General features: G+C 33.7%; 4 protein-coding genes and 1 non-coding gene across 16 annotated transcripts; all 5 read left to right on the forward strand.

Annotated features, from left to right (window-relative positions):
- Positions 1-647: 647 nt before the first annotated feature.
- SUVR4 (SET-domain containing protein lysine methyltransferase family protein) lies at positions 648-16026 on the forward strand. 5 transcript variants are annotated; one of them, XM_086438908.1, is made up of 9 exons: positions 648-743; positions 7985-8264; positions 8430-9018; positions 9223-10397; positions 10972-11237; positions 12458-12524; positions 12632-12682; positions 14288-14384; positions 15478-16026. In XM_086438908.1, exons 2-9 carry the CDS (start codon positions 8082-8084, stop codon positions 15531-15533), a joined length of 2484 nt encoding a protein of 827 aa, XP_086295034.1. In that variant the 5' UTR covers positions 648-743; positions 7985-8081; the 3' UTR covers positions 15534-16026. The 5 variants fall into 5 exon arrangements, with proteins under 5 accessions (XP_086295034.1, XP_086295031.1, XP_086295033.1 ...); XM_086438905.1 differs by lacking the exon at positions 648-743 and adding an exon at positions 6748-7076; XM_086438907.1 differs by lacking the exon at positions 648-743 and adding an exon at positions 7111-7412.
- Positions 16027-25839: 9813 nt separating this feature from the next.
- EMB2171 (Ribosomal protein L14p/L23e family protein) lies at positions 25840-29380 on the forward strand. The gene is made up of 4 exons (XM_086438913.1): positions 25840-25979; positions 26083-26367; positions 28855-28896; positions 29152-29380. The coding sequence occupies exons 1-4, from the start codon at positions 25967-25969 to the stop codon at positions 29232-29234; spliced, it is 423 nt and encodes a 140-aa protein (XP_086295039.1). The 5' UTR covers positions 25840-25966; the 3' UTR covers positions 29235-29380.
- Positions 27970-28110, forward strand: LOC147403356 (small nucleolar RNA snoR137). The gene has a single exon (XR_015178148.1). It is a non-coding gene; the product is annotated as a small nucleolar RNA snoR137 (small nucleolar RNA).
- A 1165-nt stretch (positions 29381-30545) lies between the features above and the next one.
- On the forward strand, positions 30546-41774 carry LOC147403357 (fanconi anemia group F protein (FANCF)). 5 transcript variants are annotated; one of them, XM_086438910.1, is made up of 10 exons: positions 30547-30864; positions 32023-32121; positions 32226-32662; positions 34529-34730; positions 35029-35193; positions 36844-36944; positions 37350-37418; positions 37517-37557; positions 39668-39782; positions 41004-41774. In XM_086438910.1, the coding sequence occupies exons 1-9, from the start codon at positions 30697-30699 to the stop codon at positions 39748-39750; spliced, it is 1365 nt and encodes a 454-aa protein (XP_086295036.1). In that variant the 5' UTR covers positions 30547-30696; the 3' UTR covers positions 39751-39782; positions 41004-41774. The 5 variants fall into 5 exon arrangements, 2 of the variants coding, with proteins under 2 accessions (XP_086295036.1, XP_086295037.1); XM_086438911.1 differs by having other exon boundaries at positions 41009-41774; XR_015177476.1 differs by lacking the exons at positions 36844-36944; positions 41004-41774 and having other exon boundaries at positions 30546-30864; positions 39668-39761.
- Positions 41775-44767: 2993 nt separating this feature from the next.
- On the forward strand, positions 44768-55101 carry LOC147403358 (protein PHOSPHATE STARVATION RESPONSE 1-like). 4 transcript variants are annotated; one of them, XM_086438915.1, is made up of 9 exons: positions 44768-44884; positions 45078-45375; positions 48744-49690; positions 50078-50288; positions 50385-50461; positions 50562-50601; positions 51220-51277; positions 53376-53445; positions 54424-55101. In XM_086438915.1, the coding sequence occupies exons 3-9, from the start codon at positions 49028-49030 to the stop codon at positions 54793-54795; spliced, it is 1491 nt and encodes a 496-aa protein (XP_086295041.1). In that variant the 5' UTR covers positions 44768-44884; positions 45078-45375; positions 48744-49027; the 3' UTR covers positions 54796-55101. The 4 variants fall into 4 exon arrangements, with proteins under 4 accessions (XP_086295041.1, XP_086295040.1, XP_086295042.1 ...); XM_086438914.1 differs by having other exon boundaries at positions 48827-49690; XM_086438916.1 differs by having other exon boundaries at positions 48848-49690.
- Positions 55102-55706: the final 605 nt, after the last annotated feature.

Raw genomic sequence — 55706 nt, forward strand, 5'->3', positions numbered from 1 at the left:
ACCCCCCACCCCCCATAAGAACAATGTATCTGAGCAACACAAAACCATTAAATTAATAAATTCAAGATACTAGCTCCCAAGTTTTCTATCGACTGATCCTCCATCATAGAACCAGAGTCCAAATTAGATAATCATCTTAACATGCCAATCTTGTACTCGGAAACCCACAATTTCAGTTGGTTTGTCACTTCACATAATAAATAATTTGAATCGAGCGTGCCAATATGTCAATAATGTTCATGACTACCTAATTGCATTCCAATTCTAACAAATATTTCAACTAATAATTCTTTTTTTTGAGATATTGAAATTTAAAGTGAAAATCTAGTAAAGTGATTTTTGAACACGATCTAATTGTCAGATTGGCCTATAGATAGAAATAGTGTATTCCTAACATAAAAAATCTTTACGATTGTGTGTATAAATGGAATTGGACTGGTCGAAATAGATAGGAGGGTCTGCATTTATGAAGATGTGCGTGCGTTGAATCTTGACCCAAAAAGTAAAGAAGTTATGTTATGTTTCTATATTTTTTTAAATCCCACATCGACTATAGATTAAAATTCTATCGATCCAACCTTCTATAAATAAGAGGCCTTCCTTAGTATAATTCACATAATCACAATCGACATCTTCCAAGTTTGGTTAATTTCTAAAAACTTGTGAGATTTTAAGGAATTTACAAAAATATCAAAATAAGCACTAGCCCATCAAAATTTTACGCATTGGAGATCTGCTCACAGGTAAGTTTTATTTTTATTTTTTATTATTATATGCATACATGTTTTTTTATTTATATAATTAGAATTTCTTAGATTAGCAACATACGACACAATATGCACTTTAGAATGTTTAAAAAAATTGATTTTAGGGTTTGTTTGATTACTTGGAAAGTCAATTCCCGTAGAATTTGAAATCCAGGGGAAAACAAAGGTAGAATATGGGTAGGGTCAAAAAATCAAATTGCATTGTTTGATTGCATCTAGGGGAAAGAAAAATCTAAGGAGGAATAAGAAGAAGGAGAGAGAGAGAGAGAGAGAGAGAGAGAGAGAGAGCTTACAGGGTTGGGGAGGAAGAGGAGGTGGTGGTGACAACAATTGAATGTGATGATGGTTGTTGTGGTGGGAAGGAAGGAAGAAAAATAATAAAAAAGATTAGGGTTTTGATTTGGGGTGGATTTCATTTTCTCATGGCATAGGTGGCAAAATGAAATCCATACCTTTTTAGAGTTTTTAATGATACAGTGAATGTTGATTTTAGTCCCACATCAAATATTCATTGCTTTGTCTCGCTCCTTATAAGTTTTAGGGCCTATCCACTCATGGCTAATTGATTTTAAGTTGAACCCCGAAATTTATTATGGTATCAAAGCAAGTCTTTCTCTCATCCATATCACTTAGTTCACATCTTCACGTGTTTTGGTCCAGTTCGGCCTACACGTGCAAGGGTGTATTAAGTTTAGTCCCACATTGGACACTCATTGCCTTGTCTATCTCCTTATAAGCTCTAGGGCCTCTCCACTCATAGTCAATTGGTTTTGAGTTGGACTTCTAAACTTATTATGATATCAAAGCATGCTTTTCTCTCCTCTACATCACTCAGTTCATATCTCCACGTGATTTGATTCAATTCAGCCCACACATGCAGGAACGTGTTGCGTTTAGTCCCACATTGGACACTCATTGCCTTGTCTTTCTCCTTATAAGCTTAAGGGCCTCTCCACTTATAAGCTCTAGCTATATATTGTCTTATAAAGATGTTACAATAAATCCTCATTTGATCTCATATAAAAATAATAAAAATACTCCTAACATTGTTTGTGTGTTAAACATAGATCTTGGACTATTTGTTTGGTATGCACCAAAGGCCCCACTATGGATGAGACCCCTGATCTCGATTTTTGTGTGTGTGTGTGTGTGTGCATATTCTAGGGATTGGCCACAACAGAGCAATAGGGCATAGCAATGCCCACGCCTGGTGCCATTCCCAAGCCAGGTGACAAACTCTTATTATAGGTAAAAATAAAATTACACAACTAAGAGTAAACGATTTTTCATGGTTATATTTCTAACAATTCTATAGTAAAATTTCTTATTTCATTATTTATATTAAATTAGAGTTTGCCCTTGCTGACGGTACATGTATCCTCTTTGGGGTTGAGAGGGGTAAAAGAGGAGAAAGAGACAATAACTTTGGAGTGGTTATATTAAAGAATATTTGAAGTTAAAAGAGATAAGAGAGGAGAAAAATATAATAAAGTAGGAAGAGTAATATTGCCAAAAAAAGGTAGAAGAATAGAGAGCATAAAGTTAGAGGTATTTTTGAAAGAGTCTACTAGCCTTATTAAGTTAGTAAGAATTTGACTCTTATATTAAGGGACCTTGGGCTCATCTTGTGACATCAAAAAACATGATATGATGCTTCAGGGTCGTAGAGGACAAAATTATAAGAATTCTGGAAGAAAAAAGAAGAAGTTATTTTTCACCGTTGAATTTTATTTTGGAGTTAGGTGGAAGTTCAAGAACCGTCCATTTTCAAAATCTTTTATTAAACTAAAAAAATGTTTCTTTGAAAAAAAAATTGAGTTTTTCGATGAAATTTAAAGGGTTGTGGTGTTGGATTATTTGAGCAAAACGACCCTTAGTAAAGCTTATAATCTTTACTAAGTTAGTAAGAAAAATATTTTTATTTTGAAAAGAAGAACAAGAGAAAAAGGTTAAAAAAAACCTCAACATACATTATTTATGATATAAATCTTAAGACAAAGAAAGTAGGGTCCACCGTTGCATTTTATTATGCAGATGGTAAAGGTTTTACAAATTTTAAATATATAATACAAAATTAAATATAAAAACAACAAATAAAAAGTAAAAATAAATTAGAATCTATGTAATAAAACTCATCGGTGGATTCCACTTCCTTTATATCTCTCACATAAAGGGGGGTTTGGATTTAATATCTTACAAATCTCAATGATAACTTTTAATTTTATTATTTTTTTTCCTTTTTTATTTTTTTTTCAAGAATACCACTCCAACTTTTTTGTCTTTCCTTTCCTATCCCTTGCCCCAATGGGGGATGGTTCTACCATAGGCGTGAGCAAACTCTAGGATTACATATGACATATTATATTAAGGTGTATACATTGAATCATATTTTCAATAAGATTGGGATATATTAAAATTAAATTAGGTTATATTTATTGTATTTTATTGTTTATTTTGGATTGCTCTAGTCCTCTATTATTTTTTTTCTTTATACTCTAATATTTTCAATCATCCTCCTGCAATTGCATAGTCCTTTGAAAAAGGAATATGAAATTTACTATATAAAATAATAAATTTTTTTTTTTATCTCATATTATTTATAGATGATCAAAAAATTCTAATTGTATTTAATAATTATTGCCACTATTTAATACCATAAAGAAAAAATGAATTCCATCATAGTTTTGGTAAGATTAGTATAGAAGAAACCAATAGAAAGAAAAAGCAATTCTAAATAGAAACAAACTCCAATATAGGAAATCAAATCTGGTCAAATTAGAATCCATCTTAATTATTGAGATTATGATTCGATGTACTCTCATATACCTCATATCTAATAGAAAAACACTTTCCTTACTAACTTAGTATGATTTTAAGTCTTACTAAGGGTCGTTTTGCACAAATGGATTGCCACATTGGCAATCCAACACCATAGCCCCCTTTATATCACATAAAAACTCATATAAAAAATATATTTGGACTTAATCTAAGGTTTTGAAAATGGACGACTACCGATCATCCACCTAACTCCCCAATATAAAATTAAAATTCAATAGTGAAAATTATTATATAAAAAAATTGGATTTTTTTTCCTTCAAAGTTCATAGATTTTTGTCCTCTACATCGGATCATGGTTTTGGATGCCACAAGTTCAGCCCAAGGACCCCCAGTAAGACTAGTTGGACTCATCAAATACTCTAAAATCTAGCAAAAAGAAAAATATAATTTTTGCTGTTATAATGGGAGAAAGCCCAGTACAAGTGGATCGACACCAATGTTTGGGATTATATATATTTATATAGCTTTCATTGTGTATCTATATATATATATATACTTTTTGTTAATAATAAGTGTTCAAAATTAATTTTGTACAATTTTATTGTTATTGTTAGTAAAATAATTTTAGGTTTTTGAAATATGAAGATTGGGGCCCTTTAATATATATCATAGAAGAAGATAAAGATTTGTTTGCATTTGTGACATAATTACACACTTGTTGTGATATTCTTGACACTTTATCTACATATAGATCATCTCTTTTTATGATTTTGTTCCTTTTCTCCTCATAAATTGTCTCTGGCCTTTCTACAATTCAAGTAGAAAGATATATTTCTTATCGATCCTAAGAAAAATAAATCTGTAGAAAATTTATATTAAAATTTTTACCTTCAACAAATGTCTTTTTCTTTTCTTTTTTTATTTTAAAAAACATTAACATCTTATTTGGGGTTGAGGGGTAAGAGATGAAAGACAATAAAACTGTAAAATGAGTGGGAAGAGAGAAAATAAGAAAGTTGAAAGAATATTATTAAAAAATAGAAAGGAAAAAAAGAAAGACAATTTATAAAGTTATAGATATATTATTGAAAAGGGAAAGAAAAAAAAATGATAAAGTTAGATGGATATTATTAGAAGAATAATGTTGAAGTGACCTCACACTAAACCTCATATCTTCTTCGAATCTTGATGGAAAGAATTTATGGTTCTCATACCTTTCACGTCTAGAAGTGCGATATGAAATTCCTGAATACGACTTTGATCGAAAAGGGAGATAAATGAAAAGAAGGAATAAAGTAAAAATTTAAAAGGGTTATTCTTGGAAAATGGGAGAAACATTGGGAGGATAATTATTATGTTTTATTATATAGATTATTATTACACAAGAGCCCATGAAAGGTTTTTCTTTGGGAAGAAAAAAAAAGGGGGGGACTAAGTTATTTATTTATTTTATTGTTTTTTTTTTCTTTTGTTCTACTTTAGGAAAAAGTGAAATTTTCTATTTGAACATTGAAAAAGAATCTGAGGAAAATAGAAAATTTTGACTAGTACTTGTTTATAGAAAGAGAATTACTGGCACACCAACTTTTTCTTACTACACATCTATACTCTATCACTCTTCCCCCTCTATTAAGCTTGATCTTTATTTTCCATTTTCTTTCATCCAATCCTCCATCCCCCATTCCTCTTCTTTTACCTTTTTCTTTATCTTTTTCTCCAAGTATATTCATAATCAAAGCTTCAATAATCTCATTTTATGTCTCCAAACTTTAAAAAAAATTAAACCCTAGTTCAAATCTTTTATTATCTCTCAACTTTTTCAAATCCATAAAAATCCCCTCCCCTCCACCTTTTAAATTTTTTTTTTAATATTATATCTTTCATTTCTTCAAACTAGCTAACTATTAACCCTAATCAACTTTATGGTCCATCAATGTTGATAAAGGAATGATGAATTGGAGGAAAGTTGTAGATTATGTGTAGTTAGGATGATAATAGAGTGATTTTAATTTCCAAGATTCCGATGACGTAGGGGTGGAGCCAGGATTTTCTTCTAGTAGGGGCAAACAGTTAATTGGAGGGGGAGGGGGCAAAAATTGAAGGAAGATGAGGGAGTGGGGGCAATAGTGTCAAATAGGACATGTCGGTAGTTCAAATTGTAGGGGTATCTCAAATTTAAGCATAAATTCAAGAGTATCTAAAATATTAAAAAATGTTGAGTGGGGGCAATTGCCCCCAATGTCTCCTTACTAGCTCCGCCTCAGTGACGATGTATGAATTTTTATTCGGGAATGTATCAAGTAAGTGAAATTTAATTTAAGTTTACAAAAGAGAAGGAATGGAGTGTCGCGATTAAAATATTGGTGCGCTTAGTAGAAGTTCTCTTTTAATTTCCCATTCCCAGCTGTTATTTTCCAGGGTATATAAAAAAACAAAAACTAATGTTTGGCATTTTACACTTTCTAAATAAATAATAAGTCATATTTCAAGGAAAAAACAAACCACATACCACAAGAAGAGTAAGGCTAGCCTTACTTACATAGTAAGATTTCAAATCTTACTAAGTGAGCTCACCTTGTGGCATCCAAATACATGAATGATTCCATGCCAAAGGGGTGTAGTGGACAAAATTCTATCAACTTAAAAAAAAAAATAATAAAATAAAAAATAAACCTATAAAAACTTATGTTTTACCATTAAATTTTTATTTTAAATTTGAGAATTTGATAAGATCAAGTCCAAACATGTATACTTTTTTAATTAGATTTTTAACATGAAGCTTGGATTGACAATTTTGACGATACATTTGTCTAAAATAAATAATTGAGCTTCTATTACTATACTGACTTTTGCTAATACCACCTCAATTTATATGATCAAGGGTGAATCTCCAAATCCTGCATTAAATGTGTTGAAATTCTAATTTTGAGACACAATTCATTTTAATTTTCAAGATATCCACATGATACACTGTTCACTTTTTAGGCATCTACGAATTCGTAAGTTTGACATTTTTGAACTTACGAGTTTGTAGATATGTAAAAGTGAACAATCTACTGAATGCATGTTTTTTAAAATAAAACGAATAATGTACCAAAACTTTAATTAGAAAAAAAAGTCGTGCTTGTTTTCGTAAATAATTCAATCGCCAAAGAATTAACACACATTTTGGCATGGTTTAAGGAAAACTTGGTGTGGCAATAGAAACTCTAGAAAAAAACGGAATTGCACTGTTGTGGGTTAAGAAACCTTACTTCATGAGTACTGAATCTGGATTCTGGACTGAAAATTTTCTGAAGCACTAAGACGCTTGACAGTTAACACCAAGGCGCACGTTAATCGAAGTCACATTAATAGGCAGAACAGAAGGAGAAGCGACTTGAAAAAGAGAGGCCGTTTCATATTCTCTTTCCCCCTCTCGTCCTTCTCTGCTCACTCTCTCTGCAACTTTTTTTTTTTTTCTGTTTTTTTCCATTTTCGTGTTTCGCCCTAGTTCTTAAGTCTCGTTTTTCGAATTTGCTCGAAATGTTGGTACGTGCTCTTCTATTAACATTTCGTTTTCTTGTTTTTCGTATCGAAATCGCCATGAAAATCGTTGACTTTGCTTTGATTTCTACTTAGAACGACTTGAACTTACTTACAGAAGCGTTTTTTCCCTCTTTTTTTTGGTTAAGTTTTTGAAGATTTCGGTGTTTAGATGTGCTAAGTAAGTACATTTGATTCGGCTTCGCCTTTAAACGTGGTTTCGTGGTGAAGTCAATGTTCAGGGTTTTGATTTATTTCCTTTTTATGGAGAGTCAAAGATTCTGGTTTTTTCTTATGTTTTGTTGTAGAAATGGTGATCCAAACAGGACTTAGTTTTTCATGGTGAGAAATTTCTTTCACCTGAGAAAATTTGTTGCAGGGATTTTACTTTTACTTTATTTGATTGAATTTTTAATTTCTGGGTTAGTTTAATTTTGCCTCGAAGCTTTGTTCCTGATGAAACTTTACCAATGCTTTACTTTCTAATAATTCATATAATGTTCATAGTTATGCAACATTTAGAACATTTTGTTTAATGTGTTGTTCTCTATTTTTTTTTTTAGTTTGTAGAATCATTTAATACTAATCAGAATAACTTCCGATTGTTTGAAATTTGAATCTGAAGATTTATGCATTATTAGTTGGCATTTCTATTTCGAAAGTTTTCCGGTTCTCTTAATAACTTATACTTTTCTTAGACGAGAAGTTTCGATACTTTTTATCATTTGCATATTGCTTAATAATATCACACTTTACATATTGGGATGTGAGAAGCATCATGCCTTGATACTAATACAAAAATCATGTTAGAAGTTGTCTGTGACAATGTTTACGCAATTTCTTTTGAGCAAAATCTACTCTTAGATGGAAATTTTACTTCCCTTTGCTTACACTAAAGGATTCGGAATCTGTAGGTTCTGCTTCGTGTTCTGGGGTTGTGCCTTTGTTAGAGACTGTAGCTGCTAAGTTAGTGTTCATAGTGTTTGTTTTCCTATAACTCCTGGATCAGCAATGGCGAATAATGTAAGAGTCACGATGGCGTTTGAAGCAATGGAGATCCTTGGTATTCCTAAAGAAAAGGTGAAACCAGTCTTGAAAAATCTCTTGAAATTGTATGATAATAAATGGGAGCTTATCGAAGAGCAAAATTATCAAGTTCTAGCAGATGCTATATTTGAGTATGACGAAGAGAAGGTACTTTCATTTTATCGTTATATCGGAATGTATCAGTTGATACACCCCAAAACATTGATTGTTTCGGGAATGTAGCTGATACTGTAACGGTTTTTTCATTAACCAAAACATTCAATAGTTATGATATTTTATACCTTGACTAATTATATTACTCTCCTTTAACAGGCAGAGGAAGCAAACAGGAGGAGGGATCCTCAGTTGGAAGAAGACTCTTGCACTCCATTGAAAAGAATTCGTTTGGAACAACATGAGATTTTGCCTTCTGTTGGCAACTCTAGCTCAGTGTCGGGTGAAACATCGTCTCGAAGGCCAAATTCAGATAATGAACCACCTCAAACTTCTCCCAGAGAGGAAACGGCTGAGCCATCTCGTCTGATTCATAGGGAAAGAAGATCCGAACCTGAGCCCGTTTTACCTGAACTGCGTATTAGGGACAAAAGAAATGAACCCACTTCATCTCAAGCTTGTCTCGGACAGGAAATGGAAGAACCACCTCAGCTCTATCTTGAAGACAGAAGTGCTGAACCCGTTTTATTGCTTCAAAATTGTACCAGAGACAATGGAAATGAATCTAACTCTGCTTCAGCTCTATCAAACCATAGAGCCGATAGAAATAAGCCTGTGTTACTCCATAATCATCGTCACTATAATGCTCTGATTAAAGCCAAAAGTGAACAATTTACCGATGAATCTCCCCAGTTCGAGGTTCCAATTGCCGTGATCCATCCACCCTCGCATCCTGCTATAAATAATGGTATAATAATTTCTCTATTTAGTTGCTTAATATTTGGCAAAGAATTTCAAAATCTCCTAATTAAGGAGTTCCTAAAAGAAATTACAGGCATATCCTTATAAAACCAGATAAAATATTTTTTGTTTGTTTTGCATTAAATTTGATTGATTACTAAGTTTTAGTTGATGTGTTTTTAACTGGCTATCTTTTTCTTGATTTATAAAGGGGATGAAGTAGATGGTTCGGAATCCATGTCAAACCAACATGCTAACGGGGAAGATGGCGATCGTGTTTCAGACTCTGGGTGCAAAACTGGAACAGGTCTTGAGCTTGCAAACATTTCAGAGGCATCTCCTGCATATCTTGAGATTGCTTCATCCCCGTTGGGAGATGTTAAAATTTTGTTGAGCTGTAACTCTGCTATTGGAAGGCCAGACTTCCGTATGCCGAGTCTACGTGCATCTTTGAAAATGGTGGAGGATAGATTTGTCAAATCATACAAAATAAGTGACCCCAATTTCTCTTTGATGAAGCTGATGGGAGAACTGTGCCAATGCTTTTTACAATTGGGTACTGAGTCCACTGATAGAAAGCAAGAAAAACCCAAAAATATAACACCACCCATAAATTTGTTGAAGAAATCTAACAAGCTCGATGTTTTGGGTGCCAAGGTTGACCGTCAGCAAAACTTTTACATTCCTGCAAGTTCTTTGAATGGGTCACTCAATTTTCATTCGTCCCCTGTTCTGGATGGCCTTCACCGCATTATACGACCCAATCAAAATGTTTTTGGGCAGACTAGTAGTCAAAATGAGAAAAGAAAGGATTTGAAAAGTACCGAGTTATCAAATTCACGTAGTTTGGTGGTTGTCCAACAGCACGAATTAAACGTTGCAAGGCCGTTCCATTATGTGAAAGACATATCCAAAGGTGAAGAAAGAATCAAAATTTCATTGGTAAATGAAATAAACAAGGAGACATGTCCTCCATTATTTTTCTACATTCCTAAAAATATGGTTTATCAGAACGCCTATATAAATTTCTCACTTGCTCGTATTGGGGATGAAGATTGTTGTTCAAACTGTTGTGGTAATTGTATGTCATCGCCCATTCCTTGTGCATGTGCACGGGAAACCAGGGGCGAGTTTGCTTACACGCGAGAAGGGCTTGTTAAGGAAGAGTTTCTGGATGAATGTATTTCTATGAGTCGTGATCCTGAAAAACATCGCCTATTTTACTGTAAAGATTGCCCAATAGAAAGATCTAAGAATGAGGACATTCCTGACTCATGCAAGGGTCATTTAGTGAGGAAGTTCATTAAAGAATGCTGGAGTAAATGTGGCTGCAACAAGCAATGTGGAAATCGAGTAGTACAGAGAGGCATAACATGCAATTTACAGGTAAGACATTCTTTAGGAGATCTTATTTTTTTGAGTGGGAGTTGATATTGGAGTTACACGTTACCCTTTTTTTTTTATTTTTTATGCTTGATTGTTATTTCTATGATGCTCAAGCAACTGCTGAAACTATTATCATTGTCATTATTATTTTATTATTGTTGTTGTCGTTTTTACTAGAAGGTGGCATGTGCAAATGCACATGTATCTGAAAGGCTTATTTGTAATTTTAAGATATTTTTGTAATTTTGAAAACTAACAAGTTGATTTTAGTTGACGTGTGATTGCAATTTTCTTGTTTTTTTTACCAAATTGGTCCTGATTATATTAGGATTAAATGTTAATGTGGGGTCATTTTTGGGATCCAAATTTTGGTGTCGAACCACTTCTACCCCGCCTTCTCTCATTATAATAGATTATTATTATTATTTTCCTAGAAAAATTATTTAATATTCAAATTTAGAGGCACCTATCATTAATTTAAAAGATACTCTTGTAGCTGTCTATAGTTCCTCTTTAAGTGAGGTTCCTTATGTTTTCTATGATTTGCAACTATTCAGTATGTTTCATTGTTCAGGTATTTTTGACACCCGGAGGAAAAGGGTGGGGTCTACGAACTCTCAAGGAGTTGCCAAGAGGTACTTTTGTTTGCGAATATGTTGGGGAGATAGTTACCAACACAGAGCTATATGAGCGAAACATACGAAGCACCGGCAATGAAAAACATACATATCCAGTGCTACTAGATGCTGATTGGGGATCGGAGGGTGTCTTAAAGGATGAAGAGGCCCTTTGTTTGGATGCGACATTATATGGGAATGTTGCTAGGTTTATTAACCATAGGTAAATTCTCTAGATGCAGTTGAATTCAGTACATAATATGACACATACATGTTATCTTTTGGTACTAAATATTGCGTTGTCATTGTATATTATACCGCTATCAGATATATCTTTTGTTCTCATAATAAAAGCTCTTTATGGTTACTTTAGGCATTAAGTTTTTTGAAATAATATCCTCATTATAGATACATGCAAATCATTAGCAAGGTTTATTCCAATGCATGCAAATCATTATAAAAAAGTTTACTGGTTGTCTCGATGTGCACTTAAGAATTTCTTGTAAAAGAAAATCAAAATTTAGAATATGATTTCATCATTAAACTCAACAAGTTTAAGCCTCTAATCGATGATCTCAATTCTTAGGTTTCCAAGTTGCATCCATGCGCGTGCATTTATTATCATTCATTTTACACGATGTCAATTAATTTTTAAAATTACCCATTGTAAAAGTTTAGGGAAGAAAGGCAAACATAAGCCATTTTTTTCACCTGGAAAAGTACCCCATGCTTTATTTAAATTGTAGATTCTGATAGAAATCTTAGAATGAAGTTGTGAATCGTGCTAGAGTCACTGGGTTCATAAAAACGTCATGGTATTGAAAGTATTTCTGTATGTGAGGCACTATCCGACTTGTATCTGGACTACCTGAAATTCTGAAATTTAGACAATTTGACGGAAGTCCGTACGTTAGACCCAAAATAACAGATTCTAAGTTTTACTTTTTGCAGTATCACCTTATTTCCTGTTATATGCTCTGTAGCACTTGATGATGGGAAGATGATCTATATTAGTTGGAAATTATTTTTACTGCATCATCTTCATTTTTTTATAGGTTCAATGCCATCTAAGAATGATACAGACTCATTTATTAGACGGTTAGTGTTCAACAAGGATAGAAGGTGTTTGACATGGTACCTTCAAAAAGGGAAATCCGACACTTTAAAACACTTATTTACTTAAGTTATGAGGATTTTAAAAATAAAAATTATTAAAGAAACATACAAAAAGGTTAAAGGAACACTTCTGCACCTCCATACAACTATGTTTGTAAACTTTCGAATGGAAATTGTCTATGGACCTCTGACCCGCCTGTTGATTAAATTTGTTATTCTCCTTCCACTTTCCACCTTTTTTGAATTATGCTAGTACAGTCTTTTTTTTCTTCCTTTTTTTTTTCTTTGATACTAATCTTGGTTGCTTTATTTTTTTGATCACTTTAGATGTGGCGATGCAAACTTGGTCGAGATCCCGGTGGAGGTCGAGACCCCTGATCATCATTACTATCATGTATGAAATCTGACTAATTTCATTTGTGTTTAATTTCTTATATATCCTGCTTTTGCGGCCTGGAGTCTATTCCTAGGTAATTATTCTGATTTGTTTGTCTCATGCAGTTGGCATTTTTCACGACAAGAACGATAGATGCTTTGGAAGAGTTAACTTGGGTAAGTTGTCGTTATGAATGTTCATTTAATTAAATATTCACTTGGACTCTCTCTCCATTTGACGTCACTTTGTCTTGTTACCTTAACTATTGCGTAGATCTCATAAAAGTGACCTGTTTTATTTAAATAAACTTTTGAACCTATTGCATGATTGATTTATTTTCTAAAATTTGGGAACTTGAATTCCTTCATTCCCAACATTTGTTATGGAGTCGATTTCGCTCCTGAATCACAGGACCAAGCTCCTCAATCAGGATAATAATAATAATGTTCTTTAGGAGGTTCAATGTACTAAGCACTGGTCCACATATCAGAATTGGATGATTCCATTTATGGGAAATAAGGTAAATGAGGAATAAATTTGTTTATTATTTCTTTACCTTAAACTTCATTTATTGAGAGAGAATGAGATGACAATTCTCACTAAATTGAATGCTTATGTTCTGAGGGAAATATCATACCTTCCAACCTACTTGCTGGTTTTCTGCAAGATTGTGCTGGGGCGAGCACCTTCTGAGAATGTTTCTCCAATACCTATAATTAACTATTTTCATTTAATTACCAATAAAATTAAATCATTTTGTTATTCCTTATTTATTATAATGAAAAATCTAAGGTGCTTGTATTGAAAGGTCAGTCTAGCATCATTGAACAAAGATGTGCAGGAGGTGTTTTCAATATCGGTAACATATAAAGATTGATTGTATTCTGTCAATATGCCATACGTAGGATCTAAAGGTTCAAGACCTGGCTTGGACCCATCATATAAAGTTGACCTCAAGGTTTGCCAGCCAGGTTCAGTAGGTCCTTATACTTAGTGTATGAAGGGCCCAATTGTTTTTTGTATATTATGTTGGTGTTGATTTGACAATATCACTTGTTTGCAGATGTATAACTATCACCTGAAATTCCTTGGTCTATGTAGTGGTCAGTAGTCATTCCCATACGGATTCGTTGAATAAAATATCTGGAAAATGAAACCTAGAGCTATCAAATAACTGCAATTCAAAATTTTGTTCCGTTTTGATATGTTTCTGCTGAAATTTATTGGCAATTCAAAATTCTAGATTGATACATAACATTTGTTCTGAAATATTCGAATGTTTCAGATTGTATCAGTATGTTTTTCTTTACATATTAGTACATGACGGTCCAGGCCAAGGGATGGCAATAAATATATTTTATACATTCACATTTTAAGCATATTTGCTGAAAAGAAAAAAAACCACTTACAAGTAAGTTGCAAGTCTTTGACAATGGTTCAGTTCACAAATTGTTTGGTTCAGAATGTTTTGAAACATTTATATGTATCCAATTTGAAAAAAATGTGATATTTAACTTTTGACTTTTAATTGCTTACAGAACATTTTTCTATATATATTTTATGAATTCACCTGTTTTATTTTAAATAAATTGACATGATTGTTTTGGAATGTACTCATATATGTTTGTTTTGTTTTAGTTTTTAGAATATGACCAAACAAAATGGAATTTTAAACCTTTCAAACAGCTATCAACTCTTTTATTTGATTGAATTTATTTTGTAGTTTTTGAAATGGCCCATTATTAAGTTACGTATCATAATATACTTATAATTAATTGCAGGACTATGGGCTTGATTTCGCTGACCTTGATCACCCTGTCAAAGCATTTCGGTGTCGGTGTGGAAGCAAAAGTTGCCGAGACATGACGCACGTAAACCGTTAGTACAAACTATCCTCTTTTTTTCCTTCTTTTTTATAGTATCAAAGATAGATATGCCCTTGTTCTCGTATTGAAAGGTAACCTTTGTTTTGTGGAGCATTACATTATGCTCCTGAATTTGCAAATTTCAAGTGGCAAGAATATCATTACAGAAATGTCTAGATATATTAGCCACTATCAATTTGTGTCAAGTCCCTTGTGCTTACAGAACAAGAATAAAAACTGTTGAACCAGATCTTTTTTAAGAAATTGGGGGTCGACATGGGAAATCTTAGTTTCTTAGTGTTTACAAAAACCATTATTTAATACAGCCATATCAATTTAGAATGTCGGGGATGAATGTAATCTCTTACCTGTCTTCTGTGTGCACCATGTAGAGAAGGAACTGCCATTGCCCTTCATTCTGCACCTATGTCTGCATTGAGTCCTTTATGAACAACTTCACAATTTTGGCAATCAACTTGAGAGTCCAATCTGTAGTCCAACCGATGCTCTCTCAATGAGTTATTATTACTTAAAGAGGATCAATCACCAATAACTCATCGACTAATAATCTACCTTGTCAAACTTCCTTAATATTATATATTAAGGAAGGTTATTTATTGGTGACTTGGAGAGGAGCATGATGGCTTACCTGAGTTTTACGAGTTTAAACCATTATATTTCATCCACCCTAGTTCCCATTTCTTATTTATAAGAGGAGAAATAACAGAAAATTAAGCTTATAGGAAACTTGGACTTAGGTGAGGAGTAATTATCAATTTTTGGACAAGCCTTATATGATGTTGTGGAATGCTACTTTTGTCCTGCTTTAGGTTACTTGTTGAAAATTGAAATAAATGTAAATGCTGATGACTTCTTTCTTTCCCTTTTTTGCTTTAAATGGTTGTACATGTACAATGTGTCAACTCCAGTTTAAAAAAATTCAAACCATCCTGCAGTTGTTGAGCTGAGCTCAGCTTATACAAGTAGCAACTCTACATTTTCAGTTACACAAGACCAAGTCATGACTTTCCCAACTTGGTAGCAAAATTATTTGTGTAGTTGTGTTTCCTCTTCACAGTTGTTCATGACTATTGTTTTTGGTACAGGAACCAAATCGAAGGCGCTTATTTTGAGAAAACCGATGCTTGGATCCAACAAATGAGACTATAAGCTTTTCGATATTTTGTGGACTCCTACAGGAAAAGAAAAACGGGGAATGACAACTGAAAATGGTATTTATTTCCATCAAAACCATATTTTTGTTACTTAATGTTGATATCAGTGCGTAATTGGGTTCATTATTAAAGCTTCAATGGCCATTTTGGGGATATTTTCTTCAGAGTTTTGTTGATTTTTAAGGGGAATTTTTTAGTTGGATTTAATGAATAGTTTGATGTTGAGAGACTGATCTGACTAAGTTCAAAGCAGGTAGTAGTAGATAGAAATGATGAAGAACCTTCCATGGAGGTTTGAAACTTTTACAATACTTCTCTTTGTTTATGTTGATTGGTATATCAAATAACTTCACCAATATTTTGTGTATTTTAGACATAACTTGCTGGGTTTTGGTGAATATTTGAAATAGCCCTTTTATTGTTCAAATTGATTGTAGATCCCTTGATCAACATCCCATATAAGAGACAACTTTTCCAGAATATTATCTTGTTCTTAATGTTCGAATGTTGAACGGCGAAGATGAGGGCTATTCTTTTTCACCCTAAAGGTTGAAGAGAATGATTTTCAGTAGAAAATCAATAATAATGACAAGAAGTTGAAGATGTGGGCATTTCTATCTTCCTATATCAAAGGTCACACAGTCTAAAAAGACAATCTGAAAACACAGTGGTATATCTCTAATATTAACTTAAACCTAGAGGTTATGTATAAATCACCTTAATTTTTTTTACCCAAGTTTTATGATTAATACTGCCCAAATTCAACAGTTAAAAATTAACAAACCCTTGATGGAATCCAACTTGGGATAAAAAAATATATATATTTAAAGCCGCTGTGTTCTTGGGATTCAATGATGGAATGTACTAGAAAAACTATTTTGTGGCTTGTCGATTTTCCACACTATTTGCATAAATTGCAAATTGTGTGTATAATAAATGATTTGAATTGTATTAGGTGAGGCGGTGAGATCAATGTATTTTTGGTTATAAGTGCTTGTAAATTTGTTCAAAATGTTTTTAACTTTTTTGTTTGGTTTTTAGTCATCATCACTTTCTTGCTTTGATGGAAGCAAGTACATCATTTCCACATGAAAGGTCCGAACTTCAAGTGATGATACAGAGTTCATTGAATCCTCTCCCTCTTACAGAGGTATTTCAAAATACCTCGCTTTTTTTTTTTTTTTTTTTTTAAATATTAGCGAAGATATTTATTATTTGTTTTGAACCAAAAACATTGGTATTCTTCAGTTTGCTTTGCAATCAAGCATAGTCAGATAAATCTACTTCGAGGTAAAAAAAAAAGAAAAATTTAACCTATTTGACCCTATCTTCTTGTTTGATCTTGTGCCAACTTTTTCAGAACCTTATGTTTTTATTGTTGGAGGGTTTGAATTGTAGGTCAAAAAAGTTTATTTTATTTCACCCTAAATATTAGAAGATAATTTTTACGAGAAAATCAAGAACCGTGGCAAAAAAGTTGAAAATACAGTGGGTATCATTTAATAAAACCCCTCTTATATTTGACCGAAACGGGTTTCTTTTAAATCGCCCAAGATATATGATGAAATCTGTCCAAATCCAACAGTTGAAAATCAACACGTCCTTCATGGAATCCGACTTGGGATTTAAAATTAAATAAATAAATAAAGCCACCGTAGTCTTTGGTTTGAATGATGAAGGTATGATCAGGCCCACTGGAAAAACGTGGCTTGTAGATTTTGCCAAAGGTATTCTTGATGCGTGGAAGGGTTTTTATATAATTATTCCTCTTATTTTGTAACTATTATAATAAAATTAAAAAAATTTAAATACATAAACACCATGACTTGATTGCTTTATTGGAAGCAACTTCAACAATTCAACTTAAAAGATAAAAGATCTGAAGTTCAAGTCATGGTATCAGCAACAACCATCAAAGAGGTATTTCAAAATACCTCCTTTTTTTTTTTTTTTTTTTCTTATTGGTATAAAAGCTTCGATAATGATAATTTATAGACATAATTGGATTAAAATGTCTTAAAGAAATTAAAAATAAAAATAAAAAATCAAGGGATCATTTTATTGTTCATAATTGTGGATAATCTCTTATAAATTGAGTACTCGAATTTTTTCCTTTTCTTTGTTTTGGGGGCACAATTCAAATACTTAGTATAATTCACAGTTTTTTTGAATTACAACAAATGATCTCCCTCTCAAGTATTTTGTTTGTAGTTTTGCTTTTATCATCACTTGATAGCTTTAGTGGGAAGCAAATACACCATTTCTAATAAGAAAGGTCCGAAGTTGAAGACTTCCAAGTGATGATACCGAGTCCTCCTTAATCACCTCTTCCTTTATGAAAAGAGGTTTTTCAAAATACCTCCAATTTTGCCAACTCAAGGACCCAACATGGGCCAATGCCCAATGGTAATCTTGTAAATTTTGTATATATTTTTATTGGAGAATATAAAAAATAAAATTGCATACTTAATTGATTTAAAAAATAACCGGAAATATTGACGCAGATGCAAATTAAAGATTCTAAAAAGGTGAAAGAAAAATCCAAAAGAAATTAGATTAAAATAGCAAAAATGTGAAAGCAAATATATGTGTGTAGGGACCAAGATTCATTTAGACGATCCCAAATCTTTCGATTAAGGATTCAATTGTGATGATGATGTCAATGAAGACTTATAAACATAGTTTGATAACCATGTCGATAAAAAAAAAATGAAGTTGTATGATTGGTTTATGTCAAAATTACCTATAAATAAATCAAGTTACCTATGTCGAGGGATTCCAATTCCAATTGATATAAATGTATGACATAAATATGTTTACATTTTGGGTTTGGGTTTGGGTTTGGGTTCCCTTGATTCAAGAAGTAACACACAATCTTTAATCTTGACCATGTTAACAAAAAATCCAACCGCGAAAAACTATCCTCGAGAGAATTATCTTTAGATTATATATTATTAGAATAGGCATAAAATCCCACGAGAGTTATTTCTCGAGTCAATGGAACCGGGCCCATTTCATTAGTGATCAGTTTCTTTAGAAAACCTTTTCCTGTGCAATGATATCGATCATCGTATCCAACGATATTGAGCCGACCGTAAACAGTTAGGTGCTAAATGGGCCTTAAATTCCAAGTGCCAAAAAAAATATTATTTCTAAGATCGGTCCATCTCTCAAGTATTTGGGCCTATTTACAGGTTGGTCCAGTGACAAAAAATTTTTTTTGTATAACTCGATAATATTTCTCTTTCCAACAATACAGACATCATCATTGGGTTGCTTTCATGGAAGCAACTTTAACACTTAAACCGAAAGGTCAGAAGTTCAAGTGATGATACAAAGACACCAACAAAAACCATGTAAGAGGTATTCTAAAATACCTCTCTTTTTCAACTAAAATCTCTTTCAGACTCAGCTAATATTCCATATTTCAACTAAAAACTCCTTCACAGACTCAGCTAATTAAGATTCAATTTGATTTGTTTAATATTTTAAAAATATTGACCTAGTCAATTACATTTTTTATAAAATTGATTAATAAAAAAATTACTTATTATGAAAATAGAAATATAATCTTGTGATTTATTCCAAGCTAACTTATTCTATATAGTTATATATAATTATTTGAATGTAAATATATATTAATAAATAATTATTTTGGGCTAAATGATTTATCTCATATCGGCGGGCCTTTTGTTTATAAATTGATGGTATATCCTCTGACTGCCGTCTTATCTAACAGACTGACTGAAAGTAATCTGAACTCCCCCATCTTCGACACCCCAAATCGAAAAAACATTGATTTTTCTCTCGAAATCCATTTTTGTCTTCAAAATTTTCAGCCTCAAATGTAATTTTTTAACCTTTTATGCAATTCTTCGTCTTCAAACTCTTGCCAAAAACCTTTTATTGTTCTTCCAAAATCCATGATCTTCACCTTTGTCAAACTCTTCTCTTGTTACTAAGGTTTGAGGTTTGAAGGATATCATAGAATTCTTAGGTTACCCACCAGGGGTGTGCCTCAGTGGTAAGACCAACAACTAGAATTTGCTCCTCTGGGTTGTGAGTTTGAAACTGAGGATTATTTCTTGATTAAAATGTCATATGTGTTATGTGGGTTAGTGCATGTGATCATGGATTAGTCCTATCAGATATGGGAAACCTGGGTTGGGCCTATCCTATGGGCTAGGTCTTAGTCCTCTACCAACCGGGATACCATGTTAAAAAAAAAAAAATTCTTATGTTGAAAATGAGAGCATTTAAGTCATTTTATATTAATCTATCAAAGAAGAATACCATCAATGGGCATGTCACCACTATGAAAACACGACAACTATCTTTTACCGATGATCTTGATCGAGGATGAAAAATACTCAAGTCCAATGATTTGAAATTAACAAGGTCGTAAAAAATAAAAAATAAAAAAATAGGGCCACACTCCCAGTCATATTAATTCAATGATGGAATATGTGATCAGCCCACGGCTCCACTAGAAAAACTATTAAGGGGCTCGTGGATTTGGTACGATTAACATAAATTGCATGAGAGTTTGTAGTTGTTAATCCAATTAGCTTTGATAGTAAAGTTTATGGGTGATGATACCATAGACTTGGGTTCAACTCTCGACATCACTTATTAATTAACCTTATTAAAAACAAGCTTACCAATAAATAAATAAACGATACATCACATATCACTAAGAGAAATTATTATTATTTTAGAGCGGATAATTATTCAGATTTGTTTATCCTTATAAAAAAATTGTTTTTTGATAACATGGCTATCATCACTCGTTGCTTCCGTGGCAGAAACTTCCGCACTCTAACCAAAAGGTCGGAAGTTCAAGTGATGATACCAAACTCATGTCATTTCACCATTATAGAGGTATTACAAAATACCTCGCTTTTTTATGCAACTTGGGGTAATGGCAATCTTGTAAATATTTGAATATGGGCTTTTTATTAGAGACAAACATCATCATTTCATCATCAAAAGAGGTATTTCAAAATAACTCACTTTTTTATGCAACTTGGGCCAGTGGCAATTTTGTAAATATTTGTATATGGGCTTTTTATTAGAGATAAACAAGAAAATTCCTTTGTGTTTGATTGGAAAGTGTCAAGGGATGAGAGATCCATTAGTGGAATTTTCTGCAATTACTTTTTGTTAGTGATTTTGCATTCAATCACTAATAGACATGTTCGAGTTCAAGGTTTAAAAAAAGCAAGAGAAAGAACCAAAAGAACATGGATTAAAGTAACGAAAACATAAATGAACATACTTTTGATAACCAGAAGGTGTGGTTCAGACAAAAAAGAATGGAGAAGCATGATTCGTTCAGTTGAATCCCAAATCTTTAGGTTAAGATTTCAATGGATGATAGTAACTTATAAACATAGTTGGATTATGATGTCCAAGAAGATGGAGTTAAGTTAATCAGATCATTTTAATATTTATAATTTCTTAAACATTGTGATGGAGACACGAAATCATGATATTTACCCCCTATTTATGATGATTATGTAATATTAATTTAATTAATCGGGATTAGTTGATTTAATTTTTATTTTGTAGGTTATATACCCAAAATAGGTGAACAAAAGTTAAAGATGAACTTTTAGTGAATAAAATTTTCAAAATGAGGAAGGAGGAATTATGAGACAAATACAAATAATGATCAAAGATTAAAAAAATTAAAATTAGAGAAAAATCTCTCTCTCTCTCTCTCATGTATCACAAAAGTCTCTCGTCCTTCTATAGTGTCTTTTTTCTAAAGATTTTCTACTTCTATATTATTTTTATGACTAATGATTTTTGTACTCGGTTTTTTCACTCGGTCAACCACTCAGCTGATGTGGCAAGGGTACAAAATCATAAATTTGTTTCTTTGTGTATCTCGAAGAAGTAGATCTATGGTTCTGTGCCCTTGTCACATCAGTCAAGTGGTTGATCGAGTGAAAAAATCAAGTACGAATATCACGACTCTATTTTTATATCTTTTTATTTTTCTATCTCTTTCCTCTACATGTTACTCTATCTCACATTCTATTTTTTACTTATTTCTACTTTATCTCTTCTCCTAATTTTCTAGATAATTTTTTTTCAAAGTTTCTTCTTTTCTAATCTATTTTCCTATATTATCTTTCTTCCAATTTTCTTATAGATTTAGATTCAATAATTTTAATGGATTTTTAGCTAAAATCATTTTGTTCAACAATGATGAATTATTATATGATTTTGACTTAATTAAAAGGTAGGTTTATCTTTTCGTTAAATTTCATATATATAAACACTTTTTGAAGTTTTATTCATGATTATCACATTGAATGCTTTAAAATTATCTTTGATTTAGTGTAGATAAAAGTTACATTGATGTCTTAGAAAATCCACGTGATATTTGTGCGTTACGAGTGAGAACTTTTAATTATTTAAAATACTTTAACAAAAAAATTATGGCTTTAATTGAGATATTTTTATACAATTTGTCTTCAAATCTAGTGAAGATAAGATTAAATGAAATAAAGTTGTGGGATTTTTTAGTAGAACCCCAATGCCTTAAAAAAAATTAGTTTTTGTTTCAAACCTATTAATTTTTGCTTCATAGGAAAGTTCCAAAAATCATTTGTTCTCATAGTTTAGATCAATCTTATTACACCTTACATGTGTTTTTCTTTTTTTAAGACTTTTGACACAATCCCCATGATCGGCCTTGAACTCCCAAGATTTTATTACTTCATTGCACAACTTACACTTGAAAATTTTAATCTACACTTTTTTATTTGTAGAACATTAAAGATTGAGTTTCTAGAGTGAAAAATTATATGGTTTTTGACTCAAGGTTATTTAATATTTGTATAGAAGGCGATGAACGGAGTAGTTTTATAGCCACAAATAGATAAGGGCTTCACTAGGTTTTATTTATTTATGTATTTGTTTTAGTTGGATTCACATCAATTGTTATTAAAGCCAACACCTCATTTTAGGTTCTAGAATGAGGCCCGAAAAAGGACTGTTGAATGGAGGTCGAAAAAGAAAAGGTTCCAGATTACAAACTATCACATGGTAGGGTATTGAGGTTTTACTTGACCAACATGCATGTATGGATAGATGTTAATGAAAAACACCTCATTTCATTGAGAAATTAGGGTTTCGTGATTTGGAGACACAATGAGAAATTAGATTTTGTAATTTAGGGACGAAAATTAAGGAGGATTTAATTTTTTCATATTAATGGGTATACGTGAAAAAATGAACTCCACGCTTTGCTGGACTTTTTGGATATAGTGGACAATTATTTTCCATGCTAAAAATTAGGCAAACACATAGAAAAATGGTATTTTTCATGAAAATTGATTTTTTTCATGTGCAATCAAACACACCCTAAGCGAAAATTTACACAATAATTAAACTTATTTATTTCCTGATATAAATACTTTTTTCGTAACGAAAAAAACACCATCACTGAGTTGGTTTCTTTGAAACAACCTTAAGACTTCAACTGAAAGGTACGAAGTTCGAGTGATGGTACCAACAACTGGCTGCAAAAACCATGGGTAGGTATTTCAAAATACCTAACGTTTTCTACCGCGAATTGATTTCCTTATTGGCTACTGAGTGACACGTCATTGATTCGTTTGAAAGTTGAGTCGAATCATCTCGTTTTTAAGAAATCTTGGCCGTTTTTTTTTTTTTTTTTTTTAAATCATGTTCAATCGTATGACTTGATTCAGTTTAAGTAGTTTTTGTACACATGAATGGCAATTAAGATATAAAATATTTTTTATTAATGATCTTACAATTGAAGCATTTATTGATTAATATTAGAACACAATATATATATAACATAAATATCGCCACCATAAAGATCATCCTCCAAAAAAATCAGCCCTATCCGAAACTCTTAAGCCATATATGACAAATTTTGGCTCCCAATGTTGGCTCACAAATATAGTATAAATCAATTTGCAAGAGTTTGACTTAATCGTTACAGGCTGAGACTCAATGGATTTGATCCCAAAAATTTATCTCACAACTCGCTCTTTTCATATACGTAATAGAAATTGAACACCGACACATCATTCAAAAATAATACATACTAATTTACCTTCTTAATATAAACTGACATACTCTATCTACTGTAGCTCACAACACATAACCCTACTGACCAATACTTGATATTTTCGAGGTTGCGGGCTTTGGATTACTTTTCTCCTTTTGCAACCCCAAAGTGTCGCAATGATCCTCGACTCTTCTAGGTTGGGTATTCGGGGGTTGAACCTCATTGATTTATAAATAATACAAATTTATAAAAATGATGAATAAATCTAAAAAATATATATAAAATAAGTGTAAAATAAAATATAATAAAGTAGTGTAAAAAAATCTAAAACATAAAAAATGGGTCATCAACATATAATATAACACACAATAACATAATAATATTATAAAGGTTTGGAGATCATGACCAATATTCAAATGTTATCCTAGATTAACGTGTTGCTTCAAAGTAGAACGTCAAGTTATTTTTTGTAGGCATCAAAATCTCCTCAATAGATCATTAAAATAATATATGTATAAATTTTTTTCTTCTTCTTTCAAAATGTGAAATAAAAATAACATAAAAGTATGTAAGTTGAATACTTAGTTTATCTAACAATATAAATACAGTCATTCATTTGTTTCTCATTTTCGTGTCAGTACATGACACAGTCACGCCTTAACATTTTTTTATGAAATAAATCATTTTCACTATTGTTCATGACATATGTTTGTACATGTTCATATATTTTAAAATACATTTTCGGCTCGCTAACTTAAACCTTTAAAACCAAGATTACCCTTTAAAACCCAACGACGGGTCCATTTGCCTCAAAAGCTTTCCCTAAACTATGTTTTTCGGCTATTTTAAAACCTAATTATGAGTCCATTTGCCTCAAAATTAACCCATTAAATCATTTTTTTAATTGAATTTTATTCCTCAATTTTTAACTATTTTTCCTCAAGATTAATAATAAGTTTTGGGTCATTATAAGATTCATTCCTACTAAATTAAATTGCAAATATATCAAAGCGAACTAGTTCTTGGCACAATTCATAGTGGGTTCATGGAATACATGACATACTAATCAATTTATGAATTTAATATTTCTGATTCATGGAATATTTTCATTGGATTTAATGAACTAAATAGTAAAAATACAATATCAATTTTTTAGAAACTTGATTATGCATCTTAATATTCTTTTATTTGATTTTAACAATACAATTATATGCTTGAGTGTACCTGTACAAAAGAAAACCAAACTAACTAACATAAGTGAACTAGGAGCAACTCCAACACAAATAGGCATAATTGATAGGCATTTTATCATGGAGAGCCATTTTCCCTGTTCAAGGGATTTGCACTCCAACCATACTAGCCAAAATGAATTTCCACAAATTCACCTACGATAAAATATTTCACAATGGTCATTGACTTTTACCACTAACAAGTAGAAAGAGAGAGGGAGAATCCCTCTCTTCTTTTGCTCTTTCTTCAAAATATTTAAAAGTAGAGAGCTGTTGGAGTGCCTTCAGAGGCATCTGGCTCTCCAAAGTGGTAGTTGGGAGAGGATGCAAAGTCCGACCCCAGGTGTGATGGAGTTGTTGCTCTAATAAATTAACTATATTTGTCTATCCATGAACTAGGTCGTACTAGAGTGATGAATAGTGCGACCCCATGAGCCAAAGTATCATAGGACCAGTGTCCCCAATGGTAGCCCATGAACACAAGCCCACTAATATTTACTCGATACTTAGTAACATTCGGAGGATATTTAAGTAAGGCTAGCAACAAATCGGTTCGTTACCAGATTTGTACCATTCCTATATTGATCCGAACGGATTAATGAATATGTGAACCGAATCTGATGTGTTTCATTTCATCCTCAATCCGAAAATCGATCTGGTCCTATTCGAACACGTGCCTTATTTTCAAATTATCAATATTCTAAAAATTTAAAAATATAAAATTAAAAGAATCTACTTTACTACTACAAATATATAGAGGGAAAAAATAAATAAAAACATTTTATCTATATGTATTTATATGAAATTAAGAATAATAAAAAGAATTATTGAAATATGTTTGGATCGATTATTTTTTTTTGAGATCGGACTGGGATAGATTCGAATCCAATCCAAAATTATTTTGAATCGAAGATTTAAATCCAAATCCATTCGAACATCGGGTATATTTTGAATCATTGCCGGTCCAACATTTAAGAAACATATGCTTTACAGCTAATGAACACAAGTCCGCTATACTTACCCGGTATTGAGTCAGAATCCAAGGGTATTTAAGTAATTACACCCTAGCAGTCCCCACCTATAAAATGACGCAAAACCCTCATCTTAGCCCTTTCAGTTGCAGAAGCGAGCAAAAATGTCGAAGCGAGGTATCTCCCACTGCATTTTTTATTTCCTTCTCACAGTTAGGGTTAGGGTTTCTGTTTCCATCTGAAATTGATTGATTGATTGCTGTTTTGGATTTGTTTGCAGGTCGTGGTGGTTCGGCTGGAAACAAGTTCCGAATGTCGCTAGGTCTTCCAGTGGCGGCAACTGTGAACTGTGCGGATAACACTGGAGCGAAGAATCTCTACATCATCTCTGTAAAGGGGATCAAGGGTCGTCTCAATCGATTGCCTTCAGCTTGTGTTGGAGACATGGTGATGGCCACTGTCAAGAAAGGAAAGCCAGATCTCAGGAAGAAAGTCATGCCTGCTGTCATCGTTAGGCAGCGCAAGCCATGGCGACGAAAGGATGGTGTCTTCATGTACTTCGAAGGTTAATTATTTGTTCTGGTTTTGTTTAGTTTCTTTGATTTGTTTTTTTTTTTTTTTGTTTATTGTTGTTTAGATTTAGATTAATGGGTTGTTAGTGAGACACATTTTGTTGATTGTTTGCTTTGAATTATGTTGCATCGGATGAAACTTTAGGGCCCATTTAAATTCGATAGCCCTAAATTAAGTAGGGAGAAAAATATTGATTGTTTTAACATATTAACAATATATGGATTTACGGGCGATAATGATTTTAGTGTAGTCTTTCCTGAGGGCGTAGTCGTGATGTTTTTCAAACATGGAAATCCATAATGCAGTTGGAACTTAAAACATAATGAAAATTTGTTCAGTTGGTAGCATGGTTTAAAGCTTTTTGTTCGAAATCTCAAAATTTCAGGATTTTTTGGTTTCACCTACCAACACAACAATAGTGTTAGGTAGGATTAAATCCGAGTTATGTATTAGATTATTAGTTTTTAGTAAGAAAATTAAGCTAGAGAGTTCTACAAATGTAGGCACTTTGATGTAATGGCAATTGGTTTATTAGATTATAAGTTTTTCGTAAGAAAATTAAGCTAGAGAGTTCTACAAATGTAGGCACTTTGATGTAATGGCAATTGGTTTATTAGATTATTAGTTTTTCGTAAGAAAATTAAGCTAGAGAGTTCTACAAATGTAGGCACTTTGATGTAATGGCAATTGGTTTCTTTTAACGAATTGAATCAAATTTTGAGTGGAGATTTCTTTGATTGATCGTTATTCTTCTGCTTACTTGGATTTATTTATTAGAGAGCTGCTATTGGAGCCCCAGATTTTACTTATTACACCCCAATTAAAGATTAAAATACTCTTCAAACATTACAAAGGTTTGGCTCAAATTATAATCTCAACATTACAAAACATTGTAACTCTCATTCAAACAACTTCAATAGTTGTTTACAATTATGATTAGGCTCATATAAAATCCTAAACCCCTCAAAAAATAAAAATCAAGCAAAAAAAAGATAACAAGAGAGCTTCTATTTTTTTTTTAATAAACAAAATTCATTAAGGTAAAGCAAGGTCAGCCGAGATGACCAACCAAGCACAGAACAAGTACAAAGAGTTTAATCTTGTGAGATACAACACCCGCCTTCCCATCTCGCTACAAAGTCTTTGAATCTTAGAACCCAAGGTTCTTTGTACACCTTCGACCATAAAAACAAAAGACCTAAGAATGTTAATCTCATGAGAGAGCTTCTATTGGCACCCCAACTTTTACTTATTCTCAATCATTCACTTATTTTCATTAATTGGGGTGTAACCAGTAATAGTTGGGATGCCAATGGCAGCTCTCTTTTTAATGTCATTGTATATCTCTTCCAGTATAGGTCATATGTTTTCATGTGTCCATTTTATCCATTTCATGCTCCTTTTAACTCCTTGTTGTCCAACTCTAATTCACTACCACTTAATGCTTGTGAAGTTTTGCACATTCTGGTTAATTTTATTATGTCTCCTGATTATGCTTATTGCTTGTGGAGAGATTATATTGAGTTCATTTGGAATCATTTTGAGTAGAGGAGTCATTTTTTTTCGTTGATGTTCATTCCGTCTCATTTCTTAAGTTGCTTCTTTACGTAGTTGAGTGCCTTTGTTTACTCATGTGGTTGCTCATGGTGAGAAGCATATATTTAAGAGAATTGCCAGTATTAAACAGCATGATGTTCTTTCCCTTGCATTGTGTTACCTGTCTCCTAGTAAATTTCCCTTTTATCTAATGGCTCTAAGAGAACTTAAGAACAGATGATATTCCTACTTGCAATGAATATTCCATTTCAGTCCCGACTCCTGAGGTGCTGTTCTCGGACATGGTAGTGCTAGTATGATTCTTGGGATGACACATGTACGCTTGGATGTGGATTTACCTTTTTAACACTTTCATTTACCATAGGGTTTGTTAATGAATGTTCAATAAGAAAAATAAGTTGATTTTCTACTTTCTTGATATTTTTCCAAACCTGACCTATCAAATTTTAAATTTGGATTGGGGGGCATCATTTCAGCATAATGCTTGAATTGCCTTCTATCTATTTTAAATAAGAAAGTGGTTACCCTTTTTCCTTCCTTTGTAAATGAAAAACTAGGATGCAGGCTAGTGTTAACTTGAATAGAACTTTCATATGGATGGAAGAAAGTTATTTTTTTTCTTCTCAAAGTATACAAATTACGGCAACACATCAGCACCATAAAATGTTTTTTGAATGGTGAATGTGATGTATTACAAGGGCAATCTTTGCATTTATTACATGTGGGTTAGCCCCTTCATCAGTGTATTATTTTGTTCCAGCACCACAGTCATCTTTATTGCTGTACCTGGCAAAATTTGTTTTTGTTTCTGTTCTGCAGTTTTAAACAAGCTTCTGCTCCTGATTCATTGTTGTGCAAACGTATCCTCAGTGGCTGTTGTTTCAAGTTTCTGATTTTTTTTTTCATTTTGTTTGATTTGCAGATAACGCTGGGGTTATTGTCAATCCCAAAGGAGAAATGAAAGGTACAGAAAATACTTTTTAATCAATTTTAAAGTATAGTTCTTGCAGAAATAATTTCCTGGATGTCATGTTTTGTCTCTACTCTCTAGTCCACCTTCAAATGTAGAAGAATTAAAATAATTAAAAGAAAACACCAATTTCTGCAGGTTGTGGCATTCATGCGCCCATTTCATGTGGGGTTATTTATCCTTAAGGGTTTGGGTAGGATGTTAGTGGATACTGTTTTTCATAATATTACCTCTCTTTTGTGTTTGCAGGATCTGCTATTACTGGTCCAATTGGAAAGGAATGTGCTGATCTGTGGCCCAGGATTGCTAGTGCAGCCAATGCCATCGTTTAAGGGTCTAGACCCCAAACATTTGAGATTTGCTTGGTATTTTGATTTTGTTCTGTTTTGTGAGAAATATTTTGTTAAGAGATATTGGTATTTAAACTATTTCGAGGCTTTAATACAATTAGGTGGTTTGCTGGCACTATGATTTACAAGATTCTCTGTTGTTCTCAAAGGAAGATAGTAGTCTGTTTTTGTTCCTCGTGTTTGTAGTTCATATGCACATTTGTTATCTTTCTCTGAACAATCCTTTTTTATACTCCTGACTGTCAACTATGGATGGTCTGTGATGCAATCATGCAAGATGATCTCCAGCTAATCTATAAAGAAGCCAGCTCTTGAACAAGATTAAAATGGGTGAATTAGACCTATTCCTCATCTCTTCATCATGAACAAAACTTGAATATGTTATTTTGAACTTTTAGATCTGTCTAGCTCAACGGTTTAGTGAGCTTTTTAGAAGCAGAGAATAATTATGCGAGTCATGGTGGAGTGAAATTGCAATTGACATGGTTTCACAGATTGGCTTGCACAGAACCATAGATGCTTGTCTTATCTCAATGAAAGCATCTATGGTTCTGTACATCTACATCAGCAATGTAAAACAATGTCAATTTTAATGTTATATCGGCATTTTCCTAATTATTTGATTAATAAATATATTTAAAATTGTCAGGACTTCAATGAAAGCTTTTCAGAGGTCGCATTTTGCTTCAAACAAAATTGCCAACTTCGAGGAAGAAGGGTTTGAGAAACATTTATTGTTACTAAAATCAAGATAAAATGATCTAATAAAAGCACTTCTTTTTGTGAAAATGATGTGTTTGATTGCATGTTGGACTTTTTGAGGGTGTAGTAGAAGAGTTGCGAGAAAAGCCAAAAAAAACTCACAATTTAGCCCAAAAAAAAAAACACTTCCACGAGAGAAAACAAGAAGAAAGGAAATTCGTTCTCAATTTCAGCTAATCAAATCATGTTTCTCAATTCGGTTCAGTCGAAAGCCAAGTCTTCTGTAATAATTGAGAATGAATTGAATTTATAGTTTATGTTAGTTTTCTTTATCTTCATTCATGTTTCATCATACCTAATTGTAAATTATTTAAAATTACAAGATGATTAAAATACTCAATTGTAATCAATCACAGTTACCAACAAACATAATTATTTAACTAATACAGGCCCACTTTTGAGAGCCCTACATTGGGCCACCAAACTGTGCAATTGTTGTTCAGGGCGTTTTTGTCAGATCTATGGATAAATATTACTAGAACCAAGTCCATGATTGGTTTTGATAAAGGATGGGCCACTGGGCCTTGAAAAAAAAGTGTGCCATCTGGCATGATCTAGCATGACCAATACACGAGTCAAGTACTAGTGTTCAACAGCAAAAAGTTTGCGCTCTAAATTCTTCCTGCTCGTATAAAGGCGGGAAAAAACCAAGCGAAAGAAACGGTTTGCAAAGAAGAGAAGGATGGGTTGGTCTCACCCAGAGATATCTCTGGAATATCTTCTGAATCTGATTAAAGGGTTTGTAGATATCATAATTTTGGCTTCTGGGTATCAATCTTCTGGTCTTCCAGCTATCTGGGATGCCCAAAATATCAAGAAGGCCTTACAATGGGGTCTCTTCTTTGAAAATGTGAGTATAATCTCCTTTTTTTAATGGCGTTTTTTTGTTTGTTTGTTTGGTAGTTGTATACTTTCACAAAATTTAGATTTATTGGTGAAATTTTGGCATTTGGGTCTTTATTTTGACGCAAATGCCCCAGCTGATAACCCTATAATTTCAAAAAAAATTTAAACCATTTCTTTAATGAATGTAATATTGTATTAGGTACAAATTTCCTGGATTGACATTACAGACTTAATACTCTGTTAATATTAGATCCTTTTTTCCTTTTGAATTTGGTCAACACACTTGTCCATTGATAGCCCTTCTTCTTCATGTTATTTTGTTTAATGAAAAATTGAATGAGAAATTCTTTTGCCACATGTCGGGGGACGGGGGTTAGTTGGCTAAAACTTGTGACACGGGCATCATGTTTTCATAAATTGATGAATATAGGTGTTTAAATTTAAAAAATATGGGGTTTTTTTGTTGTAAAATGAATTGGGTAGATGCTACAATTACAACATCTCATTTATATAAACCAAAAGTCTATACCTACAAAAAAAAATAAACCATCAAAACTGATCCAAATTCGGAAATATTGATGAACGTTTTCTTTCTGATTTGTGGTATTCTGTATATTGTTGCTCGAGTGGGCCTTTTTGTACTAGGAAAAAGGTGGTGCTTAATTGTCAAAACTTACTAGAAAGAGAATATAGGAGGAGGTCACATGGTAAGTATATTATAATGGATTCGACTTTGATTCATACTAACTTTCTCCGATCACACAAATGTCCTGCTTCCGAGTTTGAGAAATGAAACCAACTTAGAAAAAGAGACTAATATTCTTTGTAAAGATCCTTGTGTAGAAGCTTCTTTTGACCTTTGAACTTTGACTATAGGGGGAGAAAACAGAATATTTTTCTTAAGTTTGTCTCTTGAAGAAAGTTTCACTATTCTTCTTTGAAAATAAACTAATACAATGACCCGTCCGTTTGTTGCTTTTTCTCCATTTTCTATTGGGTCCCATTCTATTGCTACTACCATTATTGCTCTAGGCTGCATTTATGAACTTGTTTTGTTATGTCTGATTAAGTTTGTAACATGGTTTTAAGTTCTTAATTGCATACAACCATTATGCTAACCCCATGTAACGAATAAGTTTTCTGGGTGTTAACGAATGTGTAGGTGTTTAATCGCCTAAGCATTTCAGATGATTACCAAGGCTCATTAAAGGAACTTGATTCAGCTCTACTTGAAATGACATCCAACCCTTATTTCCCTCAGGTTTTGAATACTTCACGTATATGTTACCATGAAAACACATATCTTTGATTTTGACGGCTTTACTGATTGCTTGCTTGCCCATGATTATTACTTTGGAATGCTAGGGTCTGGCACATCTATCATCTGTAACTCTTACTAGAGCAAGAGATTTCGTTTTAAGGCATCTAATTCATGCCTTACCATTGAAGGATGCACATTTCAGTGCTCTTTTGATTGCAGTTGTCGAGATGGATCTTGATGACCTCGGGAGAACAGAATATGATTGCTTGAATGTGTATCTTGAAAAGTTGATGCTGCAGAGTACATCTTCTGATCCGCGGTCCCCTCAGAATGTTCTGGATATAAAGATCAAGGAACGTACTAGTGGTAGTCATTCAAAATTTATTATTGAAGAGCTTTCAAAGAGGCATACTGCAGTATCATGTGTATCATCAGTTGAAATGAGCTTGGATATTCTTTCTGAGAGTGTGGCGCGTAGAAAGTGGGTTGGTTCCAACAGTAACATATTTGAAGGACAATCAAACAATGGAGATTCTCTATTGTAAGTTGGATACTTTCTACATGTGCCTAACATAATATGTGATTACCATTCCATTACTAAGGATCATTTAGAAAACCATGCCAAGGTGATCAGATTTTGGTTATGAGGAATCAATTACTGATCTGCTATCCTCCCTTCTAGAGGATGGCTAAAGATCCATGAGTGAATATTTATGAACTGTGACTATCTTTGTGAGAGCAAGAGAGAGAGATTATAAAGAATTTTCTGAATACTGTTTATGCACGCATTGAGCTCAAGATCTCACATTTTTATGACAATGTAACCTCCGATTTGGCTATAAGTTCAAAACCGCTTACAACAACCAGCACCTCTTTTCTCATGGTTATTAGATCTTCTTGAGCCTTTGATTGCAAGGAGTTACCCATCTTTACTATAATGATCAAAGTTTATTCAAATTTTATTATGTTGTCTGATTTTATATACATGTGATTTAAATTTGTATACTTCATTAAAATGATTGATGATTGATGACATGGTATGATCATAAATTACTCGATCTTGCTCATGAGGTTTTCATATGAAAGAGTATAGTCAGATAACATATAACTACTTCGTGACATTTGGATAGCTTTATTTGGTTGAAATGACGATTTTTACAATGTTACTTTCAAAATCAACTTAAGTTGCAGACAAGTAATGTCATTCTGGAAATAAAAGGTATGTGCTTCCTTGGGTCCAAATTGTGCTAAGAATTCAAAGGGCCCTTCTATTAGGATTTTATCTTCAGATGGGATTCTTTTATCTTGTAAAACAGTTTTTGGGCCTTGCTTTTGTTTTCATGGTGGTCTCAGCCTTGGTTTGTAGTTAGGGGCAGGTATTTGTAACTCTTTTTTCTGTGGGACTGTGCACAATAGGTAGGTCTTCTTGACCTACCTTTAGCTTTCCCCTTTTGATTGTATCGCTTCTTCTCATTTAATAGTATTTTATTTATCCAAAAGAAATTATGTATTGCAAAGTGAATATTAGGGAAGTGGATGTTCTGAAAGTGTCCTAATACGTAACTATTTCAAATGCTTACAGTCTTAGGTCCATAAGAGACTTTCATCTACATCCCTAATAACCGTCCTTCAGAATCTGACTCACATAGAACTTAGAAGCTTTCTTACTGATTAGAACTGCAAAAATATTCGATGGGACATGCTTTTGTTACAGAATATTATGTAATACAACTATTGATCCACAGCACAAAGTAAGATGTAACTTATCATTCCTTAATAAGTGTCCATGCCATTTTCTGGTTGCACGTTGAATAGTAGTTTCCAACAGAGCCCAAACCACTGTGAAGAGCATAGAAACTATCTTTCTAAGTTTGTTTCACACTAACTATTTTTTGCCAAATTTGTTTGTAGGCACCCTACTGTATGTACTGCAACTTGGTCTCATGGTCATGGGATATTAACTCGTATTCCTTAGAGAAGGGATGGAACATTTAAATTGATCCATTATCACCATCTCATGTTTTAAATTTGAAAGATACTATTTGACCTATTTCAAATGTTTACATGGAAATACTACATGATAACCTTCAATTTCATAATATTCCTGAAGTAACGGGGATACAGTTTCTTATTGCAACATCCTAAAGGAAGATGTTCCATGTTGTCATTCTCTGATTTACTTGGATATTCTGTTCTTTCTTTGCTTCATTTTTGTTATATATGATTTCTGTAATTCGAAGTGTTTCACAAAGTTAGGTGCATCTTTTGGCAGATTTACTGGGTCAAGTTGACTTTATCAATTGTGGAAGTCTTTACAACCCCCCCCCCCCTTTTTTAATAGAAAATGTAATTCTTTTGTTCTTACTAGTAAATTTGTTAGGTTAAATATGTTGGTCTTTGCAATCAGGAGTGAAGAGCAGTTGATTGAATTTGCATCATGGAACCGGTGGAGATCAAGGAATCTTTTATATTTGCTTGACAAGAGAACTGTTGAACTGGTCTCAGGTTCCAAGTTGATATTTTCTGCCCCGAAGGTTCAGTGGGTTCAGGTTTTTGATCGATTGAAAGGTCCAACTGAAGTCCATGATGATAATTCACTTGAAATTATAGTAAGTTGGTTCAATTGGGTATTCTTTGTATTCCTATTATTTTATAGAGATTTGAGTCTGATATTGATTTACCTATCTTGAGCTAAACATAGTTAACTCATAGTTAACGGATGCATGTCATTTATCCTCATCCTCAGATATTAATACTCGTGATTGTTACAGAAGTTGAAGAATAGATTTGAATGAATGTGCCTGTTAAGAATCAATTTTAGTGTAATTGCCTAATTTTAGACTAAATATTAGTTGCTTTTCATGTCTAGTATAATTTAGAGGGTTATTGATATATAAATTGCAACAGGAGCTCTCTTTATTGGGTTGCATTTCAAGCAGATGGAGTTGTCTAATTGAACACTTCATGTCAGTTTCTTATGATCCCCTTCCTATCTCAAAGCAGTATCATGAAGTGTGCAACCTGCTCCGTGGAAGAACCCGATTTCTTCATTCTACAAAGGAACCTTCAAAAGTAATGGAAAAAAGCTATATTCATTTTTTTTTTTTAAATTTCCAAAAGAGCAAGCAAATTCTCATATGCACATTCCTGATATTATTGCATCTCTTTTTGTTGGTTGACGATATTTAGTAGTTCTCTTAAATCCATAGTTGCATAGTATATGTTTTAGCATATTGAAGTACCATTACTTCATTATTTACATTTCATTTTGTTCTCAACTTACTTTCCTAATGACCATGTACTTTTTTGTTTTGTTTTGTGGCTGATACTTTCCTCGCCTCATTAGGTTTCCTACTGGGGAAGAATACTTGGACATATAGACTTCTCATCTTGATTTGGAGCTTGATCTTAAATTTATATTGGACTGATGTCATGGACACTGCTCATTTGATCATTCTTAGTGATTTTTATGTTTATTTATGAGGCCAAAGGTTGGTAAAGAAAATCCTGGAATATTCATACAGACTACAGTATATTGTGAAGTTTCCATAATTTATATACTGAGAAGCTCACCACACAATTCCATATCATTGAGCATAAGGATTTTCTATGAATAACTCTAAATGCTTGATCTTGGTTCTATTTCTCTCTATTATGTGTATGTGCTTGTGCATATGTGTTCATACACTACATCTATAAACACCTCTCAAAATCATAGACCCCTTTTAGTATCAGATTTGCAAGGTTATCAATTGTGAGAGTAGCGAATATTTGTTGCTAACTATAAGTAAATAATACAAAAAATTACTTGTTCCCTAAAGTATAATTTACAGCAATTTAAGATTTGATATATTTGGAAAGTATAAATTTTTACCATAAAAGTGTTGCATTTTAAATTTTTTTCATTTATATTAGCCCGTGCTTAGTCAACTTAAGCCCAATAGGAGTATAAAACTGGTCTAAGGTAGAGCCTACCTCTCTTGGCTGGGTTAGGGCTCAACCAAGCTTGACCCGAGTCTGCCCATTGATAACCCTAGTCATGATTCTAAATATTGGAATATATCAACCAATACAGTATCATTTTCTTCCTTGAGAGAAACATTCCTTCAATATGACATTTTAAACCTTGACCCTAGTTGTTGGTCTGTTTATACTTATTTTTTCTTTTTCTTCTTCCTGTAATTTTTATGCTATTGCTGATTGTTATTTTTTCTTCTTGAAGTGTTGATATTTTAACTTGTTAATAAAACTCATATTTATGCATAATATAATTATAATGTATCTAAAATCTATATTTCATTAGTTAATTCTTTTCATTTTTATAATTTTATTATGCTTAGCTTCACTTAGGCGTGCGCCTTCAGTGTGCCTTTCCCCCTTAACTACACTGAAAAATACTCTCTCTCTCTCTCTCTCTATATATATATATATATATGTCTATTGTAACCCAACTAGTTTGGAAGATCACTAATTTCCTCTTGAGGATGTATAACACATGCATAGTTCATTCATTGTGAAGTCAAGAAAATAAAGAAACCCCTCATGTCTTAAGTGTACTATCTTGGACTAGTAATGTGTGGAAATCATGAAAAAATAAATATCCTTCACTTATTGAATATAATTTCTTAAATGCTCCATATTTTCTTTCACGTAGTTTTAGTTCCTAAAAAAAAGGTTTGATTTTTCAAGATTCTCATTTTTGGTTCTTGTTTTGTGGATTAGGAAAATGACATTCTTGAGTATTTGACTGGGTCATTGCCCAATCAACTTCCCCTGTTGTGGAAATTATCACCAGTCCTTGCGGCGATTGCAATTCCTTCCTGGTATATTCTTTTTTATATGACTTTTATTAGGCTCATTTGGAATTACATACATCCTTCCCGGACATTATAACGGGGAAACTTTTATCTGAAATTCCAATATTAGTGTTTACTATTCATTTTCCATGTCACCAGAATGCCTGTAATGGCATTTCACAATGCGCTGGATGGTTTAAGCTTTGCAAAGAAAGCATTATAATTGCATTTATACAATTCAGTTGCTTCTTATGGTTTAATGGTTTCCTGTTTTAACCGTGTTTCATAGCATGATTGGTAACCAGTATGCCAATTCTTAATGAAAATCAATAAATATAATAAATAAATTTGAGTCCATACGAGTTCCCATTCAATACTTATTATGCATATTTAACATAATAGTTGGATCTAAATGTACATTTGTCTTTACAGGTCACCCTTATTGAGACTGTATTTGAGTGAAATAGAGGCACAATACAACGGAGATTTATCCAAAATCAGGTTCTTCATTTATAACTTTTTTTTTGTTTTCTATGCTTCTCATTTTATAGTTGTTTCATTCATGATATTCTTGAGCGGTACATGTTTTTTTGCCTCAGATGCTGCAGTTGTATTCAAGAAGGGAAGGAGCACAAAGACTGTAAGTTCATCACAAATGTACAAAGTAGCCATAACTAGAATTTGCTTAACATTGATCATTGTTGTCAAATGCGGTCGCTTATGCAATCACCATAACTAGAATTTGCTTAATACTGATCATTGTTGTCAAAATCTGGTCGCATATGCTATCCACGAAACTTTTTTCACATATGTCATCGCATATTTTAGTATGCGATAGCATACTTATACAATAGTCAAAATCTGATTGTTGGGCACTATTTTTATTTTTTATTTTTTATTTTTATGTTCTTTTCTTCGAACTCCTCTATAAACACCCCATTCCCTCCCCTCCCTTTCCTATCACTCTCTAATGTTATTGGTAAGTTTTGGGGTCCAACTCAAAACCAATTTGCAATGAATGTAGAGGCTCAGGAGCTTATAAGGAGAGAGTCAAGGCAATTTGTGTCCGATGTGGGACTAAACTCAACAGTTATATATATGCAAAAGTAAATTAAAATCACATTGGTAATAAAAGCTTCTAAGAATATCTTTCTATGATTGTTACAACATTTGCATATTTTTTCCTTATTTTTCTATATATATATATATATTTTAAATACTTTTTTTTTCCTGTTATGCCATCACATATGCTATGTGCAAGTCGCATATGCGCATAGCATATGCCTGTTCACACACCATGGCATATTCTATTTAACAACATTGATATCGATGAGCCTCCTAGACCACATTGTAGGTCTTGGATTGGGATAAGTCTTCAGTTGGGAGAGGTAGTCATTGACATGGCAGCCTAGTGTAAACAGTATGATCACAAATACACCAATATTTCATAAGAGTATGCTTGTATACAAGTGTTTGATGAATTGCAATACATTAAAATAATCCAGCAGAACCAGTTGTTTTTGAAGATCTACATCTCAGAAAAGAATGGTTCAATTGGGATGAAACTTCGGGGATTAGAAGTCCAAATGAAGGAACAAAAGGTTAGAAACTAGGGTTATAAACTAATGGTTGAGATGGGTCTAAAAGGTTAAGATTTGTTTGGGTTTATTTATTTTAGTAAGTCCTAGATACAGTAGAAATCTTATTTAGAAAGTCAGATTTTATTTCTGGTTGTTTAGTAAGTGTTACTTTTGGTTAGAAGACTGAAGTTTGGGAAAGGAGAAACTCTATATAAAGGGGGCAGTGCATAGTAATTTATAGGATTTATGAGTTCTAAGGTTGAGAAAATTTTCTTTTGTTTTGTCTTCTTAGCTCTAGAATTGAGATTTTATATTGTTTACTTGCCCTATTCTTATTAGTATTTGTCTTTTGTTGATTTAAGTTTAGGCTTTCAAAACCCTTGATTATATCAATTTTTAAATGGACATACTGTAAAATCAGATTGATTCTTGTCCTTCATGCTTTCTCTGGTAAACAACCTACTTCTCAAATTCCATACTGGACTTCTAAATCTAAAGTGGGCAATATTTTGTGGGATTGTGTTGACTTAGAGAGAGCATACGTGTGTGTGTGTGTGTGTGTGTGTTAGTTTTTTGTTGCTTTCTTTGTCTTCTGCTTTTCTTTTCTTTTGGTGTCTCCAGGCAGATCATCTTGAGCTCCACTGCAAGCTTTTCTCTTTGTCTCTTATTATTCTTTTTTAATAGAATCTGTATGTGTACCAAAAAGTGTCTTTGAACACGTAATTATTCCTTACCAGTCACATGTTGGACTGGCATGTACATGACCACTTAGGGAATCTAAGTTACCTATCTTGGTGTTCGATGTAGTCTTTTATGTATTCCTACAAAATTTTATATTATCATGGGTGCACTAACTTGGGATCATTAAATAGAAAAAAGAAAGAAAGAATAGTTCCCCAATAAGTTCAGTTAAGAAATGGGGAAATACATATTATTCCTTAATAAGAAATAAATAAGACAGCCCAAGAATATAAATAGAATTATCAAATTTTTATGGGGAATGTATATAGCACTATATGCATCTAAAATATAATTTATATTTATATATCTTGTAGCTTTATCTAATATTCGGGGCACCAATCAAATTTCTGTGTTTAAGTGATAAATGATATTTTGAGGGACCATAACTAGGAACAGTAAATCAGTGTTTTTGGGTTGATTTTTCTCCAGGTGAACTTGCAGAGAGGATTTGGTGCCTCCATGTTTTCCTTATTCAAGGTTCTCATTTAACAATCTCTGCTAGTAGTGCCTGATTCTTGAGAGTTACTACGCTCATATATTCTTGGTAAGAAGTCGTTTCAGTTCTGTTTACGTTTCTTTTCAATTAGCTTTCTTTCATTCTTTCTTGATCATATCTTCGTTGAAAATATTTTATGCTAAACATTTTTCTTTAGCATCTATGCTTCCACTAGGAATCCTTCTTTTTTGTGTGTGTGTGTGTGGGGGGGGGGGGGGGGGGGTGTTAAATTACCATTTCATGAGCCGAATATGATGAAATTCTGATTCCCGCTAATTTATCATTTTAATTCCCAAAACGTGAACATGAGAGATCGGAGGTTTTTAAAGTGACAAACTTGCTGGTTTATATAGTGACGATCCCGCTAAAAGTAGCAAACAAACCTGTGAGATAGTCACTTGATACCTGTAAGATTGTCGCTTTAAACCTGTGAGATTGTCACTTTAACCTGCGGTCTCGCATGTTTACATTTTTGGGAATTAAAATGAATAGTGAGCTGGAATGGGAATTTCGTCAAAAGTTGATTACATTTTGGTAAATTTCCCTTGGTTTTTTTTTTTTTTTTTGAGGGTGGGGTGTTAATATGTACCTTATCAATTCTATCACTATTGTTACTTTTTTCCTTTAGATCTGAGTCAAATTGTATAAAGTTAATGATGTGGGTTTCTGTCTAACATACCTTTAGTGAAGATAGGGCTCAAGCTAAAGTTGAATGGATGAGTAGGGTTCACGTTTCCTATCATAATAAATGGAAGGCATAGATGATGATGTCTAATATGATGACATGTAGATTGATTAGGGTGGACGTTATCTTAAGGCCTAATCTTTCTATGATCTATTTGCTTTTATTCAGTGAAACTTACTTACCTTTTACCAAAAATCACGAAAAGGACTGGAACTGTGGGAAATATTTTCTTTCAATATTTCAGATTCCCAAGATTTGAATCTTTGGAGTTCATAATCCTTAAATTATCCACAAAATTAAACACCTATAAAATGCAAAACTTTTGCCTACCCATGTTTTAGATTAGTCCTTTTTTGCTTATAAAGTGAGATTCTCATATCTTCATCCCAACCAAATCTTTATGCAAAAGCTTTTATTAAAGGTAACTGATGATGTGGGTGACTAGGCGTTAGGTCATGATCCACCAAGCACAAAGTTTGGTATGAATGTGATATTTTCATTTTACATTAGCCTACTTGATACTTTTTTGGAGAAAGTTCTGATTATCTCTATTAACATGTATTTTTTCTTATATTTCTTCGTAGGTCAGTCCAATCTGAAAGATGCTTTTCAACACTAGTGATGTTAATTCACTAGGGCCAAGTCATATTCTCTTACCAACTTGGAATGATGGGTACCAGAGACTTGATACCCAACGTCATCAGTGGTGACAAATTAGATAAGGACACTTAGAAAAGGTTTTTTTATCGCTCGAGAGGTAATATATATATATATAATATGATACATAGCCGAAGTGCCCGAAGAAGCTACTTAAGGGAATTTCGAGTATGGGATGTGTGAAGAGAATGCAATTCATGATCTGGGGGAGTAAACTTGCTAGTAGAGGGAGTAGAGTTACTTTTGTCAGTGTTCAGCGAAACATGGGAATGGATTGGTGGGTTGGATCGATTTCATTGAGGCAATTGTTTTGGAGGTTTAAGTCAGAATGGAAGCGAGCGATGAGGTGGCGAAGGAATCAGATAAGGTTCAGCTATGATCCTCACAGCTACTCTCAAAACTTCGATGACGGTTTCCGTTGATCTTCCCTCGCCATTATCTCCTTTGTGATGTGCTATTATTATGAATCCTTGATTTGCTACCTATTCAAATCAAGGATTCATTTGGTATCTCTAAAGGTAAGAGTGGTTCTCCAATGTATAGAGAAGTGTTGCTCATATTTTGAAATGAGATGGTTGGGAATTATTGAGATCTAGTTAGGATTTGGTGACAACTTTCATTTTTGTAGTTTTTCTTATTATGAGAAATGAAATTAATATTATGATTAAATTTTATTTATTTATTTATTTTTTAATATTATCTTGAGGTATTGTCTTAAAAAAAACCGAGAATTGTCTCGACCATCCATCGGTGGGATAACACCAAGGGGTTGTGGGTTTTTTTACCAATTGTGACCAAATATTTTGAGATCAATGTTTTGTTCCTAGTTCATATGTTATAAGAAGCTCGAGTATTTGAAGATTACATTGAGATGAGCTTCATAGCTTGTGATGTTTCTGATAAATCAAAATAATCAAAAAGCAATTCAAACAATCTGAATAAACCGGATGAAATTGATCAACAGTGAGATTCATTTAAATAGGGAATACGGTTACATGCATGGTTTTCAAACTTGTCTGACTGAGACATATTGCCCAAGTTAACTCGGTATCGGAGCTGAACTAGACCAACTCACAAAGTCATTTTTTTTATCGAGATTTAGGACTCACGTTTAAATTTTTTATTTGTCTCACGAGACGTCTCAAACGTATTAGAAAACTCGTCTGAGATGACTCGGTATTGGGCCTGGACGAGACGGACGCAAAACCGAGTTTTAAAACCATGGTCATAGGTTACAGGTTACAGGTTAGTTACCTAATTACATCCACTTGATACGGTGCATTTTGATGCACCTTAATAAAATACAATCTAACTACTCTTAACTATATTATTTTATACATCTCGATGTACTTTAATAAAATACAACCTAACTATTCTAGCTACATTATTTTATGTATAAAGGTAGACCAAGATCAGTTTAGGATTAGACTGAAACCTGGGGGATTTAATTTTTTTATTTTTATTTATGATCAAATGGTCTCTAATGGACCAATAAACGGACTCTAATGGACCAAATGAGGCCTCTTTTGGCCCGAAGACAATCTCAATCCATGCTTTGGGTGTTCTAACTTCTAAGACCCATAAGTGATTTTTTTTTTTTTTACTGAACGTGTGCGTTGGAACATATCAATATGATCAAATTTAATTGGGACCTTAACAAAAGGTTGGGCTTTTGGTTTTTGGGCCTAGAGTTTGATGGGATAAATTAACACGTTTTAGTCAAGTCCAACTACAGGCACCGGCAAATCCACTTAATTACTGATATACCCTTCTTTCTATCACTTCCAATCGAAGAAAGTTGGAGTTTTCATGGGCTCACATTGGATAATTTAGAATATCAATCAAGGTATTGGGATTCGATAAGGACCAAATACAATAAGGTATTGGGATAAAACTTGATCAAATAAAGGGTTTGTATAAGTGTTTTAAAGGTCAAATCAAATATGAATCCAATTTATAGATGATTGATGATAGGGCTACCAATAGTTGGAATTTAGCCCATCACAACCCAACACGACCGGGTTTGGGCTTGGACTTTGAACTCCTGGTTCACTTACTTAGATATATTATTATTTTATAGTTGGAATTCAGCCCAATCTACAAATAGATAGACCCTACCTTTTTCGGAGGACGTCGAATTTAGGGGTTATCAAAGGGTCAATTAGGGTTCAGTTCATAAAATAACCAGAATGAGAACCATTCAATTTTTTTTGTTCCGATTCCTTGCGGTTCTGATATTTGATGAAACCAATACCAAAGCCATCAAAAAAATTCTCTTTAAATGGTTTGGATTCTTAGTTCCTATCAATTTTGGTTCTCCATTGGTTTGATTCCAAGAGACTTCGATTCTAATGGATTCCAATAAAAATGTATCAAAAAACATCTTATCTGAACTAATTCACATTAGGTTCTAGTTAAACAGACCCATTGACACGCCTAACTTGAAATAATGTAATGGGCTTGACCAGCCCTACTTCGGCCCTACTCGATTCATAATGGATCGGGCTTCGGCAAATAAATTAGGTATGCTCGAGATGAATTCGGGTCAGATTGGTTCATGCCCATTTATAAAGATGATTGGACTTGGATAAGAATGCAGACTCTACTTTCCTTATTTGAACAGATCCTTTAGTGTCATATATCTTCATTGCGTCAACCAAAAAATAAAAATAAAAAATTATCATGCACCTTCGTCCCATAATGGTTCCCTATCAAATCTGAAATCTCATAATAAATATTTTTTGTTTTCATGAGTATTTTTTTTTCAATTTATCATCCATATCACTCATATTAATTACCCCACCCTCATTTGACAAAAAAATAAATAATTATAACCACCAGTTGAGTGGCCGAGTGATAACGCTTGGGGGTCAAGGGGTTTGCTCCCCCTATGGTCTCAAGTTCGACTCCCACTGATTGTTAATATCAGTGGTCACGGATCGCATGATTAAAAGTCTTGTTTATCAAGCCTTGTTCGGAGGGGAGGGAAGAGTTGGTGCGTGCAAACTAGCTCAGATACCATTCTTTACAAAAAAAATAAAAGAATAACAACATTATAAGATATCTATTGGAAATGATTTTCTTGTAGTAAATTATTATTTTAAGTTGTGCTGGAGTAACATTGTGAGGGACATTTCTAATGTGGATGTGTGTCATAACCATATATGTTTGTCATCAAGATCTCACTCATATCACGATAAAAACATCTATGGTTATGACACACATTCATATTAGAAATGTCCCCCACAATGTTACTTCAATATTATCCTATTATTTTTTATGACGAGTAAATTATATTTTTATTTATTGTGAATAATTATATTTGTCTTTATCTCACTTTCTCCTTAAAAAAAGATCTAGAAGGAATTATCCACGAGTCGTGTTTCAGTAACTTCCTACAACATTGTGTAAGCATAGAAATATTGATTTTTCTCAAGTGTACAATAGTTATATTTTGGGGAAATACGTCTATGATTTAGTGCACAATCAACGTCGAAGTCAACATTAACTTGAACTCAATGACCCAAACGGATTCAAATTATGTTTGAACATAGTTTCTACTTGAAGTTTGACCTGTCTGACCGAATAGGGATGTTAAATGTAAGCATTGATATACGTCATAATCCAAAAACCAATGACTATAATAACCTCAAACTGAAATTTTGATATTCAATATCACTATCATTATCATCATCTTAATAGAAAGCCTCAGTCAAAAGGTTTGAGGTCAACTAAAATAAATATTGATCGTCCATTCGATTATGATATGAAATGAAGATGCCAAATATTTCAAGGCCAATATGATTGGGTAAGTCATCTCGGTATCATTTAGGATCAATATCGTGAAAATATCGATTATAATTTTTTTCAATAGTTTATATATTTATTTTCTATATAAAAATATATTTTTATTTTTTGGTTTGATCATGTTCTAATCCACGAAGAATATGATTATTTGAAAACAAATATATATTTTTATTTACTTTTTTTTTTTTTTTAAGGATGAGGAGGAGGTGAGACGATAAATTAATAAAACAATATCAATTTATCGCGATAAAAAGGTGAACTGACTTCTCGGTTCGAGCTACGGAGGAGGAGGAGCAATCAATCAAAGTAGAAAGGAGAGACAGAGAAGCGGAAGCTCCATTATTATTTATTGAATATTATTATCGCTCACATATTTAGACGAATATCTGTATTGCGTTCGCCACAACAGCTGTGGAGCCCCTCCAAAGATCCTCGATTTCCATCTTATATGGACTTTCTTAGGGTTTAATTCTTCCTTGTCTCTTATTTCAGGTAAATTTTTTAAAATACCCATTTCGATTTTCAATAGAAACACAATAGAATCCAAAGATAAAGAATTTCTTTTTCCATGTTTTTTCGTTCTGTGTGTGTGTGGAAATAATCTCAAGTACCCAATTCGAGATTTTTGGGTTATAGCCAAAGTTTTTAGTTCGAATTGGGTATGTGTAAGCATGCTTAATTAGATAAGTAATTCGTAAGATGAAGGTGAGTTTTCAATCTGTAGTTGTAGTTTTAGCACCCACAAACTTTACCAACTTATCCGTATTGCCGATTAAACGATACAAAGGGAAAAAGTTTGAGGTGGGTTCTCTCTAATTTTAATGGAGAATCTACATTGCATCGATGAATGATTGTCTCTAATTGCTGTGTTTTCATTGATGGGTTGTGATTTTGTCGTTTGTTTCGGAAATCTAGGAAAAAATGTGACTTTTGATGTACGGGTATTGTTCTGGGTTGATTGATAATTAATCCATTTTTTTGTGGAATTATGTGTTTTTCATGGGTAAAACATGGCATTGATGACCATTTTTCTTTTTTCATTATTGTGATGTTTTTATGTTTTGTGCATGATTGATGATATTATGACGTGGAGATGATGTTTACACGACGATGTGTCCTGGATTCTGAAATCATTGACTGATTTTTGAAAATTAGGATTAGACCAAATGGAAGTGTCGATGTGCTTCTGGATTGCTATTTGACTAGCAAGCAGCTATCATATGAAAGAGGATGGTATGATCAGTTATGCTTTGATGGAAATGAGTGTGGGGTGAATTAAGGAACAACATGCACATAGAATGAGTGTTACCAAGATGAGGGTGTGTTGTGGCTAAATCCACGCTACACGCGCAGAATTGGCAATTGAAATTAATCCCTTCAAATAATAAGTCAATCAATTTCAACAACTGAAACCCCAAGGGTATGTGAGTGTAAAAAACAAGAAAGAATGCCAAGAAATAATACACAACCACACACAAGATATACGTGGTTCACTCATAATGGGATTACATCTACAGGTAGGCCAACAAATAGAAATCTTCTAATCAAGAAGGAAATTACCAGAATGAAGGTTAAGAATTGCCTTCCACACTCCAGTGAAATCCACCAAGCTATCTACACCCAACTAAAGTAAGAAACTCAAACAAGTAACTTTGTCATCTTTCCATTCCATAAAAACCATGCGATGACCACCCAACCTTGAGCTTCTAGGTTTTTTAACGTAGATGAGAGATAGAGGGTTGATCTAGCATGTAGGCCCCCAAAAGCTATTACCGTTCAAACAATCATGGAGTCACACATAGTAGATTCAGATATGTGCCACACATTTTTGAAGCTTGATAGGGTTGGGATACATGAGGATTGAGTCATTTCAAACACTTATCAGAAACTGATTCTTTGGCTCAGGACTCCCATACGTCATGCAGCATCATGAGGGCCCATATCGGATCCCAAATAGATCACACAATTAGAAATGAATATTGTAAATTGAGGTGTCTAAAACCTGACTAGGAATTATATTTTATCCATTGAGCCAAACAAAGTGATGATGGAGAATCTTTCCCAATCAGCTATTACCGGAACTCTTGAAGAATGGTAAAACTGATAATTGAGGGTTCTAAGTACGCAAAGATGAATGGTTTTCTCTTAATCCAATTGTAGAACCAAAAAAGGAATCCTTGTTCATCATCAACACTTTCAAGAACTCGGAGGACAAAGAGTGTCACAGTAGGAAAGTGTGCGGGTGTGCAGGTCTCTATTGCAGTTCAGAGTTATTTGCCATCTAGATTCTTTCAAATCCAGTAAGGGGGTTTCCCCTCCTGACGATTTTCTCGGTGATGTGTATCAAGATATTCTACTTGTTTTCCTTAAAATCTACCTATTTTATGACAGTGCTATAGTATGCTTTTCTCTGTTTTGTTTTGTTTTGTTTTGATTCTCTCCCTTTGCTTTGTATTCAGATTTTTGTTCCTTAAAGTCTACCTATTTATAACAGTGCTATGGAAAACTTTACTCCATTTTATTTGGCTTCTCTTCCTTTGCTTTATATTCAGATTTGTGTTCCTCAATTTCATTTGGTAATGGTCAGTTGATTTCCAATGGGTAGTGTTTCTCGATGACTAATCACGAGCTTATCGATTCTTAGGATTGGGCAGTGAGCAAAGATTAAATGCTAAACTTAGGATTGTTGGTCGGTTCAGTCATTTGTGCCAGATTGGCCACTAGTTCTAATTTCATCTTGGAATTGTTGTCTTTTGGCCACTAACAGTTGAAATGAGAGCGAATTGGGAGCCTTGTAATCTGTTCAGGTCCAACAAATCAAAGCATTAGGAGAGGACCATAAGTTTGGGGAGATCAACATAACTCCAAAAGGAAATGTTTAATTGGCTGTTAGAATGTATTATAGATATTAGTGTCTCCTTGGGAATCTCACATTCAGGAAAAAATAAGGTGCCTATTGTCTTGTTCAAGGTGATTGTTGGTAAAAAGCAAGGAATTAGGACTGCCAATTCAAAAATGACTATATCCCCTATGGAGTTAGAGACTATCGCTGCAGTGCAGTAGTGCAGGACAAGAGGATGGCAAATCTGTCCCTTGGGTTGCCAACAGCAAGAGCTTTGATGGATTCAGCCAGTAAGGAAGAGTTATGTATTTTGGGGATTGTGGAAGGAAAGAAATAGAAGGTTTTTTTGAAGGAATGTAAGAGTAGGCTCATAATACTATTACCAGTATCAATGATTCAAAGCTTTGTTACTTTATTGATCCATTCTTTTCAAGGAGGTTGGGGGCTATTTTTTGAAGATTTGGTTCTTAGATGGGAGGTGGAAGTTAGAAAAGAGCATTAGTTTGTCTTGCTAGTCCTTCTAGCCTTGATAGTCATCTCAACTTCCAGGGCATATCAAAAAAAGAAAAAGAAAAAGAAAAAGATAAAGAAAACTTGCTGTGGCTGATCAAATGTCGCATTCAATTGAATTGAATTTTGTATTATTAGTTTGTTAATTAACTTCAATTTCCTTGAGAAAATGTATTATTTAATTATTTCTTGGTAATCATACCATGCATATGTTGTGCACAAATCATAATATTCATCATGGCATTCTACATCTTCTTGTGCCCGAGTTATTATTGTTGAGAGGCTTCTCTTATCGAGTTTACTTCATGCCGGTGTGCTATTTGAGCTGTTTTTTTATTAATGTTTGCAAGGATGGCCCACTCTTCTAGCTTTTGCTTATAGCATATTTTCTTGCTCCAAAATTGTTTAAGTTGTCATTATACTAAGCTTTCATATCAAGTTGGGTGTTTCTTCTGTTTTCTGAGTAGCATCAATCAAGGGAACTGATCAATGTTGATGTAAACTCCAGGATTGTGTTTTTCAGTATTTTCTCAGCTGAGAATCATTTTCATTGAAGGATGCTTTTTTTTTTTTTTTTTTCTGGTTCATGAGGTGTCAACATTCTTTCCATAGATGTGAGAACTGACGCCCCTTTTGTGAAACAAGCCTTGAGAATTGAGGTGCAGTACAGAGCTTAGCAAAGTCAAGGACATGCAGTGAGCATTATATTACTATAAAAGTGGAGTACATTGGAAGCCAATACCAAGTGGATAAGTAGGTGACAGTGAATCATTTATTGTCCTATGGAAAGGGATGGAGGCACGTCCTGCTTTATCAACTCAAAGATTGGGCACTAAACAGCTCAGTAACTCACGAGTCGCTACTGATATGTCGTCATCTTTGCCAGTTCTCCCCATCACCTTGGAAGACAAGTATCCCAAACTTCCAGATTCCCAACAAGTTTCCTTGGAAAGGGAAATGATGACAAATCCCATGACCCCTCATGCAACTCCATTGGTCTCCAACAGCGGGGTTGTTGGGCACATATTTTCATCGGCTTCGGGATTCTCATCAGATCTTCATTTCTCTTCCATTTCTTCCCAGGATAGGCATTCGAGAAATGCTCCGTTCATTTCTCAGTCATCAAATAATGGAAAATCTTTTCCATTAACCCATTCTTCTCATTCTTCCGGACTATTTGAATCTACAGCATTGGACCATTACACCAAAGAAAACGGCGATGTTTCTTGGTGTGCAGATCAGCTTCAGGGTTACCTTGACTTTCCTGAGAACCCTGTCCAGAACAGTCAAATGGAAAGTAGTGGTGCTGGCGGGATAGCAATAGCAAATGAGGACCACACAAAGCGAAGTGATTGGCAAGAATGGGCAGACCAGCTAATAACCGATGACGACCCTTTGGCTTCCAATTGGAGTGAGCTTCTTGTTGACACCAATGTGGTTGATCCTGAACCGAAGGTTGGTTCATTGTTTATTTGAGGTGGTTTTAATTTCTAATAACTTTGTAATTTTTATCTATATATTAAAACACAATGGTGGGTCTCACTCTAGCTACAATTGTGGGGTGTAAACGTCCCCACTCAAGCTATAGTGGAGTGAGGTCCCTGTTTTATTGCCTTTCCTCTTCACCCCCTTCAACTTTATTGTCTTTCCTCTCCCCCCTCCTTTCAATAATATCCCTCAAATTTTACTATCTTTCTTCTTTTACCCCCCTTTTCATATATACCCTTCTAACTTTTCTATTTTACCCCTTTAACCCCACGTCACGGACAAGCTCTAGTTTGCTTATAAATTATCAATTTCATTACTTGTGTTTGTTTTTGACCCACTTTTGTTCTTATATAGACGGCACACCAAATACCCAATCCATCTTCAAATTTCTCTGGGTACCAGTCCGAAACTCCTCGTCAGCTTCCCTCTCAATCTGGAGAATTATGTGTTGTCACTAGCCCCTTGTCCTCAGCCAATAGTGCCCCAAACAAGCCACGCATGCGATGGACACCTGAACTTCATGAGTGCTTTGTAGAAGCTGTTAATCAGCTTGGTGGGAGTGAAAGTGAGTAACCCTCTAGGCTTTATTGTCTTGTTGATCTCATTTTGGTCAAAGGAATCTAGGAGCTTATTGCGTTAATAACTGATTTCTGATATGTAGGAGCTACTCCTAAGGGTGTTTTGAAGCTCATGAAAGTTGAAGGTTTGACCATATACCATGTAAAAAGCCATCTGCAGGTGTGTATCTTGGTTTTCTTTTTTTACATTAGTTTCACTAATGAAGGCATTTTTTTAGTTCTCTTGGTTTTAACTGAACTTCATTCCCCATGAATTGCAGAAATACAGAACAGCTAGGTACAGACCAGAATCATCAGAAGGTAAGTAACAAATTGCCTCTCGCAATCTTCATTTTCTATTATTATTTATTATTTTTTTGCCTTTTTTTTCAATTGAGGACTCTTATTTGTTGCTCCATTTCTAATATGGAGTTCTATGCATACCTATCTGCTAAAAAAATGATTGCACACCATCATGTTTGGATTTTGTGTTTGAATTCTTCAGCCATGAACTCAACTTTGCTCAGCAATCTGTTACGTGTTTCTTTATTCTGAGGCTACTTCTTAAGTAGATTTATATGGAGTTCTCTTTTTACGTAGCCCAAAAAAATGATTGCACACCATCATGTTGCATTTTATGTTTCGACTCTTCAGCCATTAACTCAACTTCGCTCAGAAATCTGTTACGTTTTTCTCTCTTCTAAGGCTACTTCTTTAGTAGATTCTTATGTACCATTATCTTTTCTTTCATATAAAGGTTATAGACGTCACTGGTAGTCATGAACTTGTGGTATTCTTATTTTATTGGTCGCAGTCCCTATCCTATTTTCAGTCTCTGCTGATATGTTAAGCTGTTTATTTGTTCCCAAGAAACAGTACACAAAAGTGAATCTCATTTACAAAATCCGTTTCTAAAACCGGGTTGTTCTCTTTATGCAGGAACTTCAGAGAAAAAGATGACTTCTATTGAAGACCTCTCATCTCTAGACCTGAAAACGTAAGCCATTTTTTTTCCATTCGAAGAAATTTCTAAAACTATGTAGTACTTGTTCTTTGTGTGTTATGCAGTGCTGCTAATAGTAGAAAGTAGTCTTGTGCAAGTTTATTGAAAGTTCTAAGTTTTAACTAGTGCGAGAACAGCTGGTTGTGATACAAGTCAGGTTCCAGTTAAAGTGGATTTGGACTAGATGATCCATAAATTTATATATTTTTTTTTTGCACTTGTTATGGATGGAATTAACCACACATTGAAGGAAAGGTCTCTTCCTGTATGTTTTATTTGCAGATGATGTCGTGTTGCTATGGTGCTTGAGTAATAATCAGAATTAGAACCCTGGACTTTAGGAACTAAGGAACTAAGGATTTCAAGTAAGTGGGACCAAGCCAGAGTTGAATAGAAGAACAAGATTTGTTCAACTGTGATATTGAGAGAATTGCTTGTCAATATTAATGGGTAATCAAAGTGACCACTTCCACAGTTTAGATATAATTATCATCAAGACGGTGGAAAGAATAGTGAGGATGTGACCCATGAAGTTAGTGTTGAGAGGCTAAAGTGGAGGCATGTTTATTTATCCTAAAGAAAAGTGGACTTATGCTTTTGGAGTATTATGTGACCAACATGTGTAGTGAATAGTGATAAAAAACTAAATGGAAAGTTTTTATGGTCTATAAATTGGTTATGCTTTATGGTGCTGAATATTGGATTGTCAAGAAACTCATTCGTAAAACAATGTAGTAAATATGGATTTTGAGACGGACAGTGTTAAGACTAGTAAAGGTAGGCTTTGGATAACTCATTTGTAGTGGCTCCCGGACTCTGGCTTGTTCCTGCTTTTCATTCTCCCTTTGTTTGGAAAATTATTTGTCGATTTATCATTGAAACAAATAAATAACATATTATTTTCCTGATCGACTGAATCAGCACTAATCTCCCCCCATCTCTTGAAATCCTTACCCTGTAATGCACCTAAAACATCATTTTTTTATAATCCCTGCCCAATAATTGCCGAATCCGAACTTGGTTACTATGTCCTTAAGTAGTCAAGGTACAAAGTTTGGACCCCACGACTTCAATGAGAGAATTTCCATCGACATTGACTTTTAATCTTTGGAGCAGTGTTGGTCTAGACTTTGCTCTAGCCTTAAAGACTATATAATTTCCTCAAACAAAGAATAGGTAATAGGTGATAACTTGCTTCATGGTCTCTGTCACAACTGTGGTTGGTTGTTAGAGGATGAAAACAGGGTACTACAGAAACAAGAGGATTGGTAGACTTGGAAGATAAGACAGTGAGATGGGTGGAATGGGATCAAATGAATCCATGGAGGCAATGATTGGAAGTACGCAGGTGCCTGAAAAGAGGCGTCGTGATCTTAGTTTCTTTAATTGACTATCAAGGTGTGCGGTGTCATCAGTTGGGAGGGAGGGGAAGCAATGTTTCATTCAGGTCTTGGCTGAGACATTCCAAGATGATATGAAACTTTTCACCATGTATGTTTGTGTAAAATTTACAATGCCTTATCCGAGTCATTTTCGGTTGGAAAATGTGTGAATATCTCTCTCTCTCTCTATATATATATATGTGTGTGTGTGTGTGCGCGATATATAGAAGCCGTTTTTGGTGATTAGGGTTTTTTAGGTCTTGGTTGTCGTTTTTGAGACTTTAGCCACCCTTTGTATTTTTTTCCTGATAATAGTGAAATCTCTGCAACTCCGTGGATGTAGGCAAATTGCCAAACCACGTAAATACTGTCTTATGCGTGTGATTGTTTTCCTTTTTGACGTGTGTTTTTCTCTAATTTTTTGTTTCTCACCACGTTGGGAATTTCGGGTTGAATTCCTTACATTGATTACCAAACCTTAAAGTAGCTGGCCAACTTTTTCTCCTTATTGGTGATTACTCAAGGGATTATTTGTAACTTTGCAGATACATTTCGGTTTTAAAGACTGTCTACTGTTGTTAGGATTGTAGCTTTCTTGCAGTTCCAGCTAGTATAGGAAATTTTGAATCATGTTATATTACAAAATCTTTGAATTATTGTGCTGATTCAATGTATAGTTTCTAAGTCTCTATCTCTCCCTTGGATTATAGGGGTATTGAGATCACTGAAGCATTACGACTACAAATGGAAGTTCAGAAACGTCTGCACGAACAACTTGAGGTATGAATTTTCACTGTGAAAAAAGAATTTTCCAGGGAAAAGAATTCCCTCTTTAAATTATTGTATCACTTGCTGCTAGATCTCGAACCATTTTCGTCAGAAATCAGACAGTAGCCAAAACTTGTTACACCTACAAGAAGCAGAAACGATGTGAGGCTAGATGTTTTTTTATTAGTGATTTGATTTCACTTAAAAAAATCAGTAACAAAGGCTTGTTTATGGCAAACTTTAGACCCTTAATTGCCGCAGAGTGCACACACACACAAGCACACATACACGTGGTGTGATCTCAAAAAGGGTAATAGTGCATACAAATATGTCTCATATCTATATCCATCATATTTGATATCGTGGAAAGGCATGTCAACCAAAGATAATCAGTGGAATGCACTATAGAACAGTGCAATAGTAGATGCCGAATTCTGAGAACAAGATCAATCGAAATGATCAGAATTCCCAATGTATCTTGACTGAAATACTGGTTTCAAGGACCCAATCAATAGTTGATGGAAAAGGTCACCATCTGATTCTATGATGGATGGGCATTTGGTGTCTGTTTCTTCGATAGCCGATTGGATACAATGTTGACTGTCTGATCTATGGCATTGACTGATTGTTGGCCATCAGATCTAGAATTTGAAACTCTAAAATTTTAATATATGGTAACTAACAGTCATAATAAATAAGGAGGCAAGTGAGAGTGGAGGATAAAGAAGAGGTTTTGGCTGTGAGTGAGGGAGAGGAGGGTAAGAAGAAATGATGATGACATTGATATAATCTTTTACAAATATTTCTATTTTACCTTCTTTTTTAGTTTACTATTTTGTGTATGTTATTATAGGCAAATGTTGTCTTCATGTGGTTGGATCTAATAAGACCATCACTCGTGGCACTCATGGACGCCCTAATTATATCTGCATGTGGCAACTTTCATTTATGATATATATATTTCTTATCTCTTTTAAATTCTTCCTACAGATACAAAGGAATCTACAGTTGAGAATCGAAGAACAAGGGAAGTATCTCCAATTGATGTTTGAGAAGCAATGCAAGTCTGGTACTGACAAGCTCAAGGCTGCGTCACCCACTTTGGGTGACCCCTCTGCCCCTTCATCAGACTCATTGCAGCAGTCTCCTGCCCAAAACAAAGTCGAAGCATTGGAAAAGGATAATAATGCTGATACAGGAATTGATGCAATCCCTGACAATGTTACACCGGAAGAAAACTCGCCGAAGTCGGGGAGGAAGCAAAAGGCACCCGACACTGAGGTTCTTGAACCCGATGCTGTTGATGGGTCCCAATCCCCGCCCACAAAGCGTTCAAAACCGGATGATAGTAACGACAGGTAATGAGAGACGCTATGCTGACCGACTCAGTTGTTTTTCGAAATGTGAGATCGTCTCTCATATTGGGTATATGGTCTTGGGTAATGGCTGGCAGTCCCTCTCTCTCTCTCTCCCCGTTTAAAGAGTTGGGTTTTGATATTAATGTGTATGTCAACTTCTGATTTTCGCTCATTAATTAGTGGGTGGAGATAAATTGGGAACTTGGTTTTGGTTACTGTATAAGGATATGATTATAAAGTTTTTAGTCATGGAGAAAGGTATTTTAATTATCTTTTCATGAAAATGACTAACATTATTGGGGTCGCTTCATTTCTCAGTGTCCTTGCTCAGTCCCTTTCATATTTTCTGTTTTGAATTTGAGATACATTTCAGTCCATTTGGATATCAAATGTGGGAACTCCTTGATTGATGAATTTTTGCATTTCGGATTATGGGCTTCATGAAAGGATACGCCAAGCCCATGATGAAGGTGTTTAAACCCAGCCCAATCGACTTCTGCACATTTGTTGCAACTGAAGTCCACATCCTTCAACTGAAATCTGGATTCCAGATTTTTATACCAAAGAGATACAAAAGTGCTTTGCGGCACATTTTTTTGGGGCCCACTACACCAAAAAACAAGCTCGATCAGTAATTTCAATCCAGATTATATATTATTTTAGCCAATGATCTTAAGCATTTTTGGAGATCACCAATCAACATTTCAAAGGCAATTAGAATCAATGCTTTATGCAAAATTGAAAGAAAGGATTCCCCAAGGGTCTGTTGCATATAATTTCATTTTCTATAAAATTCGAATTCGTTGGAAAAATGGGTACAACAGGAAAATGGATTCCACCATTTGAATCAAACGATGAAATTTGCAAGTTTTCATAGAAATTCGATTTCCCACCTATTTTTCTTGTGCAATCAAA

The sequence above is a fragment of the Akebia trifoliata genome, chromosome 4, assembly GCF_017979445.1.
Source record: "Akebia trifoliata isolate Shusen 1 chromosome 4, ASM1797944v1, whole genome shotgun sequence".
Classification (NCBI taxonomy): Eukaryota; Viridiplantae; Streptophyta; class Magnoliopsida; order Ranunculales; family Lardizabalaceae; genus Akebia; species Akebia trifoliata.

Excerpts from the sequence above, each read along its gene's own strand:
- SUVR4 (XM_086438908.1), top strand. The coding sequence starts at position 8,082 with ATGGCGAATAATGTAAGAGTCACGATGGCGTTTGAAGCAATGGAGATC. Across the intron at positions 10,398-10,971 it reads GCATAACATGCAATTTACAG|GTATTTTTGACACCCGGAGG; the intron begins GTAAGACATTCT and ends TTCATTGTTCAG. Across the intron at positions 11,238-12,457 it reads GCTAGGTTTATTAACCATAG|ATGTGGCGATGCAAACTTGG; the intron begins GTAAATTCTCTA and ends TGATCACTTTAG.
- EMB2171 (XM_086438913.1), top strand. Across the intron at positions 26,368-28,854 it reads TGTCTTCATGTACTTCGAAG|ATAACGCTGGGGTTATTGTC; the intron begins GTTAATTATTTG and ends TTTGATTTGCAG. Across the intron at positions 28,897-29,151 it reads TCCCAAAGGAGAAATGAAAG|GATCTGCTATTACTGGTCCA; the intron begins GTACAGAAAATA and ends TTGTGTTTGCAG.
- LOC147403357 (XM_086438910.1), top strand. The coding sequence starts at position 30,697 with ATGGGTTGGTCTCACCCAGAGATATCTCTGGAATATCTTCTGAATCTG. Across the intron at positions 30,865-32,022 it reads GGGGTCTCTTCTTTGAAAAT|GTGTTTAATCGCCTAAGCAT; the intron begins GTGAGTATAATC and ends ACGAATGTGTAG. Across the intron at positions 32,663-34,528 it reads AACAATGGAGATTCTCTATT|GAGTGAAGAGCAGTTGATTG; the intron begins GTAAGTTGGATA and ends CTTTGCAATCAG.
- LOC147403358 (XM_086438915.1), top strand. The coding sequence starts at position 49,028 with ATGGAGGCACGTCCTGCTTTATCAACTCAAAGATTGGGCACTAAACAG. Across the intron at positions 49,691-50,077 it reads TGGTTGATCCTGAACCGAAG|ACGGCACACCAAATACCCAA; the intron begins GTTGGTTCATTG and ends GTTCTTATATAG. Across the intron at positions 50,462-50,561 it reads ATGTAAAAAGCCATCTGCAG|AAATACAGAACAGCTAGGTA; the intron begins GTGTGTATCTTG and ends CATGAATTGCAG.